The sequence below is a fragment of the Ambystoma mexicanum genome, chromosome 2q (assembly GCF_040938575.1).
Source record: "Ambystoma mexicanum isolate Mex_15411 chromosome 2q, UKY_AmexF1_1, whole genome shotgun sequence".
Taxonomy (NCBI): Eukaryota; Metazoa; Chordata; class Amphibia; order Caudata; family Ambystomatidae; genus Ambystoma; species Ambystoma mexicanum.
Window position 1 is genome coordinate 768451997 of NC_090924.1, and position 72089 is coordinate 768524085.

Sequence of the window (72089 nt, forward strand, 5' to 3'; positions counted from 1 at the left end):
TTATATCTTTTGCCTTCCCTTCATTTATATTACTGTTCCATCTGCCCTGCTTGGGTCCTCAGGATATAGATAGACGTGTGTTACTTTTTGGGAGAATATATTACTACATGGGATAAGGGCTGTGATGTGTGTCCTTGACTGATGAGGGCACAGCAGGGTCAGATGGATATCAGCATGAAAGGAACTGCGGGTCTGAGCTGGTGGGCTCAGGCCTGGCGGGTGGAGGTTGTTAATGGACGGGAAGTTCAGTGGAGATAAATGGGCACTCGGATTTATGACTTGTCAGTGTCTCAAGTTATCCGCAGAGCACATTCCTCCGCGAGAACAGGGCACGCGCAGACGTGACAATGGGAAGGAGATGCTGTGGGCGGGCTGAGCGAGGAGGTGGGGATGGGAGAGCTGCATTTGTACTGAGAGATGGATTTTTGGGCCTAGTAGAAAGATGTAATTCAAAATGGTTTCCTAATGCTGGGATTGAAACAATAGTGTATGTGTTATTTGCGATGGGGTGTGGTGTAACAGGATAAGATTGTTGTCTCTGTCTTCCCCCTGTCCCCCTGCATTGCCTCGTTGCACCTTGAAGCACTTGTGGAATCTTAGGTTACACCAGACTTTCAGTGGCTTGAATTATCTGTTTTACTGACCTTCAGTGTAACTGGTGGATGCCAGCAAACAATTTGTTTATTTTTCGAGCATATTTCGAATGCCACGTTGGTCAGCCGGGCTCATTGCTTCCATGGAGTGAAGGTCACTTTGTTTGATGATGCTTGTGGGTAGTTCACACCAACGCATCTTGAACAGTATGTTTTAGATTTATGGCTTTCCTTCACAAAAACGAAACCGACCAGGCATACAAGTTCTAAAGAAGCTTCAATTGTTATTCGACCTTGGACGAAAGGGAGGATTCGCTAAGGCTTGAAGGGCGGAAGGTGTAGAATACCCACAAAAATGATAAGTTTCACTATTTTAAAACTGGACATTGTAACATTTATTTTCATTCTATGAAAACGGTTGTTCTGAGCGGACACTGCGTTAAGACAAGAGAATGGAAATACCAAATATTATGTAAGTTGAACTATTCAGGATAAAGACGAGTTTATAGACGAACGAGTAAATGTTTCATTTTATGACAGGTATTGCTTGCTTATATTGTATTGGGTTGCTAGTTGGAGAATATTGTGATGATTACTCATCGGCGACCCGCAAACACAACTTGTATGCAGGCTAGTGGTATCTAAACCACTTTGTCCCATTGCATATCAGTGTGTGCTATCAATGTTGTATTATTGGATGAGCCGGGTGCAGAATATTTTCAAAGGGGACTTTGTTCGCTTGTCAAAATCTAATTTTGCCAGTTCCCTTAAATTTTTAAAAAGGTAGCAGCCACCCCTCGCTAGAAATAACATGGCATGATAACATGTTATGTTTGTTTTTCACTCTTTGAGTGTCCGCAGCTGTGTGTTTACATTGTTTATGGTTTGTGTTCCTTATTAGGTTTCACCCGGTGCAGAATTACAGGGTAAATGGATACATTTGTACAAAGAACAACTAATAAAATATATATTTCTTATGTTTTCTACACAGCTATATTTTGCCATTCTGCAAATGCCATAGTTTCCAGATTCTGACAGATGGATTTTTCAGCCAACAGTGGCAGATACACCGACACAGATGGATTTCCATTATGCTGATGTGGGACGATCGCCCGGGACCGATATGCCCTTTGGCGGTACCAGGGACAAGGAGCAACCTGTCATCGTTTGTGGTGGTCTAGCAAGAAGCTGATGCCGAACCCTTGTGATTCAAGGTGCGTTGAATGTGCATCTTCTCCCGAAAAGGAACACTGACTCATGATAATGTTTTGATACTATAACCCAAGGATTTTTCAATAATTTGTGGTAAATTGAAATCACTGGATGTTCTCCAAGCATTTTTTGTGAAACAAAAGCACATTGTAAATTGCAGAGTATTGATGTTTCCTTTAAAAATAGTGTTTTCTATTCTGATTTGGGACGTGCTCTGCTGTGACAGGATGTGTTGATATTCCGAGTTCTGCGTCAACTGACGTTAAGATGTCGGCGAAGAATGGGCGTGTTTGGCTACTCTGCCCACTAACGTCATGAAAATAGGTAGAGAATATCACTCGGAATAGTGATGTCAGCTTCAGAGGCGGGTGATATGGTTTAATGCCATGAAGGCACTTGAACTTAGGGTGATCGATCCATGGATAGAATTAGCACAAGATGGCAATGCCCGCTCGTTCATTTCACATGTGTAAAAGTGCGGAAAGCTAAGGTAAGGTGCATAGGAAATGTTTTTACGATCGATCACAGTTGGCTTAAAACCACATGCAAGAAAGCTCGGGACAATAACATTTTTGAGTGCACTATTCCTTTAACAATCTAATTCATGACCAATGCCCCCTCCCCTTGAAACAATTTTCTAAATGCTAAGATACTAAAGAATGTTCTGCATTTTTTAACATTTCTTGTACATGTGGCTAGTGTGCCCTTTTTTAAACACAATTCTAGAACGTGTGTGAAGAAGTCATAACTCATTTAACTATCATGAAAATAGCTGAAAATTGGCAAGTCTCACTACAGCATTTATATGTGTATTAAATGAGAGATGAGTATCCATATAAAAACCTAAGAATTTACTGCTGTTGCAAATTGAGAAGCGGTCCCTAAACATTGTACTCCCTGAAACCTTATTCTTATAAAAGAAGGGTCTGGATTTGCACGTGAAAGTAGGAGAAATTCAATTTTGAGAGGATTCAGCTTTAGAAAATGAGAGGCCATCCACTCCTCAATAACCAGTAGGCACTCAGCCAATTTCATTAAATCTCCATTGGATGATCATTTCAAATATAGCTGGGTATCATTTGCATATTGACGCATACAGACATTGGGCCTCATTCCGAGTATGGCGGTAAGGGATAGCGGTCCCCGGATACGAGACCGGTGGCGGTAATCCCTAACCGCCATACTCCGAGTTCCCTCTGCGCCCTCGCCCTTAACGCCTGCTTTGAGCAGGTGTTAAAGTCGATGGCGCAAAGGGGCCTCCAAGCCAATAACGGTGACCGTAATGAACAGTCACCGTTATTTGCATCTTCCCCATTCCCATTGAGCCCTATGGGGGCTCATTCGGGAATGGGGAAGAGCCTTGGTGAATGGGGAATTACCGCCCCGCCAACCTTGGAATGGGGCGGTGATTCCGCCATCCACCAAGGCGCTGCCGGTCCGGGTACGGCGTCAACCAAGGCGTTAATAGCGCCATTGGTTAGCGCCGTACTCGGAATGAGGCCCATTATGTTTAGCTATGATATGCCTTAGAGACTCCATATAGAGGTAAAAAGCGTTGGTGATACAATTCAGCGCTGTGGTACTCCAAAAGGAACACAAACCGGGGAAGAGTGTTCCTGATTAATTAAAATTAGTTGACGCCGATTTTTTTAAAAGGACTTAATCCACTTAAGTGCTGTGCCCTTCATCCCCATTATTTGCTTCAATTCGATCGAGGAGGACCTCATGACCAATGGTATCAAATGATGTTGTCAAATCCAACAAAACCAATACGTAACAATCGCCCTCATCTAAATATCCTCATAATATCTTCTAAAATCTGCTGTGTTGTGATTTCAGTGCTATGCTCCTGTGCACTGTTTGTGACTTGCATCTATTGGATTTTTGGATACTGTAATATCGCAGCAACTGGCAATGTAGCGGCTCTACTTATCATCTAATGACAATACCTGACATGCAGCTATAACTCGCATAATATGTAAGTAACTGGCCATACATTGCTGATGTGTCATATCTTTCGCAGTGCCTCGGCCTATGTTGATTCTATTGGGTCTAACCCTATAATATCATGACCCCATCCTTGGCATATGAAGGCAGCACCCTTGTTAAAATGTGGTTGGTATCTAAAATATTCTTGCCTGCTTTAGTACTTATTTGGTATTTAAACAATTGTAAGTTTATGTACTTTTTTTTACACCTGCAAGCCACTTCCAATGATGTCACAAGGGTTAAAGAGGAACACATGCCATTCGGGTCAAAGGTCATGTGACATCACTTCCTGTGATGTCATTAGGTGTGTAATGTCACTTTCTGTGGCAGTTGTTGATTGTCTGTTGCAGAATCTCCTTCAAACATGAATTATTGACATGACTCTAGGCCACCTCAGTGGTGTACACAGTCGCAATCTTCAGTCGAATTTGTAATAGGCGCTGTTAGTTCAACAACAGCAATCTCTTCCCCCACACCCTGCATTCGAAGTAGTCAGATTCTATTTTATCTTCACCTCTTCGTTTATAGATGAATAGATACATTATACCGTGTGGTAAATATAACAAACATCTGAGTGCATCAGCCCGGCTGCAATTGGTGATATCTGTTATAGATAGCATGATTTGAACCCTTTCAAGATACAACAGCCTACAATCTGCATAAGATAGCCACACATTCTGGTAATTCTTAATTTGTTTTACGTTGAGATCATGCTTGCTTGCTCTGTTCTTCAGTAAGCCGGTACGCTGGAATTGAACCACCGAGCAGTTTCAGTTTATAGGCAGTCCTGTCGTCCCAAAAGCCCTGAAACAGTTTATTCTCTGAGATGGAGCATTGACCTGTGCCCCCAATCTTTCCAAGCAGGCATACATGCATATAATACTCTGTGTACGGATCATCTCTCTCTGTCCGCAGGCTTGGATTGTGATTGTAGCTTTTTATTTGCAGAACCAAATATAGCTTCCTGTTCCTTCAGTTTCACATTAGAATGTGTTTGTGTGGGTATGTGTGAAGTATAAATGCCCTTTTAATTTCAGGATTTCTTCCCCAGTATTCCAGTGGATTTCTTTTCATACATGATGATAAAACACTGAGTGTGCATTTATTTGGTTTGTAAGAATCTGATGCCTTTCTGTGTTAGCTACTCCTTTCATCATTTTCAGGTTTACCTTATGTACGATGGAAAAGTACTCCCCTCAGGTTGTGACTTTGCCATGGGAGAATTTATGATAGATAGATTTACCAGCTGTACTTCAAATTGTTAGCATTTCTATTCTGAAGGCACACATATTGTATATTTTATTGCACTGATTTGCCCTGCTTTAGTAGATGCGTAAGAGTATATCTTCTCTTTGCAGGCGCATGTGTGTGTGTGTATGTGTGTACTGTGGTTCCAAAAAAAGTGAGACAAAAGTATGAGAAAATGTTTTTGAAAATTCGTTTTTGGAGAAGAACAAGAAACAGAGTGAGGCACATTGGCCAAACACATTGGAAACGTAGAAAATGGACGTTTAGGGGAAAGTGTTTTTAGAATACGTTGACAGAGTAAGGCACATGTAAAGTTCATACTGTATTAGGGTTGACAGTAAAAGAAAAAACAAAATGGCCAACTCACCAGCATCGGATGTACAGGAGGTAAACCTGCCAAAGCCCCATTTATCAGTTATGTCTTAGTTGAAATCTGTTTTCACTAAAATGGATAAAATAAAGAACAACTCAACCGAATCGCCTTCTTCTGTCCATAATACCCACATTGACTCTACACCTCACCCTCATCTATCTATATATACATATATATTTGTGAAAGTGTGTTTGTATGTTCGGGGTTGGCATAACAGTTGATGGGCTGAAATTTTGGCTCAAGGTCAGCATACCTGTCTGGGGGGTACTGGCGATAGTGACATTTGACCAACCCACCTCATTCGCCCTGCACAGGGGTGGAGTGGGGTCCGGCCCTATGCTATCAGTATAGTCGGTTTTGGAGATTGATGATTTTGGGTATCCCTACATATTATCCCCAACAAAAATATTGCTGTATATATGATCGTCTGGAACGCCATAGGCAATATTTTTGGGGGGGATCATTTGTGGGAGCGGGTGTGTCCCCCGCACATTTAAAAATAATGCAGGGGTTGCAGGGGTGTCCCCCGCAGGGTCCATGCCTCAATATCGCCGGAAAAATATGGCAATACATTTGTATTGTGATATTTTTGCAGAGATATTAACACATGGAACCTGATTTTGCAATTATTCAATAATATGAAGTTATGACACAATAAAACATACACAAGGCTACAGCAGACCCCCACGCACATGTCAGCTACATACCCAGGCAATGCTGGGTTGTATCGCTAGTCTCATAATTTGTGTTGCTTCATTTACCTTCCAACACATCTCCGTCAATCATGACAGGGTCAGAGTTCCACTACCTTTTTTGTTACACTTCATCCTCTGATGAGCATAGGATTAGTAGATTGTTGTCTTGCAAAATGGAAACACTACTGTACTGAGCTGGAGATGCCTGGCTTGGATTTACTTGTACTACTGCCTCTGTATGATTTGCAGATTAGCAGAAATCCTTGTCATTTTAGAGAACATAATACTGAGGCCCAGCAACAGGGCTTTTTTCCAGCTTAATGCCAGTGAACTCGATCTTAACCCTGGGGGCATTATGGGTTAATGGTGGCTTCCTACATAGTGTGTGTTTATCTGTTAAATGAGTTTAAAAAACAATATATTTTCTTTGTGTTTTTGCATCTTTTCAGGAGGTGCCTACCAATGGATCTGAGATATCAGTACCTCAGAGCAGCATCCTGAGATAATCTAGGTGAGGGTGCTGTTGAGCTTGCTGGGCGATCCATCAGCTTGTGTGCCTTCACAGAGCTTGACAATGTAGTAGGTATTCAGTCCTGCTTGGGCTCTGCATGTGAAGACTCCATGACTACAAATTCCACGATAATATCGAGCAATCTCCCATTAATTATTGCTTTAATTTCCTCAGTACTAGAACATACCCTTATATTGGCATATTGGGCCTCATACACAGAATTACAACACCCACCCACTCCAAAGGCAGAATGCCAGATTGGGTCTCTGACCTTAATTGTTCCATCTCGATCACCCAAAATGAACCTGTTGCCTGGTCATATCATCACCTTATACTGCTCTCCATCCCTGGCGCCTCCTCGGCTAAAACTACTCCAGCACCCGCTCGCAATACAGAAATTGTTGCAATATCATCTTAGACAGCCTCCAGCCCCTCATTAGCGACATCCTTAATGAGACAAAATTCAATAGCCTTGCCCCTCATAATTTGGTAGACCTATACAACAGCACTTCTAAATCTTCTCTAGATATTGCAGCCCCCCTCAAACTCAGGAAAGTCAAACCTTTGATCACCTCAATAAGTGGTTCACCACCAAACTAAAAAGTCTCAGAAATACAAAAAGAGCAGCAGAATCCACCTGGCGCAAAGCACCCTCCATCGCTAATGAAACTGCATTTATGTCAGCATCCACTATCCACAAAACGGCCATCCTTGCTGCTAAAAAAGACACGTATGATTCCAGAATCCAGAATGCCAAATCTAGTACAAAGGAACTCTTCAGCATACTAAAAGAGCTTGAATCTCCTGCGCCTCCCGCACAAGACTGTAACAAAGCACAGATTGGTGCCCTTGCGGATGAAATCACCTTACTCCAAAATAAGATCAAAGCTAAAAAGGCAAGCCTCACAGGCTCCCAGCCTGTCCTTCCTAATTCAGATAAAACCTCTGACCCCTGCACCCCATTCTGCTTCTCACAAAGTAACGCCTAAGGAAGTTGAAGACATCATAAAAAGCCTAAAACCGTCTCACTGCCAAGGCAATGTCTTCCCAGCCATGATATCAAGGACGGAGCAAAAAACCCTGCTCCTTTCATCACCGCCTTGATAAACTCCTCTTTCTCTTCCAATCAGGTTCCGAACAAGCTTAAGGAAGCCTGAGCTATGCCACTACTAAAAAAAGTAACCTTGACCAGAATGCCCCACCAACTACAGGCCCATCTCCACCATCCCGTTCCTTCTAAAAATTCTGTATCGTGTTGCTTATCTGCAAATCCAGAAACATTTAGAGGAGAACGACCTCCTAGGACTCAGACAATCTGGTTTCAGACCAAGACATGGAACTGAGCCAGCCCTCCTAGATCTAAAGATCCAAATGGATGAGGTGAAGGATAAAGGCAAGCTAGCAATCCTCCTACTACTTGACCTTTCTGCAGCTTTCGACCTCTTCGACTACCAAACTCTTACCAAACACCTCACCAAGAGCTGCAGCATTTTCCTTGAATGCATCCGACTGGGTTAAATCCTTCTTATCCAACCAGACCACCAGAGTCTACTCCCCATCGGCCTCAGCATACCCGACCCCGATATTGTGTGGTGTGCCTCAGAGATCCTGTGTGTCACCCACACTATATAATATTTTTACGAAGCTTCTCTTCGACCGCCTGGACAAATTGGGTGTCGTCTACACCAACTATGCTGACAACACTCAAGTCCTTAGCCCCCTCACCAGCTGTTACGGCCATGACATAAACTGCTAAATAGCATCTATCTTGATAGCCAAGCCTGGATGGCCACCAACCGCCTCTGCCTTAATGATGATATGACCAAGCTAATGATCGTGGGTACTCAGGCACGTTTGAATAAACTCAATGCCAGATACACTTCTTTCATAATTGTTGAAGAGAAAAAGGATGGGCGAACCCTCTTTTTTAGGGGGCCTGACTCGAGAGGGTTGAGAAGTATACAGATACGTGGGGGTAGAGTCAAAGGCTTCCCAAGCCAATAGCTTGACAGGAGGTCGCTATAGCCTTGCAAAAGGAGCTAGATAACTGCTAGCTCAGAACAAAGAATCACCGTGGATGAATAAAACAATATAAATTTATTTAACAGGAAGACATTTTTGTGCCATAATGTGGCATATATGCATACATTAAATCTGCATTGTGAAGGATTAGTATACAGTGGTGACAGTCTATTTTCTGTGTTGTTTTTTATCACAACACATTGACGTTGTCGACACTTGAGTTTGTGTTTCTGGTTCGGTTGATAGCTGACATAGGCAGAAGCTGATAGAGATGGGACAGCGCTGCACTGAAAATACCGAACTGTCTTCAGGACTTGGAGGTCGAGTTCAGACCGGATGAATGAGTGAGGTGTCGTCCTATGGTAAAAGAGGCTATGTTAAAAACGGTGAGGATAGAGTATGCCCACTAATGGTGAGAAGAGCAAGGCAAAAGGACCTACCATGTGGACGTTGATAAGCGCCATGGCTGTCTGAGTAAATTGCAGCTGCTGGAGTTAGCGGCCGGGGGGACGATCTGCAGATGTCAGAGGCCCCAGTCTAAGTGAAAGAAGGTCAAAAATGACTAATACGAATTAATCTGTGCATAAGGCCGTGGCTACAACAAGGACTAACTCGTACTGCTATGTCCAGTGAGCGGCCGTGACTCAGAGTTTTTTAGATGAGGAGTGCTCGAGTCAAAAAGTGGGTGGGAGATGCAGTACTGGTAAATAGTGGGGAGTCCGTTACTACGTGGTGCTAGGATATGAGGGTAGTGTGCAGTGGTACGTAGCATAAGTACGGAGGACAAAACCGCGAGTGAATCGTTGGGATAAATGCTAGAATGTGATTGTGACCAGAACCGGTGGTGCCAGCAGCGCGGGGTATTGCGGATCTTACCTGTACGAGAGACATGAAAAAGAGCTGTGTCACTGCTGTCGGTTGCGCTGGACTGACTGCGCATGTCAGGGTTAAAACGAGGCCGTAGTGCCTACAGGGACTGCGCATGCGTCTGGGGATAGTGTAAGGTGTGGGAGCAGTCGTACTGAATGCGTCGGGGTGCGCATGTATTTTGGTCATGTGTGCGTTGGTGCGCGCGCTGAATGAGTCATGAATTGATCATGGGCAAAAATTACAATTGGCACCATTTGTAACATGCATTGTTATTCCTTGAGACATCAATAAGGAAATAAAGTTAAAGGCTTGTGAGCGAATATTGTCGAGTCGCTAGGTACATGCTACATTCAATACTGGCACTGCAAAGTTACAAATCATGTGTTGCAGTAAAGCGACGTGAGTCATCAATAACATAATGCCCAGAAAAAACAGTTCACAATTTCTGTGTCTTTTCTGTGCTGATAGATTAAGGACATGAATACAATACAATAATGAAAGGAGTCATGGGTTGCAGTTGATCACAGGCAAGTGCCAGAAATAGATGAATCACGAAAAAAGGAATAAGAAATCTTGGTGGTGCTCTGTATTGTAGCGCTTAGAAATTGTTACAGGTGTGACCAGACCACAATGAATGTATTCAAAGTAAAAAACGTATTGAAAATAAAAGTCCCAGATTGGACTCAGAGTAACTGAAGGTTGAAGGGAGCGTGCTCTGGTAGTAGAAGGAGACCCATGGGAAATTAGGTGGGTCAAGGCACAGGGGAGCGAGCAGCACTTTTACTTATTAAAGAACAGGTTCCATTCGATGGAAATGTTAAGACCCTGTCTTACAGAGTCCAGACGATAAATCCATTTTTGCTCGAGTTTACGAAGGGCAAGATCCCTGTTGCCTCCGCGGAAGGGGTTGCCTACTGTTTGCAATATTGCCCAGAAGATGTCGTTGTGAGTGTGATTCATCATCTTGAAGTGTGCCACTAGTGGTTTGTCTTCTATTTGGTTTCGTACGCTGGAGCGGTGTTCACAGATCCGTTGTCGAATTTCTCTCTTGGATTTGCCTATGTAAATAAGATCACAGGGGCATTTGATGATGTATACGGACCATTTGGTTTTACAGTTGGTAAACGAGTTAAAGGTCCACTGTTTTCCTTTCAGATCAATGGTCTTGAGGTTGGCCGTGAGATTGCAGACGGAGCAATTGCCGCATTTGAAGTGGCCTTTGACGGGTGGGAGGTTCCACAGTGTAGTTTGAGTACTGTCTGGAGCATCCCCTTCTGTGTACGTATGTACAAGTCGGTCTTTCAGATTACGACTTCGTTTGAAGGCAAATCTTGGTTTCTCTGGTTTAAAAGATTCTGTTTGTAGCTTGTCCCAGTGTTTTAGAACTGCCTTTTTGATTGAGTTACTCAAGGGGGTGAAAGTAGTGACGCAGGTCATTTTAGAGTTGGATTGATCTCTGACGGTGGGAGTGAGGCAGGCCTTGCGAGTAGTATGTTTGACTCTTTTTCTAGCTTGACGAATAATGTGGCTGGGGTATCCCCGTTCCTTTAGACGGGTAGCGAGTTCTTTACTCTTAGATTCGTATTCAGTTAATGTAGAGCAATTACGTCTGATACGTAGGAATTGGCCATAGGGTAGGTTGGTTTTCAACCCTAGAGGGTGGAAGCTGGAGTACTCTAATAGAGTGTTTTTGGATGTGGGTTTGCGATATAAAGTGGTGCTGAGCGAGTGGTTTGGATTCTTGGATATTGCTAGGTCCAGAAAAGGAATCTGATTCTGACTATACTCCATGGTAAATTTAATGCACTCGTTTTGTGAGTTTAACCACAACAAGAACACATGAAGATTGTCTTCGGTCCCTTTCCAAATCATGAACACGTCATCAATATATCTTAGCCAACATCCGATCGAGTCTTTGAAGGTATTGTGTTTGTTGTAGATGGAGTTCTTCTCAAAAGTGTCCATGAACAAGTTAGCCACGTCCGGGGCGAAAGTAGCCCCCATGCTGGTCCCGTGGCATTGTTGGTAAAAAGAGTGTTTGAAAATGAAGTAATTTTCCGTGAGAGCTAGTCGGGTGCACTCAAGGAGAAAGGCGGTGGGTGGTTCTCTTGTTATCCTGTCGTCTAGGTAAGTTTGGAGGACTTTTAGACATTCCATTTGCGGGATGCTCGTGTAGAGGGACTCAACGTCCAGGGTAACTAAAAAGTCATCTTGTTCGACTTTCGTTGTATCCAGTTTTTTTATCATAGCCGTGGTGTCTTGGATGTAGGAGGGCATCTTGCTGATGAAGGGCCTTAGGAAGTGATCCACATAGATAGATAAAGGCTCCAGGACTGATCCGATGCCGGCCACGATAGGTCTCCCCGGAGGATTGGTTATGTTTTTGTGGATTTTGGGGAGCAGATAGAATGCTGGAATAATGGGATGGTTGTTGACTAGGAAAGCTTTTTCATCCTCGTCAATCCAACCTTCGTCGTGTGCGTAACGCATCAGACTGATGACTTCGGACAGGATCCTTGACGTAGGGTTTACCGGTATCGGTCTGTAGAACTTAGTGTTAGAAAGTTGTCTTGTTACTTCCGTGTCGTATAGGGTGTTGCTCCAGAGGACGATACCGCCGCCCTTGTCTGCCGGTTTGATGAGAAACTGTTTGTTACTTTCTAATGATTTAAGGGCCAACCTCTGTTGGGCCGAGAGGTTATTCCTAAAGTGGGTTTGTTTGTTGAAAATGTTCCGCATTTCTAAGAGTATGCGATTCTCAAAAGATAGGATCTCTGGACATACCATGGAAGAGAGGGGGGTGAAAGTGGATGGTGGTTTAAGGCCTGTTGATTTTGGCAGTTCTTTTTTCAGGGCTATCTCTGAAAAAATAGCGTAAACGGATGGTCCGAAAGAATTTGCGTAATTCAACCTCAGTGTTGAACATGTCAGCGCGAGAACTCGGAATGAATGTTAGGCCTTTACTGAGAACGTTGATTTCGTGGGAGGACAAGATGTGATCGCTGAGATTGAAAATTGGGATCACCATGTTTGTTGTGCGCGTGGGGTCCAATTCCGTGTGCGCATGGGATGCTGGCCTTGGTATCGGGGTCTGCCCCGCTGTCCTCTCCCCTGAAAACTTGATATAAATGTGAATTTTGACTTTCATAATTGTTGGCAATATAATCAACGTTTCTAAAGAGATAAAAACATTGGGGGTCTACTTTGACTCAACTCTCTTAGAAAACAGGTCAATAGTGTTGCGTCCTCCATGGCCTACACTAATAAACTGATCTACAGCCGCAATTCTTACCTATCCACAAGTAGCTGCTTAACACTGGCCAGAGCACTTGCTTTATCCAAAATCGATTATTGCAATATACTCTTCCTTGGCTCCTCAGTACACAACCCAAACAAACTCCAGGTACGCACCCTTGCAATCACAAACAAATGCCTCACAAACTCTGCCCCGAAATACCTAGCCGAGAAAGAAATTTGCATTCACCAACCCACACGGACTACCAGATCCTCGCAGTTCCACAACTCAGTGGTCCCAAGATACAACCTAAAAACAGCAGGAGGAGCCAGTTTCCCAGTTCAAGCTGCCAAATGTTGGAACTCTTTAGCCATCCCCCTCAGACACAAACCCTCATTTCTCATTTTTAAAGCCAGCATAAAAAACTGGCTGAGCATCAAGCCTCCTCAGTAAGATGTACTCACCAAGCTAACCATCCACCTTAGATGCCTTGGCCCAGCCACCGCAGCTCACCACTGTACATTCTCTCCTGTATCTTATTACTTGACCCATCTGTAATCAGGGTCCATTGTTGATGATAAACTGTATGCCTGCCTATGTCTGTAACGTTTAAGTTTCTCAAGCGCCCAGTTACCCCAGGGTTCCGAGCGCGATACAAATAATAAACAAATACAAAAAAATAAAATAAAATAATTACGAGTATGTCGGTAAGCGGTCAAATTGGAGGTAGCTCTGTTACTGCCAACTTTACCACTATGCCAAATTCTGAGTCACAGAAAGTTGGCGGTAATTCCACGGGTGGAATTATCTCTGACGGAATTAGCTCCAGCGGTAAATACAGCGGAATCAGCACCTGGGCCAATCCCATTGGCGGAATTACCTCTGCAAAAAAAACAAGATATTTCTGTTGAATTATAAATTGGGAATACGCAGAATTACCTAAAAAAAATTGGAGGAAATACAGCCAAAAACACAGTTCACATACCTCCACCAAAAAGGCGAAGGTAAATGCAGACAGGTGATTGAAATCAAGGCAAAGGTGCACCAGATTACCTCAGGAGGAGTATATAAGGGCCACACCTTCCCCCAACATACATCAGGCAGTATACAACCACAAGCAGATGTTGATTATGGGCTGCAGAACCCCCTACTCTACATCCAGCTACAGCAGCATGCAAGACCCCAGCAGGGAAGCAGACAGGCACCACAAAGGCGCAGGAGATGCATGCCACAGAGGGCACCCATACCACGTGTCCGCCCATACCCATGGACACCAACGGTCAGCCAATTAGTGACCCCCTAACGTTTTTCCTCCCGACCATAACAGACCTTCTAACCCTGATCCAGGCCGATCGCCAGAGTGCCACTGGAATCAGAACTGTCACCACTCCCTGCTGAAGTTGATGTTGGTTCTACATTTCTGTGCCACGTACACTGCATGGCATGTCACAGCCCGCATCACTAAGGTGCTGGTCCAAGTCCTGGATGCAGTCATGAGGCATGCCCATCTACACATCTCCATGTCCATCACCCAGGCGCAGGTACATGCAGCAAAAGCACATAGCAACTGCATTGCCCATTTCCCCAACACCATAGCAGCATTGGACTGCCCACATGTGGCATTGGTACCCCCAAGGCAATTGAGCAGGCATACAGGACCAGGAATTAGTACCAATCCTTGAATGTGCAAATGACATGTGAAACAGACCTCGCAATCATCCACTGCTGTGCATGATACCCTGGGGCCACACATGACGCCAAGATAGTGAGGAACAGCACCTTATCAGCGTTCATGCAGAGACACCGAGGACAACTCACCTGGCTCGTGTGTAAGTAGTAGGCAGACCTGATGCACAGGATCACTGTCACACACCTGGGGTTCATAATGTGCAGCAAAGTGTAACAACTACAAGTTACATGATGCAACAACAGAAGTGCACAGAACAGGCCTAGTACATGGACTGATCCACCCCGGTACAAAGACAGTACCCATGTGATGACATAGGGTATCCTGCCATGCAAAGCAGCACAACGCAATCATGCCACCCGCCACACCCATGTAATAAATACAATGGCCCGCACAAGTTGTGCTGCAAAACCATAACTGACAAGTGCTTTGCTGATGACATTACATTGACACATACTTGATTACTGATGAATCCTGCAATGTGACTGACTGCAAGTGCACCATATTTGAAAAGTCACAACAACCTCACACAATCCATTCATGTCTCGCAGGTGATGGTGGCAATCTGCAGTTAGCATGGCTGAGGACGCCTGTGAGGAACCCTGGCACACCACAGGAGATAGCCTACGATGATGCGCAGAGGAGGACAAGGTAATGCATTGAGCACACGCTTGGCTTGCTGAAAGCCAGATTCAGGTGCCTTCACCACACGAGTGGTGCCCTCTTGTACCAACCGGAGAAAGTAGGCAACATAATAATTATTTCTGCAATGCTGCACAACTTGTGCATATGAAGGCACATTGAAATGCCTCCAGATGAGGAACATTCACACCCTAGCTCAGATGAGGATGATTTGGAAGGTGTAATCAGGTCACCATAGGACATACGTGAGGATGTAAGGGAAGGTCGAATGGTCCGGCAGGACCTCATGGACAATTACATTTGACAATGCACTTATGCACCTCTGAGGGCACTGATGAGCCACTGAATGCACAACTTTCCCGACCATAGCATAAGCACCTTACAAGAGATGAAGTTTCAACAGTTATTTATTCAGAAGATGAAATACCCAGATCCCCATCTCCACCACCCATACCACACCCTGATCCCCAACTCCACCACCCACCCCATACCCTGATCCCCAACTCCACCACCCACCCCACACCCCATACCCTGATCTCCAACTCCAATACCCACCCCACACCATGATCCCCAACTCCACCACTCACCCCACACCCTGATCCCCAACTCCACCACCCACCCCACACCCTGATCCCCAACTCTGCCACCCACCCCACACCCTAGCCCCTGGACATAAAACCACTAGTGCTACTTCTTGTCCCCCTTGTCAGCAGGCTTTGCAGCATGTGGTGCATGGTGCTGTGAGCACCTGGTTGGGGTGCTTGCTAATGTACCCTCAGTGGGGGTAGTGGATTGTGAACTCCCCTGTATGTTTCCCCGGACATGGTTCATGTTGAGGTGGATGGCTCTGGCCATGGTCTAATGGGAGGATAACATCTGTATGGCCAGTTCATGCACCCGCTGTCTCATCAGACACTGGCTTGCATTTCTGCACTCTGTACTCCTGCACAGCTTGTTGATGGACTTGGCCAACTGCCTGGATGCCCCCTGGATACAGTCCCACATGGCTTGAGAATGCCCCAATTGTTCCTGGCCCATGGAGTGCATCCCAACCTGCCTCTGCTGCATCCTGTTCAGACGGTCCCATATAGCCTGCATTGTGGGGCCTGGCACTGGCTGTGGTGAATGGCCGCTGCCATGGTCAGCCTGGTGCAGTAGATGGAGCGAACAGTGACCTGCCTCAGCCTGTCCATAGGAGGAGAACTCATGTTGGTACTGGAGTAAACTGTGGGATTCCCAATGGGAAGGCGGTGTGTGCAATAGGGAGAGGCTACACAGGGGTGAGGCTTCTGGGGAGAACTGGCAGACAGGGGAATGTGGCTGACTTGAAGAGGGGGATGCAGAGTCCGAGAGCACATCTGCATTGCCAGGTGTGGCCTGCTGAGATTGTGTGCTGTCATCAGCACTGTGTCTCACATGAAGGTCCAGAGCCGCCACAGCTATGGTTGTGTGTTGGGCTATTGCTTGTGGTGCTAATTCCGTGATGGGATCCTTAAGATCCACCATGGCTGTGTCCTTCCCAACTGACATTATGCCTGTAGATTGCACACTCACAGGGCGCCTTTTTTTTGGGTGGCAATCTCCCACTCCCTGAAATGCCTTGGAGTGTGCGTTTCCAGGCCCTAGTTGGTGCAGGTGTCCTGGAGGGTCGGGCAACATCAGGGTGTCTTGAATGCCTGTTGGGGTACGAAAATATATAAGGGCTCCTGGTTGAGACCCTATTCTGCCCAGGAGGGCTTATAGTCAAAACAATCACAAATGAACAGGGTCAACCCTGCCCATTCTTGTGCATTATACATAATAGACTTTTGGGTTTTGCGAATAGGCAGGGTTGACCCCATTCATTTGTGATTGTTTTTGCCTGTTAGGGTATAATTCAGATGAGCATTAGCATATTGTTGCTGAGGTGCATGGTGATACAACATTGATTGTCACTTGTACGATTTCATCAAAGTGTAATGTTCCTCTGGGGGAGGCATGCATCATATGTTTGCCACTGTGTTCGTACGATGTATTGAGTAGGGTCAACCAGGTCCCAGGTGTGGGGTGCTGTGCTCACTATGGATGTGCAACCCTCGGATGGGTTGACCTACAGGGTGTCCTGTCTAGATGTGCATCGGCCCGCGATCGAGGATGCAGTGAAAATAATTCCAGAAGAGGTTACAGACGTCCATTTCTTCTTGTGGGACTTTGTGTCGGCATGAAAAATTGAAGCAACAAGATTGAAGTTTATCTGTGCCTGATTGCGAAAATAAACGGGATATTACGAAGAGTGATCCTGAATCATATATCTAGAACATAGATGACTTGTACCAGATAGATGTTCACAGGTGATCCTATCTACAGAGATATAGGAGTGGTGAAGACGGAATAGACAAGCAATCAAACAGGCAGTGCTTGTTTTGAATTTGTAAATAATACTTCAAGAATAGGAGGGTGGAACGAGAACCCTTTTCCTCATTCAGGGTATGTTTTTTGATCAGGAGGTGACGTAAAGCACCCTCTGAGATTACAGGAATGGTGTGGCTTACCCTACAATGTGAAATGGGAACTATTGAATTTCCTGTTTTTGTCCTGATGAAGGTCCGTTATCAAGTATACACTATTTTTGAAGTCCTTATAGACAACTGAAACACGTGTCGATGATTATATATGTGGAAATAATTGTATACAGATTAAATCACCTGACAACAGGCAGAGGGAATTTAACAGTGTTAATATTGAATATTGTTTATGGTGACCAAGTGGGTCACGGTATAGGTATGAAGTAAATTGTTGAAAGAGAGAGTGAGAGTGAATGTGTGGTAGCAATGAATGTATGTGAGTTGAACTTCAAAAGATTGAATATTATTGTGAAGATATATTACATAATTTGTGATATTTTCTTCTTTATGATTAAAATAATAAAAATAAATGTGAATTTTGACTGAGGCATTTATTGGTATATGTAAAAAGACAGGTGCATATGATCTGTCATCCTCTATCCTATTGGTCCATTGTTGTTGTTGTCAGATGTGCCTCAGGACTGTTGAGGCTTGGATTGTGGTACTGCAGTTAGGTGGTTGCACTGCATAGAGTTGTGTGTGAGTCAGGTGGACGTAATGATGGGTATTGAGTGGGCAATGAGTGTCTACATGGTGCATTGCTTTTGATGGGCTGTGGGTCTGACACAGACATCCATAGATGTGCATTCAAGGACCTGCTATTGTCACATGGTTGCATGCTGTATGTGTTGCCTGTGCATGGGTGATCACTGTGGGGCAAGGAGTGGTTGTGCTGTGCAATGTGGGTGTGCATTGACCCTTTGGCCATGCATGGCAATGTTGATACTTGGATGTCATCCCCTAAACTCCCTGGCAGTCTTTCTTGTAAGGGGGTCATTGATTCACTGACTGGAGTCCCTGTGGAGTGATGCCTCGCATGGATTGTGTATGCTTGCTGGGGTTCATGTCACTTGCATGCATGGCAATCTGTGTATTGCTGCATGCAGGGTCGGCCATGTATGGGAGCAAATTTCATCCAGGTACACACCAAATTCAGCCTGGCCGCTGCCTTCGATCCCTGCCATGCCCACACCCGATATGCCAACCATGTGGATGATGCCGGAGACCATTTCCTCGCAGGTTGTGAGCTTCAGTGGTTCGACTGTGCCGCCTCCAGTGGCAGCTGTCTCCCTGCGTTGGATTGCAATTAGGCTCTGTACCCTGGCCTTAAGCTCATTCCAATGCTTTTTAATGTCCTCCGCATCATGTTAGACCTTTCCTAAGGCCACCACCTTGCCGCTGATGTCGGTCCATATGGTATTTTTCCGCTTCTGAGAGGTCTTGCAGTGTTGCTCTTCATACGATTTCTCCAAGTGAGCCACCACCTGCTCAGCCAAGACGGTGAGTACTTGCTCAGTGAATTTGGGTTTCTGCATTCTCATATCTGGCACCCTCGATTTCCCCTTTCAATGGCCGCCGCAGTGCTTCCTTTATAGGTGGCGACAGACTTTTGTCAGCAGAAATTATGTCACTAGACAAGGCGTTGATGCTAATTCTGCTGATTTTTGGCAGAATTACCACTGGCAGGGTAAGGTTTCGGCAGTTACTGCCGATTTAGCGCTTATCTCATAATGAGTGCCATTCTACCTTAAGGGCCTTGAGTCAGTATGCCAATGCAGTTATACGATTTATCAGTTGTCTTCTTGTCATCAGTGATTTGAGAGATAATTATCCCCACGAAACAGTGTCCTTTCATGCTTGACAACAATGACTTTCACTTTACGCTTTGTATTTGTAATTGCCCTGAAAGTTATCGCTTGCATCCCTATTACTGCTTCCTATATGGTGGTGTTTTTGTTTCCTTCTGGGTGTGCACAAATCCAAATTTAGTGATAAATTCAATATTCCTGTTTGCTAGTCTTCACTGACTCAGCCTGGAGCCAAGAGAAAGGAGTTGTGAGTTGTGTTACTTTACTTTTTTTTATTATATTTATATAGCGCTCAATGCACATGGAGGCATGATGGCGCGTACAGACACACAGCAACGAAATGTGAAAAACATAAAACATAAAAGATATAACATAAAAGGAGGGACCATTATATGGAAAGCAACATATCGCCAAAGGAAAAGAGCAAGCCGCTCAGATGATTAATACAAATCAGTGCAACACACTATTTAGCTTAGAATGCAGTGACAGTTGGTGATTATATTCAAGAAAAAGGGTAGACTGCTAGAGCCACATCCCACCACGATACAGTCAGTGGGCCTCATTACAAGTAGGGCGGTAAGGGTTAACGGTCACTGGTAACGAGACCGGTGCCATTAAACCCTTACCGCCCTACTACGAGTTCCCTTTGCGGGTCCATCCTTAACGCCTGCATTTAGCAGGCGTTAAGGACGGGACCCGCAAGGGACTTTAGAGCTAATAAAGGTACCGTAATTTACGGTAGTGTTATTAGCGCCTTCCCCATTCTCATTGAGCCCTTTGGGGGCTCAAATGGGAATGGGTAAGGGCCCTGATGAATGGGGAATTACCGGTCCCGCCAACCTTGGAATGGACCGGTAATTGCTCCATTCACCAGGGCGGAATCGGAACGAGTTTGGAGGCAGCCATGCCGCAAATAGAGGCGTGGTTACCTCCAAACTCGGAATGAGGCCCAGTGTTATTATAACTGCACCAGTTATTCCGAGTTCTGCGTAGGACCCTCAAGTCCTGGGTTCTAATACAGTTGGGCCCCACTATTGAATTGAGCCAGGCTAAGACTTTGTTCCTGAGTGCCGCTCTGGATTCCAATTGTGTCGGTTTCTCCACATTCGTAATAATAACATTTCTAGGGTCCAGGGCGAAACTTAGGGTAATGTCAGTGATTTTTTTCTATTGTTGATTTTTTCTGTCGAAGGTCCTTGTGTGGTGTGGGAACCCTAAGAGAGGAGGACTTGGTAGCAAGTAAACTGCCCTCCACTGAGACTTCAACCTCGGAGCAAGATGCAGGGGTAACTGTTTTCATCTGCGGAGCCAGACCCCAATGAGAAGGCTCAATGGAGTCAGTTTGACACCCTTGGTGAAGCCCAGGCAAAGCAATAGGGGTTTGTGATACATTTTCCATTCGGGAAGCTTCTAGATGTAAGGGCTTCGGTAGACTTATCAAAGGTGGCATATGAGATTTGGGGCCTACAGACACCACCTAGGACATGAAGTCCTCGAAGTTTAAACAAGCTGCGAGGTCCCGCAACAGCGGATCCTTATGGATGGCCAATTATCGGGTATCTCGATGGAACCCAACCCTCATTTGGAACATTCTAAGGTCTTATCTCCCGTCTGCTCCCTCTTTGTTATTTGCTGAGTTGACCCCATCTGGGTACATGTCCGTTTGTGGCCTACTTTTTTTGATGCTCCTCCTTCTCAAAGGGCAACCCTTTTGCCACTCCATGGTCATCCAGAAGCTCAGGTGCAAGAAGAGGAACATGCAAGGAAGAGGGTAAGGGGGAAAAATAGAGCTGACATCATTCTTAAAGTCGCTGTCAGAGTTTTTGTTATAAATCAGGAGTTTGGTAGGGGTAAGTGGAGGTGGGCCTACGGCGCTGACACCCTTCTTGGTGTCGCTGTTGACATTTTTACTATTATCCAGGAGCTTGGTGATCAGAAGCTGTTCCCTCTGCAGCTTTTGTCTCCTTTTTGCGCTTAGAGCTAGAACCTCTGAGAGGCGTCTGCCACCCCCACGATGACCTGATAAAGGTGAGCGGTGGGGGGGAGGCATCCCTGCCAGGAGCATTCAAAAGATGACTGGCAGGCAATGGGGGGACACTAACTCGGCTACTATGAGAAGGTCTATGTCCTTATCCATGCTATGCATGGTCTATAACCTTGTCGTATGCATACCAATTAGAAAAGGTGTTTTGTGTGACAAGTGATACAAGACCCAGGCTTGGAAAATTAGTTTAAAAGACAGAAGAAAGTGGGAGCTTACCCATGAGTGAGGTTCCAGGCCATGAGGCCAGCAAAAGCACTGTACGACCGCTCAATCGGTGCTGAGGGGGATAAACCGCCGACAGGAGGAGGATGGGCGGAAGGCTGTAGATAGCAATAAGGAGATATGGAACAGCAGGCAGGGAACTGGGGCCTTCAAGGGATTTCAGAAGGTGGGGGGATGCTGCACTCCTCACCACAGACAATGCGAACCTGTGCGCCCTGATACCAGCCCGACAGGACCCACAGAGACTCGCCGAGCCGCGGCGACATCCGAGAAAAGCACCCTAAACCAGCTTCGGACCGCATCAGGCTGCACTGTCTAGAACGGCCGCCTCTGACACACCCGACACGCCCACATCCTGTCCACAGTCTGACACTTTCCTCACTGTCTAAGACTGTCAATTTCCTCCTGTCCCTGATGGCTGCCCATATGGTATTTTTCCGCTTCTGGGTGGTCTTGCGGTGTTGCTTCCGTACAATTCCTCAGAGTGAGCCACCAACTGCTCAGCCAAGGCAGTGAGCTCTTGCTCAGTGAATTTTGCTTTCTGCATTCTCACATCCGGCAGACTCGATTTCCCCTTTCCCCCTCACATGATTTCACTTGTTTGTTGTCTTGGATGGAACTCCTGTAGACAGATTTTTGATGGTTTGTGATTTCCAAAATGGTCACCTCAGTGCTTCCTTTATAGGCTGCAAACGCACTTCCGTTGGTGGAAATTCCGCCACCAGGCAAGGCGTTAACGGCAATTTCACAGAATTTTGGCAGAATTACCACCACAGGGTCAGGTTTCAGAGGTAACTGCTAGGTGGAATTAACATTACTGCCAGTGGGTGTGCGCGCCCGCCAGGTTTTAATACGGCGGTAATTCCGCTAATCCACATGGCAGTAATGCTTATTCCGCTGCAGCACAGTTACAACGATGTTGTGCTTAACCCGTAATGAGGGCCACTATACCTTAAGGACTCTGACTCAGTATGCCATTGCGGTTATATGATTTATCGGATGTCTTCTCATCATCAATGATTTGAGAGATCATTATCCCTACGAGCCAGTGGCCTTTCCTGCTTGACAATGACTTTCACTAAACACGTTGTGTTTGTAATTGCCCTCAAAGTTATCTCATGCATACTTTCTTACTGTTTCCTATATGGAGTTGTTTTTGTTTTCTTTTGGCTGTGCACAAATCCAACGTTGGTGGTTAATCCAATATTCCTGTTTCTTAGTCTTCACTGATTCAGACTGGAGCCATGAGAAGGGAGTTGTGATTTGTGTTAATGACACTTTCCTCACTGTCTAACACTGTCACTTTCCTGCTGTCCAGTGGCAAATATCCCTCATCCTCTCTAATCACTCCCACCAATAACCCCAATATTTTCTGATGACACTGTGGAAGAAGTTACATATCAATGCACATACACAGACATTGTTGTCATTTTATTCTGTAACACATTTTTCTTATTAGATGGGAAAGTTTTATTAGGTAAAGTTCGCCGCATTTTCAAGTGGTATTACAGTTCACACCACATTCAGTGGGGTGAAGCAGGGGGTTAGATGTTGAGGAGAGGCAACAGTTCTGGTTACACAGTTGGGTCCCCATACACAGCTCTGCAAAAACAGAAAGTCTGTCATCAGTGTTAAATTCCAGTGACATTGAAAAGACAACTTTACGACATAAAGCTGTTTGAAAAGGGAATAGTGTTTTTAGTTGTATTTAGAGGTGTTTCTCAAGCATGATGTTGTCACGTGTTTGGGAAAATGGTTTATATAAGGGATTTGGCGATTTGGTGTTCCACACACACTGTGTATGAGAAATTATTAGAATGGCGATTTGTTGGATCCGAGAGAATCCTAAAAAAGATATATCATCAAATATCGAAGGACAAATTCTTTAATTTGCGTTTTAGGATTTACATCTGCACTGGCAAATTGAAATGTGCCATGTGTTGATATTAGTTTATAATGTTGAGGCTTGATTAATTCGAACTCGTCAACCATCAAGTTCTATGCCACCACCTCTCCACTACTGCCAACCTCTCTCCCAATGCCACAGGATGGATCGCCTCCTCCCTACAAGGGAGGACCATGCAAGTCTTCTCAGACCTTGCCTCAGCCTCGCCCACTATTATCCTATGCGGTGTTCCGCAAGGCTCTTGCATCTCGCCCACCCTCTACAACATTTTCACTCGACCCCTATTTCTCATCCTCGATTCCCTGGGTATCTCGTACACTAACTACGCTGACGATACCCATATCCTCCTCACCCAAACAGGAGACTATGATATCGACTCAAAAACTCTTAACAACATCTACAACACAATTCAAGCATGGATGGCAACCAACGGCCTATGCCTCAACTCAGACAAAAATGAACTTCTCATAGTGGGCTCCAAAGAGACGCTCAAGAACCTTGACTCACAATTCACTCACTTTACAATTGACAGCATCAAAATCCCAGTGGCCAACGCAGTAAAGACACTAGGGGCCTCATTACAAGTTTGGAGGCAGCCATGGAGCTATTAGCTCCATGGCTGCCTCCAAACCGGGCTCTATTATCGGGTTCCTGCAATGAGGAATAACCAGGTCATTCTGACATAGGAGGACCCGGTAATTCCTCCTTGCAGGAACCATTCCCCATTCCCATTTGAGCCCCCATAGGGCTCAATGGGAATGGAGATGGAGGTAACAATGGGCACATTATAAATGTGCCGTTGTTACCTTCCTCTTCCCCTCGTGGGACCCGGAAAAGAAACCTGGTTTTATCAGACATCTGATACGGGTCCCGCAAAGGGAACCTCGTAATTGGCCCTGACGGAATGAAGGGGCCGGTCCCGTACCAGCCCCCTTCATTCCGTCAGCGCCAGGGTCGTAATGAGGCCCTAGGTGTCTATCTAGACTCAAATTTAACAATGACCAGACAAGTGAACACCATCGCCTCAACAGCAGCCTATCATGCCAAACTGCTCACAGCAGCTAGACCCTTTCTACCAAAAGACAATTGTGTCACCATTGCCAGAGCTATAACAGGGTCAAAACTTGACTATTGTAATGCTCTGTTCTTGGGCACTTCTTCCAAGAACTTATCTAAACTTCAAACGATACAAAACAACGCTCTCAGAGCAGCCACTGGAATACCCAAAAAAGAGCACATCACTGAGGCGAGAAAACAGGCACACTGGCTCCAAGTAAGAGAAAGAGTTCTATTCAAAGCACTTGCCATTACCCGCAATGCATCCACCTCACTGTCCCACCTAGGATGCACCTCACCAGATCGTCCAGGTCTACCAGAACCCCATACACAAAAATGCTCACGACCCCCAGAGTCAAGAGAGCCTGAGCAGGTGGGGCTAGCTTCCCATACGTAGCTGCACTACATTGGAATTCCCTACCACCAACCCTGCGAGCAGAAGTCTCTGACATGGCATTCCGTAAAGCAATGAAAACCATGCTCTTCAACTAAACCTAGCCTGCACCCCACCATCACTGGAACGCATCAAGATGCCCTAAACATAAACTCGTTTATGAATGACTGTGTAACAAATACTGTATGTAATAATGTATGTAACCCTGTAACCTTATGTATGTAACCCTGCGTAACTAAGTCTGCCACAAGTAACAGTGCCACGATGCCTTTGGGCTGTATGTGCGCTATAAAAATATATAAAATAATAAAAATAAATGTGCGCTCAGTCAGTCACTAAATTGGAATGATAGTTGTATTTAAAACATTGAATGGTTGTTCTTGTTGCAATTAATGTACGGGAATAATGTTCCTATATAATTTGTTTTTCTATCTTGTCTTAAATTAAAAATATCCATACCTTTTTTGTATTACATTCTAATGCCCACAGATGTTTCGCACATTGTGCTTTCTCAGGGCACGTGTACATATTTTCACTTGTGATCTGTATTGGTGGTGAAACATGAGAACCAATAGCCTAGTTAGGACTGTTTATATCAGTCGTAATTTATTAATACATTCACAAGATACTGATTGGTGTGGAGGGCTCATATTTGATGATATATATGATAATAATTAGTTTAATTGAGCTGATAAACAGCAATCTTCATCAATGCTAAAAAGATTCATCATTGGAGTTTCTAAAGCTCTCTTTGTAATTGCATTGGTCCTGCATGTTATTCATCAGCATTAATGTGATTTGTTGGTAAGTGCAAATGTAATCCAAATATGATTCTGATACGTTTCCAATGTAATGTAATTTATTCAGTTCTAATACAACCTAATACATACAGTCTGTATAGACCGTTCTCTTTTCCCTTTTTCTTTTTAATCCTAAAATTATTGAGAATTCACTGTGTAGATTAACCACTGTCAATTAAGATTATGGATCACACTTTCAGCATTTCCTCAGCGTGCTCAGGTGAGTGGTGTGCCCCCCCCCCCCAGGCCCTGCCTGCCTACATTTGGGCATTTTGTGTTCTTTTGATCCCCCTGAGGCCCGCTCACACTCCCATTGCCCCGAGCCACCACTGACCCACTTCCTTGTTCCCCAGCCCACCTCCCGACTCCCAGCCCGCCCACCTCCCTTGATTGGTCCATTGGTCCTCTGCTAGGCCAACAAATCGCCAGCACCATCTCCTGCACGCTGCATTTTCTCCACGTGCTTAGATGAGTGGTGTGCCCCCCCAGGCCCTGCCTGCCTAAATGTGTGCATTTTGTGTCCTTTTGAACCCCCGGAGGCTGATTGCATGCCCATTGCCCATAGCCACCCTCGATCCGCTTCCTTGTTCCCCAACCTGCCTCCCAGTCCACCCACCTCCCCTGATTGGTCCATTGCTCCTCTGCTATGCCAACAAATCGCCAGCACCATCTCCTGCATGCTGCTTTTTCTCTGCATGTTTAGGTAAGTGGCGTGACCCCCCAGTCCCTGCCTGACTACATTTGTGCATTTGTGTTCTTTTGATCCCCCTGAGGTCCGATCGCGCTCCCATTGCCCCGAGCCACCCCGACCCACTCCCTTGTTCCCCAGCAAACATGCCGCCTCCCAGCCCGCCCACCTCCCCTGATTGGGTGTCCATAACAGACTTACAGCACATATCAAGGGCAGCCCCTGCCCGTGCAGCCCCTGTGGTGTAGGACCCGAGGTAAAGGACACCAGCTCCTGAAGAGGCAGCTCCAGACCGTGTTGGCCCGTGTTAGGCTGAGGTGCCTGCAGCCGTCACCCAGCAGTGACCGACCATGTAAGAGACCTCTCAATGTGCCCCTCCGTGAAATGTAAAAACCCATCACCCATCGCAACCCTTTGAAAGTGCTCCTGTTAAGTCCCCCTGCTATTTGTCCTAACTCTAACCAGAGTCTGCCTTAAACAATTACCCAGTAGCCAGATTCTGCATCTAATTAACCAGTACCCCCCATAGTTTCAGATATTATTTGCTACTGCATCTTAGGCTACTACACTTACTGTTATCCCCTGTGTTTAGACCCATTCTACCTCCATCCAGGTGTCCCAAATCTAGGCCTTTCTCCCTCTATCCAGGTTTCCCAAATCTAGGCACTGCTGTTACATCTTGGGTTATTGTAAATCATTTTCTACTGCATTTACTGTTCTGCCTGTGTTAGGCCTTTCTTCCTTTATCCAGGTGTCCCAAATCTAGACGCTGCTGTTACAGCTTGGGTTACTGTAAATCATTTGCTACTGCATTCACTGTTAACCCTGTGTTAGGCCTTTCTCCCTCTATCCAGGTATCCCAAATCTATGAGCTGCTGTTACATCTTGGGTTATTGTAAATCCTTTGCTACTGAATTTACTGTTGTCCCTGTGTTATGCCTTTCTTCCTTTATCCAGGTGTCCCAAATCTATGAGCTGCTGTTACATCTTGGGTTATTGCATATCATTTGCTACTGCATCTACTGTTGTCCCTGTGTTAGGCCTTTCTCCCTCTCCCCAGGTGTCCCAAATCAAGGCCTTTCTCTCTCTATCCAGGTGTCCCAAATCTAGGCTCTGCTTTTACAGCTTGGGCTATTGTATAGAATTTACTACTGCATCTACTGTTGTCCCCATGTTAGGCCTTTCCCCCACTATCCAGGTGTCCCGAATCTAGGTGCTGCTGTTACATATTTAGTTATTGTAAATCATTTTCTACTGCATTTACTGTTGTTCCCATGTTAGCCCTATCTCCCTCTATCCAGGTGTCCCAAATCTAGGCCTTCTCCCTCTATCCAGGTGTCCCAAATCTAGATGCTGCTGTTACAGCTTGGGTTATTGTATATCATTTGCTACTGCATCTACTGTTGCCCCTGTGTTAGGCCTTTCTCCCGCTATCCAGGTGTCCCTAATCTAGGCGCTGCTGTTACAGCTTGGTTTATTGTATATCATTTGCTACTGCATCTACTGTTGTCCCCGTGTTAGGCCTCCCCCCTCTATCCAGGTGTTCCAAGTCTAGGCACTGCTCTTACATCTAGGGTTACTGTATCTACTGTTATCCCTGTGTTAGACCATTCTCCCTCTATACAGGTGTCCCAGATCTAGGCGCTGCTATTGCACCTAGAGTTACTACATTTACTGTTGGCCCCTCTTTTGGCCCTTTCCCTCTATCCTAGTTTTCAAAATCTAGATGCTGGTATCACATCTAGGGTCACTGCTTTTACTGTTACAGGTACTTCAAATTCTAGGTGCTACACCTGACCTCCCCCCAGGATGGAGATCCAACATAACAAAGACCACCTCTCCAACCCCTCCTCATTCCCGGCCTTTCAGCACCATACCTTCTCCCCATAACTCATCTCCCCCGGCGCATAACCAACTTCATAAACCCCCCCTATATCCCACATCTGGCTGCAACCCATGACCCCTGCCCCCGAACAACCATCCACCCTTACCCAGCTGCCCACCCCTCTAACATCACTCCACCTCCAACTCTAAGATCAGAGGAGCACTCTGGCACGCCAACCACTCGTCTCCTCAAACGCTCCTCCCCAACTCCTCAACCTTCCAGAACACATCAACATCCATCTTCACTCTAGCTTCTATTGAGAACAACCCCACACTCCCCGTCTGTACACCCTGCACAAAATCAAACTCACAAGCCAGAGGAGCTCTCTGGCACTCCAAACATCATGAGTCCCCCTCCACTACCACACCATCCTGTGCCCACAGAGGAACTCCCCACCCTCTCAATCTGTCTTGCATGCTGCCCTCTCCCTCCCCCTCAGCCCCTACTCAATGCCCATCCACTGACCCCCCCTTCATATCCCTTCCCTTCTCTGAAAGTAGCTTGTCTCGCCCTTTCTAGAACAGTTGCTTCAGCCTCTTCCTCCCCTGCCCCTCCTACCCTCTCGCACACTCCTATGGCACCAAAACCCACAAAACGCTGAAAGAGTGACTGCTCCTCTACCTCAACCCTCCATACCTCACCACTTCTCCATCGGTCCAAACTCCCAGCCTTCACCACCCCTACCTTCAGTAACCTCCCCTCCCCCCTTCCCAGTCTCCGCCCCCTTGCTCTTGACTTCTCACCCAGTACTCCTAAACCCCCAGCGCCTTCCAGACTCGAACCAGAATCAACCTGCTTAAACCCCCACACTTCAAGTGCTCCACTCACCACCCTCCCAATCCCCCCTGATCCTCCCCACCTCGTCTCTCACATACCTACCACAGCCCACTAACTCTTCCCACCCACCATCGATGTAACCCTCTCACCCAACACTCAAAGTGCACAGGCATCCAGTCCCCCCTCGACACCCCTATCAGCCAGTCTCAACCACCCAGAATGATCCTACCACAGCCCCCACCTCACTGGGCCCTCATGTCCACCGAGCACCCCCCGCGATGAGCATCTCGAAAACCACCTCCCTTCACGAAGTCACATGCATCCTTTTTAATGCCTTCTCCGTAGCAAGAAACAGACACATCATCTTTGACCTCCTATCCTCTAGCAATCCCCACCTCATTTTTTGTCACCGAAAGCTGGCTCTCTGACAATTTTGCGCCAGTCGTGCACAAGGCCTTCCCCCCTGGCTACTCGCTTATCGCCCACAATAGACCCTGCAGAGGTGGCAGAGTGGCAATCCTCTAAAAAAACAATTTCTCTGTCTCACTCGTTGAATCCCAGACATGTAACGCTTCCTGTGAATCCCTTCTGGTAAAACTCTTGCTACCATCGACATTCACCCACAGCTGCCTACTCATCTACAGACCCCCCGGATACGACAGACATTTTGCCAATCATTTCTGCAACTTAATAGCTCCCATTCAGGTAAATCGCCCATCCCTTACACTCCTGGGACATTTCAATATCTGGTTTGATATGCGCAACAAACCCATGACCCATCCTCTGGCTGACAGTCCTGATACACTCAACCTCTCCCAACATACCACTGGTCCAACTCACTCAGGGGGGCACACCCTTGATGCAATTTTCAGCTCATTTGACCTGGTCTCTATATCCAGTTCCAAACCACTTATCTGGACATACTACTTTGCCATCCCTTTCTCTAGCCACACACCAGCCCCTCCTCCTACTGCTCCCCCTGCCCCCACCTTTGATATCAAAGTCAAGGTACTCCCCAACCTAGCTGAAGCCCTGCTACTCCATTTCACTGTTACGCTGTCCTGTGGTAGACCCTTAACCATCGAATATTTAGACTCCTGCCTTAAAGAATCACCAGTTTCGCTCACCCCCCCGCCACCTCACGCAAAGGGCCGTCCTCCAAATGGTTCACACCCCACCTAAGGACATTCAAAAAACAAAATAACTCTCTTGAACGCAAATGGCGAGCGTCTAAAACCGATCTCAGCAGATCCATGTTCGCCTTCCACCACCGTTATTACAAATACGAGATCCGAAAGGCCAAACAAGTCTATTACAATAAAAAAATTCTGTACTGTGGCAGCAGCAGCAAAGAACTCTACAAGATTATCTCATCTCCGAATTTGTGAAACCTACTTGCACCTCTGCACTATCTACTCCCACGCAATCACTCTGCGACTAACTCTTGCTACATTTCTACAACACAGCACTTGACAGGACGGCAAATCTTAACTCCAAATTGTCATCGCTGACACCCTACACCGACCCCTCCTGAACCCATTGCCCCAATGCACACGCTACCAACCTTCGACTCTTTCAAATCCATCTCCAGAGAGGAGTTCCTTGACCTACTAATAGCCAGCATACCCTCCGGATCACCCCTCGACCACTGCCCGACTCTGTTCTGAACGAAATATACTCCTCTACCTGCGCAGGAGAACATGCAAGAGCCATACTAAATGACTCCCTCACTTCTGTCATCTTCCCTGAAGACTTTAAAGTAGCGCAAGTCAAGCCACTTCTAAAATAGGCATCCCTCAACCCACTTGAACCTAAGAATTACAGACCAATCTCCAACACCAGATTTCTCGTGAAACTCACTGACTGCATACTTCCAGCTCAACTGCTTTGTAGAATCCAACAAACTCCTCGACCCCGCACAAACAGGCTTCAGACCTTGACATGGAACAGAAACCACTCTGACCTCGATTTGGGATGATCTCAAGGTCACGGCAGACTGAGGGTTGTGCAGCGCTGATACTCCTCGATCTCTCTGCAGCCTTTGACACCGTTAAGCATTCAATCTTCCTTGACCGCCTCCACTCCTTAGGAATCTGTGGCTCGGCACTCAAATGCATTGCCTCTTTCCTCAGCAACAGGAAACAAACGGCCTTCCTCTCTCCTATTGTCTCAACTGCTCGCCCTGTGAACACTGGAGTACCCAAAGGCGCATGCCTCTCTGCTCTCCTTTTCAACCTCTATCTGACCACTCTACCAGGAATCATCAGCGTGCGCAACTTCTCCTGTTACAACTATGCAGACGATGACCAAATTATCCTAAGACTCCACAAGACAAGCACCAACCTGCATCCTGACCTTGAAGCTTGTCTCCGTGATATTGGCCGATGGATGACAAGTAACCACCTCCTTTTGAACCCTGATAAAAGTGAAATCATGGTTTGCAGCAACACTGCCCTTCTCCCACATCTGCTCCCATGGCTCCCCTCCCTTGGTGCACCACCCCCTCCCTCCGATATAGTCAAAAACCTAGGCTGCACTATGGACTCAGGCCTAACCCTCTCCCGTCAGATCAATAATGTTTCAAAATGCTGTCACTAGCACCACAATACTTCATGAACACCTCAACATTCTGATAAAACGCAGCTATACCCCACGAAAATCGGCCTAGCTGCACACATAAGCGTCCTACACAGGCCTAACGCAGCCAGAACCCAGTCCTGGTGACCATCCTCCAGACTGCACACATTCAACTGATATCAAATATCACCACACCTAATGCTAGGATGCAGCTACCATCAGGCAATCGCTTCAGCTGCACACATAATCGGTGCACCCAAGTGCCCTATGACACCTTACTCTCTCGACTGACCTGGACTACGGTCCCCGAGGGCGTTCAACCTACCATCGCTTTGAGGTCATACCAATGATATATAGAGTACTATATAAATGCCAAACAACATAACATAACATAAAGATTGAGTCAAAACAATGTTTAGACAACTAAACTATATTACAATAGAAATTCAGAGAGAGAGAGAGGAGATGTTTCATCCTATACCTATACCCATAGTACATAGTACAGAAAGTTAATACCTTGAAACGTGGCGGGAAAAGTCCCAATACTGAAGGAGACAGTGAAATACAGAGCATTAGTCTACAAGAGATTGAAGGAGAGACACAGAGACTTGACAAATAGGTGGAGCAGGTTGCTGCTAAATGTTTAGTTTGATACATAGGGCCTATTGAGTCCCTGTAAAAAGTTAGAACACCATATTTAAATAACATATTTTTTCCTTGGATGTAGTCTGTGTTTATGTAGGTGGGGAAAATGTCACAGATGCTATGTGCTCAGTATAAAAACAACTAACATAACATAACATATGAAGGGATTACCGGGGCATAATATGCAAGTACCTGGAAAATTATGGCAATTCCTGGGAGTATGATGGGTATAGATGGCAAATAATGTGAGTACCTTGGGGTACAATTCCAATACCTATGCATAACTCATACATCAGCCAAAACTACTGGATTTGTCAATGCTTGTTTCTAAGGCACTAGACTTGTGTGATTACATGTAGTCTTTCGTCCATTAATCGGCATGTACTAGGTTATTTGTATTGCTTTAGAGTTGTGCCCTTCAAGGTATAATAATTTCACATCTATTTGTAATTATATGGGTTTTCTAGACTGTATCCATTTTGATTGATGAAGAAACACTTTTAAATATAAATTATTATAATAAATTCAATGTATAAGGTCTATTCCTCTAAGTTTTCCTGGGTCTGCCTCCTTAATAGCTAGTCTCCTTGCATTTGCTGTCGGCATCTCCCAACAGAAATGTTTTACTGTGCCAAAACAATCCCTTTTTTGGTTGCTCCTAAAGGTTCATGGAAGCGGAGAGCTAGGAGTGCATCAAAGAAGAAACCTAGAGTTGCAGATACCATAGGGAGAAACCTAGGTGTTCTTGTAAGTGGAGTCCTAGGAGCCCATGTAAGGGGTACCTTAGGAGTGCATATAAGAAGATATCTAGAGTTCATGTGGGAGGATAGCTAAATTGCTTGTAAGAGGAGTTCGAGAGATGTATGCAAAAGTGAAAGGGCAGGTGCATGAAGGTGGAGAAGAAGGCATCGTGATTGAGCAGTACAGACCCCACATGGGATTCTTTTGGGTGAGTGGAGAGCTTGTTGTGTCCATGGAACCTCATTTATGAACCTGCTTGTACACCAACTGCATTGTATTGGTTGCTCTACCACAGTAAAGAAGTGATGCAGGGTGCTTTGGGCTCTGTCCAGGACCAGTCACATAATGCGGCAACTGGGGGCACCCATATAGAAACTCTGTTTCCGCCACTTCATGGCTGGTGTCTCAACTTCCTATGAAATAGGGCTGGTGGTGCACAGTTCAGTACTATAACACCTAGGGTGTAGCTAATGACCTCTCGGTCTAAACTGCATTCCTACTGTTAAAATGCAACTTGGTAACACTATATAACGGTATCTGGAGTAAATTAGAGGTAAAGTAGTGTATCACCAACTTCTTGCTTCTGTACATCAACACACACAAACAGACTGTCCCTGCTGGAAGAACACCCTGTCCCTATCCCAGACAAGCTCGCCCTAGGGGTTGGGTGTTGCACCGCCTATCTAAGAGGGATAGAATAAATATACTTTCCCTAACCAAAAAGTAATTTAAAAAAAAAACAGATGCAGGTCACAAATGGCAAATTCGTAGACATTCTACATTAGATAATGTCTAAATGTTGAGTTTCCTGAGGCTTAATATTAGCTGAAATCTATACTACTTTAATCACCAGTAAAGTATCAGCTTCTTGTTAGCTCATCTGACTTGTTCTGGTGCTAAAAACGTTTCTGCTCCTTCACGCAGCAGCCCAAAAACCAAAGGCTAGATCTAATATCACTATCAAGCCAAACATAACTTCTGACTTCTGTAACAATTTCTTCAGTTAGCAGGTTGTCAATAGCATGAGTCCAGCTCATGCCATAGATGGTCGATCGGTTTCATTGACCGTTGTAACGATGGTCATCTTCGTCAGGACAAATTGTTGAAAACGCTGGGGATTTTGCTCCCTTCGTGGGCCACCACTTGTAGCCACTGCAATGCTTCCTTGCCCTAAGGGAGAGACAACAGATAGGGAACAGGGGTAAGTGTATAGCCCCCTGTTTGAACACACTAAATATATTCATACATGATGTCCTTCTAAAAGGCATGTATTTTCTTTAAATATTAACTTGAATGCAAGTGCCTAAGTGAAAGGAGTTACATTTGTGTCCTTTTCCCACCTGGTCATGCATAAAAGATATGAGGGAAGAGGGGGGGAAGGGGAGTGGCAGAGTAGTGCCACCCACAACTAGCATTTGAAGCATTTTATTTTCCAGAACGTGATAAAGCACCCGTGAGGCATACATATTTAAATGATTACATATATGTGCTTACCACAACCCGGTTTCAATAGATGTGTTTTGGCACACAGTTCAGCTCAGCAAGGCTGATATAGTACCGAGGGGCACCACATCAGATGCTTACAGCACCTGGGGCCACCTCCTCGCCAGTGCTCAATTCAGGTCTCGAGTTGGATAGGTAGATTAAAACCACTCTCCCCAACAGACACATTCACTTTTCATCTCATCTACAGACCTCCAAAGTCGAACACCTCCTTCATCTAAGACGTCATGGACTTGGTCACCACCATGTCTCTCACGCATGCCAAAAACATATTCCTTGGTGATTTCAACATCCCTGGAAAACCAACAACCAAATCAATGAAGGAAGATCTCCACTGCCTACTCTACACTCCTAACACAGCACATGAAAGTCCCAACTAATGGGAAAGGTAATATCCTGTACCTCATTATCACTGCCCTGGCCACCCTGCATCACAGCTCTCCAATCCTGCTCGACTAGTCACACCCTCTGGAAATCCCCATCGACTTTAGTCATACCACCCCAATCAAGCACCCCTATCGGTAACCCAGCAAACAAGCCTTCAGATTATTCAGGAATTTACCTGTGAAGGCTCTCATGCAAGATCTTGTCAACCTCCACCTCACATGGGCAGATCGACGTTTCATGAACCAGAAGTGCGACTCGTTTCACCAAGAGCACCACCCTCACAACCAACATCTACCTCCATGCCCAGTGAAACAACGCACCCTCAAACCTAAACCTTCTGAGCTCTGGTGCACTCAAGAACTAAACTTCAACAAATGAACCATCAGAAAAAAGAAAAGACGTGGCAAAAATTGTGCAGCGCTTCCAACTTCATCCTGCTCAAAGAACTCTGTGCTACATGCATAAATGCACTGCTGCCAAGGCCAGCTACTACCAAAACAGTTGAGCCAAGGCAAACAATGAAAGAAGAGCCCTCTTCAAAGCCATTAAGCACTGCATCAACCCTCTTCCCGACTCACACTTACCAAACTCCTTTGAAAAATCCACCACCATCAACTCTTTTGTCATCAGCAAGATCAGCATGATCCACCACTACATAGATTCCAATGCCACAACTGTCAGCACGCTAAACATCCCATCTTGCAAAACCACAATTATGTGGATATCTTTCAAAACACTCACTTTTGAGGACCTCACTGACATCACAGCATCCCTCAAGGCCACATCATATAGGATTAACCTCCTCTCGGCCTCTGTACTCAAGAGCCTTCTGACTGAAGGACCTCTCTCTTACTTGACAACCATCAACAGCTCCCTAGCTCAAGCCACCTTCCCTTCAACCCTTAAGACTAGAAAAATCCTTCAACTTCTCAAGAAACCAACACTGGACTATGACAACCTCAGCAACTCCTCCCCATCACCCATCTGCCCTTCCTAGGTAAGATCCCTGAGAAAGCAGTAGCCGTGCAACTCCTCCAACACATGGAAGCCAACAACCTCCTTCAGTCCTACCAATCTAGCTTCAGACCCAGATGCAGAACAGAAACAGCTACCAACAAGGTGATCGATGAAGGCCCTAAAAACCTCAGTGATTGACATCTTTGCCTCTTGTTTTTCTTTGACTTCTCAGCAGGATACAACACAGTAGACCACAAGACACTCATCTACAATCTACGTTGCTGCCTGGGGATCAGTGAGATCATCCTCAGCTAGTTCAAATCCTACCTTGCTAATCGCAACTAGTTCATACAAAGAGATTCCTTCATCTCACTAATTCTACCCATCACCTGTGTAAATTCCATCTCGGATCCATTCTCTCCCCTGTGCTCTTTAACCTCCTGACTCCACAGAACATCCCCATCCACCAATATGCAGATGACACCCTACTGCTTAAGGCCTGCTGCACATTGATCCAGCTCAGGCTGTCCAGTTGTTACCTGAAGCTCAACCCCCTCAAAGACTGAATTTCTTCTGCTGACCAATGACACCGAACACCCTGAAATCCAACCCTATCTCTCTGCTATTAAGCTCATGGACTTCACACCCTAGCTGGCCACTTGTGCCAAGTCCCTTGGGTTCAACCTCAAAAGGCATTTATCCTTCAAACATCATATTGCAAGGAAAACACAAACAGATTGGTACCAACTTTCTGTCCTGCCGATAATAAAGCTCTTCATCTTAGAAAACAACTTCAGATCTGCTATCTAAGCTCTGGTCCGCTTTCACCTGGATGGTGGCAATGCCCCATTAAAAGGCCTTTTGGTGACTACTCTGGCACCCCTGAAATATGTCCTGCATGCTGCAGCATGACTCATGAAAGGGCCCTCATCGAACTTCACTGGCTCATGCTGCAAGAACATATCATATTCAAATTCTGCTGCCTCATCTACAAAGTCAATGCCCTCAAGTGTCCCCAACTTACCTTACTGAGACACTCAGTATTTCCCCTGGCCTATAATCCACCAGAAGTAAGGACATGTGCAGACTTGAACTGCGCTTGTGCATGAAGGAAAGAACTAGAAGGTGGGCCTTCTCTGTCTACGCTCCAAGACTCTGCAATCTACTTCCCACTAACACCAGCTTCACTCCCTTGATTTTACATTTCACAAAGGAGGTGAAGCCTGTTCTCTTCAAGGAATGGTTCCTCCCTAACACCTAGGTCCACACCCTCCACTCCCCACCCTACCTACCTGAGACTGGGTATTGTGCTTCCCTCTGCTTCCTCTCCTGGTTGCTTGTAGATCCCATGCTGCAAAATTGCCTGCCCTTCCCATCCACGCTTTCTTATCTCACTGGTTCCCTCACTGTGTCCTTCCCCTTATGATTTGTGAGCTTGAACCTCACTGTTTATAATCTTTTTTACCCCCTCAATCTGGATTCTGCCCCAGTTTTTCCACTGAGACTGTGTTTCTTTCCGTATCTAAATCTATTCTTCATGCTCGTCATCTTAAGCACTCATCTATTCTTGTTCTTCTTGATTAAAGTGCTGCCTTGACACTGTGGATCACCCTATTCTTCTTTGTACACTCTCTTCCCTTGGTTTATCTGACTTCTCTCTCAGTTGGTTTCATTCTTATGCATCTAGACATTCATTTAGTGACTCTTCTAAATGTTCTTTCTCTCAGTGGTTTCCTCTTTCCTATGGTGTCCCACAGGGTTCTCTTATTAGTCCTCTTCTTTTCTGCTTATACATACCTCACCCCTTGCATTGTTGCTCCTTGATTTCGGTTTCCAAGTCCATTTATACTCCCGGCGACATGCAGATCTTTCTTTCTTTTCACACTTTCACTGATGAAATTCACTCCCAGCTTTCTTCTTCTCTTTTTTCTCTTTGTGCTATGCAAACCTGGATGGCCTCTAGGTTTCTGTGCCTTAATCCAAAAAAGACCAAAATCTTATATTTTCGCACCACCCCTTCTATTCCTCCTCCTCTACCCATCTCGTTTCCTCCTCTGCTGCTTACAGTTACTGTGCATGCTTGCAACCCTGGCGTTAAGTTTGATTCTTCTTTTTCTTTTCAACCCCATTTTTATTTCTATTTCTAGGTCATGCCACTTCTATATGTATAATATTATGAAAATGAAGCCTCTCTTAGCTTTTACTTCTACTAAAACCCTACTTCAATCTCTTGTGTTGTTCTATTTTAACAACTGCTACTCCCTCTGCCTAATTTTGCCCTTTTTCCTTTGCGTTCTACTATTCCCTCCTATGTACGGGTCTTATTTCATTTACCTTGGTCTGCCAGCAGTTCCTCCTATCTGGCGTGGCTACATTGGCTCCCAATTAAGTGTGGGATATATTTACCCTCTCAGCAGAACTTCCCCACATGATCAAGCTGCACTTCAGCAGTCAACAACAAAATGGCTGCGCTGGCTCCTTGGAGCACCATTGCATCAAAACTGCATTTTGCAGCTACAAAAGGATGGCTGCACCATCTTGCCAATTATTGTGTGAGTTGGAACAGGGAGCACACAAAAAAGGTGCCAGTGTGTGTTCTTGTGTGCACCAAGAGAAGTGAATTGAAAAGCAGCGCTGCTCTGCTGCTTGCTTCCCATTGAAAAGATAATATTTTACATGAAGAAGGATGCTGCCCTGATGCTATTTACATCTGTTCATCATCACACTACTTTTATCAGTGAGATCATGCCATGCCCACCCATATCCAGATTGTGCTCCAGCAGAAGAGAGCCTTATCCCTGAATGACAGGCGATGTCAGGCCAAATTTGAGAAATCAAAAGAAGTTTATTTTCAGCCGCACGGGAAAACGCTTGACTTTTGAGTTACAAAATATCAAAAATCAATGCTGCAAATCAGACCTTGGCTCTCTGGGCCTATGTCGATTTCATTGGATCTGTGTCTGAAACAGATTGCGGCAAAAGAGAAACTGACTGGGGCTGCAGAACAATGTGGGAAATTCAGATGGAACCTTTTGAAAGGAACATGCCAGCAGGCTTCATTACGTGTTAAAATGTACTTTTGCAAATAAGAAAAATACCTGTTTAAAAAGTGTATGCTGGATAAGGCCCTGTCCTGGAATAGCAATGTAAAGAGGTTTGTGCTGGGAAGCACACGCAGGATGTTTTATTCAACAGGCTTGCTTCTGATGCAAAACAAAATCAAATAAAATCAATAAATAATGTCATTGGCTACACTGGGGAAATCTGACCAAGCAGGTTTTTCTGCCATGGCTCAAGTGACATTTGGCTGACAACAGGAGTGGCCTAATCCCCGAAAGAAGGAGCCACAATAGATTCTAGGACATATGCAAGTTAATTGCTACCTTTGGAAAACTTTGAATGGGCCAGAAGGCCGCATATCACAGGCTCATCAGACTTTTGTCTGTGCTCCAGGCTGAGACAACAGATTCTGGGACACCTACCTGTGAAGTGGGGAAGTGGCAATAAACATTCAATAAAACTGGAAAACTCCGATGGCCACCCTGGACTGAATTGACAGTTGGTGGTAGCTGAGAAAGAAAAATGCTCCGAGTTAAAGAACAAAGGTCAGCCCCATTTGGCTCAAGATACTATTTGATGAATACACGTTTAATACTGTTAATTCTATAACCGGACAGCTCAGAAATGTAAAAGTTGTACAGTTTAAATGTGATTTCCGTGGCTTTCAAACAAGATATCGTGGCTGTCCATAGCATGTATGGGACACAAACGCCAGAGGAATGTGAATCATGGGGAAAGGACATATGATGGAACATTAAAAAATTAATGGAAAGATGCCTTGTGATAATCTATACACATGTCTAAAGTTGTAGAATTTTACGTAGAATATTTCTAACTAAAAATTGTGAAAAATTCGTAGACGGGCGAAACAAAGTCCTACAAATGTGAGAATTGAACTGCCATGCTCTGCGTGAAATATGTAATCTGTCTATGTAATTTGTTAAAGTCCCACAACTGTACAAATGTGTAATTTATGTGAAGAATGATTTTAGTACCTGTGGGATGATCCTTTGCATTGTAAAGCCAAATCAAATCATAAAGCTGATGTCATGTCCCTATAAATCCAACCAGCTGACATCAAGGCGGTAACAATCACCCCTGACCAATCCAGTTGTTAGAGGCGTGCCTAGCTTAAGCCTGCCCCACCATATAATCCTATGTCGTCATCATGCCTTATAAAGAAGGAAGCCTGACAGAGGACAATCTCTTCTGAATTTTCCAGCGCATGCTTATCCAGATATTCCACCTTCATTCTGCAAGATTCCAGACCCCACTGCCAGAAAAGGGATAGTTGACCCAGGCCTTCCTATCCAGGCAGAACCACCCTTCAGCACTAAAACCTCATGACAAAATCCCACTAACTTCAGGGAGAAAGAGGAAATGCGGCTGAGCCCGCTTTGGGATTCTCCAGTGCGCCTGCTTGCCCTCTTCACCCGCTCCATCCAGCTGAGGCATCGCTGTGCTGTAATCAGACCTTTGCCCAGCTGTCTTTTGCCAGGAGAGCCCACTATCCGGTGACTAGAACCTTTTGAGTACAGAATTCAGTTGCCTGTCCCAAATTCCAAACTTCAGCGCTGATTGTATTTCCCCATCCCATAACAACATATAGCATACCCCATCTGACCCCTTTTTCTTTGCCCTATTTTCTAAGTAAGCCTATACAGACCCTGATCACTTGTCTAAACTGTTCTAATTCTCTGTGCACCCTGTCCTTGTTTTTCTAATGTTAGCGCCATTCTTTCATTCACCCCATCTTGTAACTCCTTAGCAATATTTTGCTTAAATTAATACATTTTCTCTAAATAAAAGAGGTACACTGCGTGAAGGGTTACAAGTGCAGCATAACTGTTATATTCACGGGTGGCGTTCTTCTTTTCTAGCCATTAAATCTCATGTAAGTAAAACTTTTCCTTTCCTTCCAAACCGATTTTCGTTTTTAACTGCGTTATTTTCCTAAAATTGAACCTCATTCCACCTTAAAAATCTCATTCAATTCTTCAGCCATCCTTTCACTTCTAAATTGTCCCTGTGATGTGTCTCTATCCCCAAGCCCAAAAACCGCATTCCAATTCAGAGTATTTCACCCGTTGTTCTGAAAAACCGTTTTTGACATTTAAAACTGCAAACTAGAAAAAATTCTACTTTTCCGTGTGTGATTTGACTGCACTGTGTTTTCAATTTCAACCTGCTTTGTGAACTGTATGCCTGTGATACTTTAACTTATAGTAGCTAGTGATATGACATCCCTGAGACTGTAATAAAACATATGTACATCATTATTTAATTACACATATAATTGATTATTTGTTAAAATCCGAGGGTCATTTTAGGCCATTGCAAAGGGTTTTTGTCTCTTATTTTGTGAGGGAAGGTCGGATTTTGATTCTGTTTTCTGCCACATATCCCTGACTACCCACTGCTTTTTTCTATCCACTCAGAATTAGATTGTGCGTTGAGGGAACATTGCAGAGGGAAAAATAAACTCTGGTGCTCTCTATCCTAAATGAAAAAGTGCTCCTATTCATTTGTGCTTTGGATATGTTATTGTAGAAGCTTACCCAAGTGTATTTCAGTGGTTTGCATTGTAATTATCACCCCATTGGTCATTGCTACCCAATATAAAAATTGTGTGATTTTCTTTGAAATTAAAATAAATAAATATTGTGTTACAACCCACCGGCTTGGTTCATGGTCTATTGAGACCCAGGGTATTTGTAAAAAGGGGTGTGAGACGGGTCGGGTATCGGCTCAATTCGAATTAGTTGAAATTAAAGAAAAAGCATTCTAATTGCGCGCTACATCTAAGGCTGAGGGCAAAGGTCCTGGTCCGGTGTGTGACGCCCGGTTAGAATCCTTCACATAAGCAACGGCTGGACTTTCACTTTCTGTGATTAGTTTTTAAATGTACTCATGATTTAGCCCCCCCCACCCCTTATCTATGCTCTCTGGTTTCTTTATACCATCTCCTTCGAGATTTACATTCTGCCTCTCAGTTTCATCTCTCTGTTCTTCGATCCCTGTGCACTTCTTCTCAGTTCCGCTCCTTTCAACTGCTTGCTCCTGCTCTATGGAATTCTATTCCACTTTCAAATTACTCATACTATAGTCTATCTGAATTTAAACTATGCCACCTCAAATTCCAAGGCATTTCAGCAACAATCTCAGTGAAAAAAAGCCTGGTGATGTAACAAGGTCGTACGAAAAGGATAATACAATCAGCCTGAGAAAATGTCAACAATTGCTAAAACAGAAATGTTAAGGTTACATACCTATTTCCAAGAAGACTGAGAGGGGTCTCTGTCCTTTGTTCATATTTTCTCAGTCATTGGCAATTTCTCTAGTCGATGGCCCCATGGCTTATTTGGATTATCTGACAGGTAGAGCAATGCATATTCACTTTCAACTCATTTTATTTCCGCTTCCAACGACAATAGTACATTTGAATATCATAACATAATTTGAATGCATTAAATACACAATGCACTTTCTACTGTTTTGTCCCATGTTCAAAAAGATGATGGCTAAAACTCGTCTTTCCTCCAATCTCTAGCTTAAAAACTATGATTTCACTCACGGCCTGCTTTGCCATAGTGAATTCTATGAGGTTACAAGATCTAAGATGGAAAATGGACAGAAGAAATGACGATGTCAACTAAAAATAGAAACCTAATTATCATAGTGACAAGTAAACAAGTACATGTAAAACAAATGTATATCACTGCAATTCAAACTAAACAGCCTATTGTTGCCAATAGGTCACCCACGTGCACTCTCACAGGGCAAAGGTCTCAGTACAATTTCATAGTTTGAACAACGATTAATCATTTTTAGGTAAATAATTTAATTAGCATGTGATGTCACACCTTGACTCATATGTCCACATCACAAAGCAAATTTACTTCACTGTATCTAACTACTATTTCATAAATCCAAAAAAAAGAGAAATACATCACTTCTCATGATTGTCAAACAAAATATATTACTTTCATGGTTATAATGTTTTACAAAGTCAACCTTATAGACATATTGTTGCTGATGCGTTTCGGACCCATAGGATCCATCTTCAGGGCATTAAAGTTGAGACTTTCACAAGATAGATTATTACATTCATCACTGCAATTCAAACAGCACTTTAACATTTGAACAACGTATAATAGCTGCATACGTGCAGGCTGCTTTGAAATGATACAATTGGCAGTTGTGTGCTAAACAAAACAAATTTGCTCTAGTATCTGGAAATATGTGTTCTATGCTTTGAACTCTGGAGACTGCATACCAGTATGTTTTAATGAATTCGAATGTTTTTAAGATTAGGATTTATTTTTGCATTTTAAAGTTTTATGAACAATTGTCTGATTTTCAGTTAGGAGCAATTGTCTGATTTCCAAATACACTTAGCTGATTTGATTAGATGTGTGGAGCTCTAGGGGTGCAGGCAAGAGTGGAGTCAGAGGTGCACATAAGTGAAGGCCCGAAGGTGCATGTAAAAGGAATGCTAGGGTTACATGTGAAAGGAGACTTAGGGGTAAAATACCGGCACCGCCTTGGCGGAAAGGGGATTTACCGCCCCATTCCAAGGTTGGAGGGGCGGTAAATCCCCCTTCCACCATTGCCCTTCCCCATTCCCATTTCTGCCCCATAGGGCTCTATGGGAATGGGGAAGGCATAATTACGGCACCGCAATTTTGCGGTGCCGTAATTAGCTCCGAGGCCCCTTAGCGGGTTGTATTTTAACGCCTGCAAAAAGCAGGCGTTAAATCCCCCAACCCGCAAAGGGACCTCGTAGTAAGGCGGTAAGGATTTACCGGTACCGGTATTTTACCGGTACCGGTAAATCCCTACCGCCATCCGTGTAATGAGGCCCATAGACATGCATGTAAGAGTAGAACTTGAAGTTCATATAAAGGCACAGGCAGGGGTGCCTGTAAGCAGAGACCTATGTATGGATGTAAGAGGTGACTTAGAGGTGCAGGAAACATAGGATCCATGAAGAAGGAGACCTAGGTGTGCATGTAAAAGGAGACATAGGGGTGTACATAAGATGGGTCCTAGAAGTGCAGTGGGCCTAGGGTCCATGTAAGAAGAGATTTAGGAGTGTATATAAAAGCACAGGTAGGTGTCCCCGTAAGCAGAGACATAGGTGTGCATGTAAGAGGTGACCTAGAGGTGCATGAAACGTAGGGTCCATGAAGCGGGGGACCTAGGTGTGTATGTAAAAGGATGAATAGGGGTGTACATAGGAAGGGTCCTAGAAGTGCAATAGGCCTAGGGTCCATGTAAGTGGAGATGTTGGGATGCCTGTAAGAGTAGTACTAAATGTGCAGGTAGGGGTGCCTATAAGCAGAGTCATAGATCATGTAAGAGGTGGCCTGCTGGTGTAAGAAATGTATAGTCCATGACATAGATGTTGGGATGCAAGTGCAATGCCCTACACATGGCTGAAAGTAAAAGCTATAGAATTTCTACTAGCATGAAGATTTGTTCATTTTAAGTGTCAGTGTTTCAGGCCATTTTTGAATTGGATTTAGTTTTGCCACATTCTAGAGAGCACTAGGCTATCGAGTATGTGGTGGAATGATGGTCAGAAAAAGATATTGTTACTTGGTTCTATTAGCATAAGGGCCTCTGGATACAGTATCCAGAGTCTTGCCATATTGAACTAGGCCCTGTCAGACTTATAGATTTCTGCCATTCAGGGCACTAGGCGGCAGGTCTGGGCCTCTGGCCTTCCATTTCATTAAACTTTATTCCTGCTTCCCCCAGAAAGTGTTCAGCAAGCCAAGGTCCTTGGAGGAAGGGTGAGGTGTAGCGCACATATTAATTATTATTGCAGAGCCTAGCAGTTCTGATGAGCTTTGAGTGAAATGTAGAATAAGGGTTTGTGTTCTTGATGATAGATAAGTACAATAGTTGTGAAGGACATAATTTGGTGTGAACAAAGCTTTAAGAGGAGACATTGCCAAAGCGTCAAACTAGATTGTGGTCATACTGCCCCCTAGGGAGTATTGGCACAACTACGCCTGCAAAAGAATTGCTTGATAGTACAAATAACTATGAGAAATTAGTTACGTCTTTTATGAAGCCACCTGGTCTCAAAAGATAGCCAGATGAATATGTACCAGGGACAGCAACATGTTTCAAAATGGGAGTTGCAAAAAGTGCTGCAAAGTAAACTACTACAAGACCTGGGAACTGTCTGGATTGCCAAATTGACTGAGCTAATGGGAGAGAATATTACTGTGTTTAATTTGCTGACTTCACTGTTCACACTCACTAAATGATTGGTGTGTTTCAGTGGGCATCGCAAGTTACATGAACTTGTTTTGACCAATGAGGCTATGGCATTTTATTAAATGTTACATGTATAACTTTAGCCAATCAGGATGTAATATTTTCTGCTGACTGCACATTAGGTCATTTGTAGGGGCTGCACTTAAAATGGTCATGGGCAATGTACTAACCAATAGGCCATACAAATATATATATTGTGTTTAGATTTCTATATAGGTGGGAGCCAATAGGGAATGTGCGATTAACATGTACTCGATACTTGTAATGTATTCACATTTTTATTTATTTTTTAATACTGTAACTCAGTGTTGTAGGCGGGTTGAGATAATTTTCAGTTCCAAGGAGAAGACAGACCCTCACGACCGTAATGTGCATGTATTAAAGCAGTTTTTTCTTGCAAATTGTGTACTCCATTATTGCTTACTTGGGTTAATTTTTCCAAATAGTTTTTGGGCCTGCCATACAAAGGAGACCTCATTGTGCATGTAAAAGGATGTATAGGGGAGGCTACCAGGGGGCACCTTTGTGGTGGCTGTCTAAATGTTGCGCTTTGATCTGAGGGGTTAGGAGCCCCCTTTTACGAACCCCCCTCAGCAGGAGAATTGTGGGATATGTGTGAGGTGTTGACGTGGGGACCACCAAGGTGAAATCTCGGAACCCGATATCCAAGGGTTCCAGAGATATCGGCAGGTGACGTCGGGCCCAGCGGTGTGGCCTGGTTTGCTGGGTGAAGAGCGGTAACACACATGTTGTTCCTGCACTAAGTTGTGGGGGTGACAGGCCCTGGGCAGTAGTTTTGCCTGGGGGAGCTGACGGGAAGGAGAAGAGAAAAGCAGGTGAGGATCTGCAGTGCCGGCCCAGCGTTATGCCACTTGGGAGGCCCGGCAAGCAGGAGTTCAGCCGTGACTGCCAGTGCTTGTCCTGTGTGCCTGTGCCAGCTAGGCACATGAGAGAAAGCAGAGTGGGGGCCGCAGAGGGCCTGGACCATCCCTAGTGCCGTTGTTGGGGACTGTGGTCTCCCCCGGTGAGAGAAGAGGTGGGCTCAACTCCACCTCCCACGTGGGGCTTCATACTTCATCCGGTGAGGCACAGAATTACCCCGTCTGGGGGACCCAGGAGGCAAGAGCTTTGCCGCGGCTGCCAGCACTAGTCTTGTGTGCTGACGCCAAGAAGGCACATAAAAGGAAGCAGAGCGGGGGCCGGAGGGGGCCCCGATCATCCGTGGTGCCACTATTGTGGAATATGGTTCACCCCAGGTGAGAGGAGAGGTGAGCTCTGATCCACCTCCCACATGGGTCTATTTTTTGAAAAAGTGGAGAAGCAGGAGGGGGAGAGGTGTCCTCACCCTAACGCAAAGTAGATCAGTGGGTTTGTGCCTCCCCCACCCATTGCCACTGCGTGTGAAGCTGGGGCTGGAGAACCCACCCTTGAAGGGACACATTGTGAGGCTGGCGACGGGGAAGGGGTACCCCTTTGGGCTGGGGAGGCAGTTTGGACTGGCCCAAGACCCTAGGTGTTGGTGGAGAATGGGACCATGGAAGGTGGAGAAGGCGTCAGGTAGGCGTGCTACTGGGTGAGGTGCCGGGCCCGTATACTTAGATGGTGGTGAGAGATCTCCAGAGAGGGTGTTTGCCCGAAATAAAGACCCGCTAAGTTGGTGGGATCCAGTAGATTTATTGGAAGGGCACCCTGGGCAGATGGGAAGACGGATGGCATCAGAGAGAGCAGGATTTAGATGCAGGGAAGAAGCAGGGCAACATGGCAGGAGTGCCTGAAAATGCAGCCTCAACAAAAAAAGATATTGCTGCCTTGATGGAGGAGATCAGAGGAATCTGGCCAAAATTGAATTTAATTGATATTTTATTTCTATTGTGCTCGTACACAAGTGACTCAGAGCGTGACAAGGCAAGGGAGGGGAACAGAGTAGAACAACACAATGATCTTATTAGGCCCAGTAACATTGAGAACGCGCAAGTGCATGGGAGAGGGAGAGGAGAAAAGTGCATGGAAGTGGGGAGAAGTGGAAAGTGCGGTTCAAAGGAGAAACAGATAAATAATAATAAACAAATAAATAAATAATAAAGGCAACAAACAGTGGTAGGGCAGCCAGCAAGTGGCAAGTGCTGGGTTTATGGCAGCAGACAGGGTAGGTCTGATAAGTGCAGGAAGAAAAAAAGGGGGGGACTGTATGGGTACAGATACAGACCCCAGTGCAAGGGGTGGCCCGGAGGCAGTGCAGGAGGGTGGCACATGGTGAGCAGGTACCTGGACCCAGAAGACAGAGGATGGCCAGGTGAATGGTGCAGAGAGAGAGTAGATCCGCAGGAGAGAGGGGAGCGAAGGCAGAATCAAAAAGGAAGGTCTTGAGGTGCTTTCGGAACCGGAGATGGTTCTCCTCCAGTTTTAGAGTGGCAGGGAGGCTGTTCCAGAGGGAGGCTCCAGCCAAAGACAGAGATCTACCTCCAGCTTGTTTCTTTGAAAAACGACTGACCCTGAGGGAGTTAGAGGAGCAAAGAGCTTGAGAGGGGAGGTTTTTGCAGAGGGATAGCTGAAGGGATTTTGGAGATCTGGGCGTTAAACTGGATGCACTGGACAAACGTGAAGACAAAATGGATGACAGGCTACAGAATGTGGAGAATAATCAGTCCTCATTGGACACAATGGAGGTTCAAGTTGATATGAGACTTTCTGAGCTTGAAAGGAGAGAGGCGGAAGTAACCATCAAAATGGACGATTTTGATAACCGTGTGCAGCGGAACAAAGTGCAGTTTTCCAGTTTTCCTGAAAGGCAGGGGGAAACGGAAAGAGACCTGAAGAGATCGTTCTACAAGGTTGTTAAACTGCTCTTTGGGATTGACATCACTGCTGAACCCATTGGGCTGGGGGTGGTGGAAAAGGGCCGAGGTCCGTCCTGGCGAGGTTTCACTACTTTGAGCCGAGGGTGCGTATCCTGGAGAAAGCAAGAAGACAGGGGTCGGTTTTGTTGGGGTCGGCTAAAATAGCCATATTTCAGGACTTCTCAGCCCTCATGTTGGCAAGAAGAAGGATCTGTGGCCCACTTACCAAGTGGCTGAACAAAAAGGATGTCAGATATCATTGGAGAGTTCCCTTCTCTATGACATTTGAGTATGAAAGTCACAAGTATAGACTGGTCTCAGACGACGCTATTCAAAAATACAGAGGTGCATCGGAGGGCCAAGAAGTGGAAGGTTTGGGACCAAGCTCACAGAGTGGAGAGGAGAACAGATGACACAGGGTCTGTGGCCTGAGGAAGTTCCAGAAACTGAATACCCCACCTAGGGGAACTCTTGACTTTGACACAAAGGGCCTCATTACGACCCAGGCGGTAAGTTACCGCCTGGGCCGTGACTTTACCACCATGGCGTAAACTACGTTTACGCCATGGTGGTTGGCGGACTTACCGCCCCATTCCGACCTTGGCGGGGCGGTAAGTCCCCAATCCCCATTTACCCTTCCCCATTCCCATTTTTGCCCCATAGGGCATAATGGGAGTGGGGTAGGCGTTAATTACGCCACCGTAAATTACGGTGGCGTAATTAACTCCATGGTCCCTTAGCGCCATGGATTTTAACACCTGCTAAAAGCAGGTGTTAAAAGCACCATGGCGCTAGGGGACCTCGTAATTGGCGGTAAGGGGTCGGCGCAGCTAACGCTGGCGTATACCCCTTACCGCCAGGGTCGTAATGAGGCCCATAATCTGTGTAGTAATATTGGGGTCTCTCTTTGGGCTTCCCTGTTGTTTTTATTGACAATATGTTTAGCTGCCTGGGAGTGAACCCGGGGGGGGGAGGGAGTAATGGCTCCCGGCAAGGTTCCTTTGGGTGGATGGTGAACTTGGGTAATCCTCTCTGTGGTGGGAGAGTGAACTTAACCTTTTTTATTGGTGAGGTTGGGAAGTCTGGGGGGCTTGATTATGAGTGAAACAAAAAGTTGTGGAGTTGGGGGCTCGGTTATGGGTGACTTATACCATGATCCCAGGGTACTCGGGTGCACCTGGTGGTTCAGTCCTTGGCCAATTAATTTAACTGGACGTGACTGAATGCCGAAGAAGAAGGGTAAGTGAGGAGTGGTAGGGGGCAGGGAGGCGGTGTGGTAGGGCAGCTGGGGAGCCCAGTATGAAACATTTAGTTTGAATAAGTCAGAGGTGTGTGACAGATGCTACAGGTGTGGGGGTTTCATTTGAGGTTAGTGTTTCTGGGCTGAGATGGTATGACAAGATTTGACTGAGCGGGAGAGGGGGGGCCGTCTACACATTTGCACGGTGAACGTGAAAGGGTTGAATGCGCCAACCAAAAGATCATTGGTTGCAAATGAGTTCCGCAGGCTATAGATAGATGTGTTTTCTGTGCAGGAAACCTGCCTGTTTAATACAGAAAGGCGTATCCCATGTGGGTTGATTAGACAGTTGCATTGGGCCTACGGGGTTGTCAAAAAGGGGGGTAGGTATTCTCCTTCATAGGAGTGTCAAATTGGAGCAGTCTAAGAGGATGGCAGAGCCCTGATGGTTTTGGGTCTTTTGATGGGGGTACAACAACACTTGCAACGATTTATGGTCCCAAGCAGGGGCAGATTAGATTTGTGAAGGCAATGCTGAGAAAGGTGATGTGTGCCAGTGACGGTCACCTGGTTCTGGGAGGGGATTTCAATGCACGGGCAGGCCCTCTGTTGGATAGATGGGCCCCGGGTATGGTAGGTGGGTGGGGAATTGCAGACCTGCCTTGCGTTTTATGATTTGAGGGACGAATGGAGGGCTCTCCATCCACAAGAAAGGGGGTCCACCTTTTACTCCCTACCACATGGCACGTACACGCACATTGATTATCTCGGCACCTCTCAGGACTTGTGAGATAGGGTAGTAAATTGTGAGATTCTTCTGATTAGTTGGACAGACCATGATATGGTGCTGATGGACCTGGTAGTAGTGGGTTTGATGGAGGGCCAATCGCTGTGGTGGTGTAATGAATATCTCTGGAAGAAGCAGCCATTTTGGGAGGAATTGGAGGGGGCTATTAAGGAATTTTGTGAGATTAATGACACAGGGGTGGACATTTGCATGGTGTGAGATGCAGCTAAGGTGAGATGTCGAGTTCTGTTGATAAGGGAGGGGGTGAGGCGCAATAAGGAGAGGACCATTTTAGGGAACAGATTACATTGATCGATTGGGGTGATGTAGAGGAGAATTTAGACTTCCGTGGAAGAGGTTGGGGAATTGGTTGAGGAAGTTAAGGGTAAGAAGGAAGAAATGTGTTTGCTGGAGGAGGGTAGGATAGTGAGAAAGGTTCCATTTTTGCAGCAGTGGTATTCTGAGAAGGGAGACAAACCTGATCTACTGTTGGCAGCCCACCTTCGGGGTCAGAGAGCAGATAGATGGGTGTCTTCGGTGAAGAGGTCGGATGGGAATGTGGTGGTAAAGGCAGAGGAGGTGGCAGAGGGGTTTGCCTCCTTTTACGAAAACCTGTATGGCACAGAGGGGGAGGTGGATTATGAGGGGAGGCGGGCTTACCTTCAGCGGATCTCTCTACCGGGCCTGACACAGGAGGAGGCAACAGCGCTGGCCGTGGGTCGCCTGCAATTGGGGAAGGCACTGGGGGAGGATAGGTGCACGTCTGGGTTTTATAGGACCTTTTGGTCTATGCTGGTGCCACACATGGTGAAATTGTTCAACCATATTATAACATCTGGGTGGGCTCTGGGGTCGTTTGGGTGGGCTCTCATCTTGTTGTTACCCAAAGAGGGTAAGGATCCTTCCCTGTGTGACTCATATATACCCATTTCCCTCCTCAATGTTGATGCTAAGATCTTTACACGGCTTATGCTGACACAACTGGAAGGGCATATGCCTAGACTGGTATACTTGGGTCAAGTGGCTTTTATAAAGGGACGACAGGGGGAAGACACAATGAGAAAAACACTACATTTAAATGATTGAGCATTAAATAAGGAGGGCGATCTCATGTTATTGTCGATAGACGCGGAGAAGGCATTTCCACAGCGTTGATTGGGCCTTCTTGGAGGCAGTGTTGTGTAAATGTGGACTGGGCCCTAAGATCCGTAAGGGATTTTTGTCTTTGTACTCTGGCCCCCCACATGTGTAGCGGTGAATGGGACATTCTCTAGATGGCCAGGGGTACAAAACAGGGGTATCCCCTTTCCACACTTCTTTTCGCCTTATCAATGGATCCATTGGCCCAGAAATGAAGGCAAGACGCTCGGGTAGAAGGCATAAGAATGGGTTAGCGAGAATATAAACTAGGTTTATATGCGTACAATATTTTATTACATATATGCTCTCGGTCCCGACAGCCGTTGAGTTGATTGAGCAGTTTGGGGGGTACTCAGGATTTAAGGTTAATAAGGGCAAGTCAACTTTGTTCCCACTGGGCCGATTGACAAGTGAGGATAGATTAAGGTTCAACCATATAGGGATGGAGCCGTCAGATAGCACCTTGCGGTACCTGAAGTGAACCTTACAAGGGAATTGGAAGGGTTATATGAGGCTAACTATCCACCCCTCTTGGAGCGGTTGTATGATGACATGACCAAGTAGGATAAGCTAACTATGATGTGGATGGGCCATTTAAATGCGGTGAAGATGAACCTCCTCCCGAGGGTGTTGTACTTATTTCAGGTCCTCCCGGTAGTTGTCCTCGATTCCATGTTCAAGTAAATAGAGAGACACCTCTTGAAGTTCTTATGGCAGGGGAAAAAAGCGAGGGTGGCATATGACGTGTTGGTACTTCCAAAGGAAAAGGGGTGTGCGGTCTCCTGGACCTCCAGTTATATTATAAGACTGCACAGATTTGTGTAGTGTTACCACACCTGAGGGAATGGGTGGAATATCAGTGGGTGGGCATGGATAACCACTTTCTCCATCCAGTTAGAGTGGGGGAGTGGCTCTGGGCACCACAGGAGGGGATCCCTCAGAGGATATGGGAACACCCCATGCTGGGCACTATTTTGAAAGTTTGGTCTAAGGGTGCTGATATGACAGGAGTGACCACTTGGTCCTCTCTGCTGAGTCATATTTGGGCCCCTGGAGTGAGGTAATTTATACCGAACTTATAGATACCAGTCCTGGTTCGAGGCAGGCTTGACGAGAGTGGGGCAATTGTGGAAGAAGGGGCAGTTTATCTCCATTGGGGACTTAGAGGAATTTTGGGAATTAGATTTCTATCAGTGTTCTCTTTTTTGCAACTAAAGAAGGTGATTGGAGCAGAGAGGTGGAGGGAGAAGATACAGCTGGAGCTGAACCCCATGGAAAAGATTATGGCTACACATACTGAAATGAAGGGGGCAATTTCGTTAATATATGGTGCTTTGGTGGAAGCAGGCAGGGGGAATACCGAGAAGTTGCGGGGCAGCTTGGAAGGAGATTTGGGGCAGGCATTTAATGACGTGTTACGGCAGACTATGTGCAGGAGAGCCTTTGAGGCAGTGGTCTTCAAACCTTTTTGGCCTGGCTCCCCCCACTAGCAAAATGCTGCCAGTCCAGCCCCCCCACAAAAATGCCAAATGGACATTAAGTCTAAATGGCTATGAACTATTGTGCACCGTCACTGCACCCTTCTCCCACTATCGTCCCTGGGCTCCCCCACCTGCTCCCATTTCAGTGTCTGGCCTCCCTCATCCCACTCCTAGCCCAGTGCCTGTGCTCTCCCCACCCCACCACAGGCTCAGGGCTCTCCAAACCCTGCTCCCACCACTATCCCATGGCTCCCGCTTATCCTGCTCCTACCACAGTCCTGGGCTCGCCCACCCTGCTCCCAGCACAGCCCAGGACCTGTGGTGGCTGGTGAATTATTTAGGTGGAGGGGCATAAATATTTCCACCAGATATCCCATAGTGACCGAGAGCGCAGCGAGGGAGCCCAAACCAATCAAGGGGGGTTTGGGATGTTTTCGCTCCGTAAATTATTTTTAAATAATGGGTTAAAATGTTGTATTTTAGAGCATACTTTTAAAAAAATGGGTAAAAAGCCAAACAGTTTGCAATTGGTGCTGGGGGGACCAGTGGGTAGGCATGATATTTTTTTATTGGGCATCTATGATATATGTCCAGTAAAAATATACTATCCCTGTCGCCTGGGCCGCACAGTGCCTAACAGAATGAACATGATTATGTGTGTATGCAAGGCGCTGGGGGGAGGGGCAAGGCGGAAAGCATAGTATTTTTGACTGTGCATCTATGATACATATCCAGTAAAAGAATAACATCCCTATCCCCTGTGCTCCACAGCGCCTCAGAAGGAGAGCTGATTTTGGCAGGTGGGTAGGGGGATTGTTGTACAACCCTTCTTCCCCCTCTAACCTTCATTCGCCAAAATAAGCTCAACGGACCAAAACAAACGCACACACACACACGCACATTCACACAGCAATCACTCTATCATTCACAATAGCACCCATCACCATACACTCACTCATAAAACAAGCATACACGCATCCATACACATATTTGAATAAAAAATAAATGAACACAAACATACCTTCTGCAGGGGCCTGCGCGTGGGTGATGAAAAGCCCCGCTCCAGGCTGCTCTCTCCGTATGTGTGAGGAGGCACAGGAGCTCCCCCTCGCACATACAGAAATGCAGTGCTCCAGCCAGCATTTCCAATGAGCTATGCAAGGCTGGTGAAGCAAAATGCCCCCAGCGTTATATGGCTCAGTGAGCATGTGCGGCTGGGGAACTGAACTGAACTGTCAAAGGGAAACAGTGTTTCCCTTTCACAGTTCAGCCAGCCCAGGAGCACTCCCTCAGCTGGAAAAAGCAGCTGAGGGAGTGCTCAGTGTTTCACTGGGCTGGCTCCTCTGCTCCTCCATAATGGGTGAGGGCACCACTGGGTGGACACCCCCTCGCCCATTATGGATGAGCCGCCAGGCTCAGACTGGCCTATAGGGCAATAGGGCAATGCCCGTACCAAAAATGAAAAATGCTAGTGTTGACCAGTCAAAATGGGCCACTTTTTTGGCACATGTGGCCCAGTTTGATGAGTTACTTCACTATGCAGCTAGTAGTTTTGACCATTGTTGCTGAATAAATATTCTTTAGATATCACATTTGCTTACATTTTAACAAAACACACCCCCTTTGGTACAGTCTGTGACTAAAGAAATGAATATCCATTTGCAACTGCGGGCCACTTTTTCATTGGTGCCCGAGACAGTTCTATGCTCTAGTCTGACCATGTGAGCCACCCCACCGCCCATTTCCTCCAATCTAAAAAAAAATATACATATATATATATATATATATATATATATATATATATATATATATATATATATATATATATATATATATAAATGTGCTTTTACTTTTCATGCTGGGCTCTCGTGCCCCCCTGGGGAGCACGCCTCACAGTTCGAAGACTTCTTCTTTAAGGTGTCCATATCATGTCAATACAAGCTTCATGCTATGAAGTTGTTACACCGCTGGCAATATGACCCTGTCTGCTTATCTAGGATGTTCCCGGGCGCGAGTCCTCTATGGTGGCACTGATGTGGGATACGAGCAGACTATTGGCATATGTGGTGGGGATGCAATAGAGTTCAAATCTATTGGGAGGCAGAGTTGGCGTGGATAAGAGAACTGGACGTGGTTACGCGGGGACTGACGCCTTTGCTGGTACTTTTTGGCCTGGAGGAAGTAGATGGGGATCATCTTTACCCATCTCATTTGGTACACTCTCTGCTGTTACTGGCTAGAGCTTGCTGGGATATGCATTGGCAGAGGGAGGCCTTGCCTGCAAAGAGGGAATGGGTCAGTGTGGCGAATAATATATAGACACATCATGGAAAGGATCACGGCTGCCCTCCACGGTCAGGGGAGTGACCTGTTAATGTAATGGGGGGAATTTTGTAGCAGGTACATGGAAGGCTGACCTTTGCATCTGGGGGCTGCTGTGGCGATGAAGTCGGACCCTCCCTAGTAGTTGTTTCAAAACATGTATGAAGCCATCGTATGAGGAAAGTAGGATTTCTGTTTGGGGGTATGTGGGGAAGAATTGTGAAAGTCCTGCTCCCTGTAAACTAAATGTGTTCTGTCAACCTCATGTCTTGAATACCGGGGGTTACGAGGGGAGAGGTGGAGGGATCATGTGGGGTGGAGGGATCATGTAATTGGAACCGTTTGAAATGTTATGATGTTCTTATATGGGATGTATTCTAGGTTCCTTGAAAATCTAATGCAAATTGAGTTTTTTTTTTTTAAAGGAGGCCTAGGGATGTGCATTGGAAGGGTCCTAGAAGTGCCATGGGCCAATGGTCCATGTAAGAAGAGACTTAGGAGTGTATGTACGTGGAGACGTAGGGATGCATGTAAGAATAGAACTAGAAGTGTTTGTAAAAGCACAGGTAGGCGAGGTCTCCCTGTAAGCAGAGACATAGGTGTGCATGTAAGAGGTGACCTAGAGGTGCAAGAAACCTAGAGTCCAGGAAGAAGGAGACACATGAGTGCATGTAAGGTGAAACGTTGGGGTGCATACAAGGGAATAGGAGGCCTAGAGGTTCCTGCAGAGGAGAACTAGACGTGTATGTAAAAGGAGATGTAGGTGTCCATGTAAGCAGAACACGAGTGGTGCATGTTAGCGGATAACTAGGGGTGCATGTAAGTACAGTTGTAGAGGTGACTGCAAAAGGAGATCTGGAGGAATATGTAAGATGACCCCAAGATGTCCATTGAATAGCTAATATATTATTCTAAAAATGCATTTAAGGAGTGCCAACATTCAGATACCAGAGTGTATTTCAGATATGCTCCTTGAAGCATATTTATATTTTCATGGACATTGGCTGCAATGGAACTGCAGACTTTAGCAGGTGTGATATTTCACAAGGATTCTCTATGAACCAGCTCAAATGGCATGTCTTTCATGTGGATTGAAGGACACGGTTCTTGAATGATGGGTTCACGCGGCAGTCAGTATAATGAAAAGTGGATTGGCTGCAATGGCCAGGTACCATATCTTGATTAGCTGGCTCTAGGGAGGGACAGCTGCGGATAATGTGATTATGACAAATGATTGACAGGTTACTCAAGCTGTCACATTTTTTGAACGAAAAATTAGAGCCCTAGGCCAGATTTCTTCTATTTTTTTCTCCAAATTCGGGCTTCTTTTTGTGGTAATTCTGTGCAGACTTTGAGTGTTAAACATCGAGTATTGAAATAATTGAATCAGCTATAACGTATTAGGAGTAAATCAAAGATGCTCACGGGCTTCTAGGGTTTGCTCCAGTGCAAATCTTTATGAATCAGGCCCGTAGACTTTGTTTTTTTATTCAACACAGTTCCCTACATTTTTCTGTCATATTTGTTGTCTGCATATGTTTACTCCATTTCTGCAAACAATAATAGGCCATATTCCCAAAGATTTGCACCAGAGCACATCTGAGCTGCCCACGTGCATCTCGGATTTGCACCGGCTACGTTAATCCTGATTCTCAAAGCCAAATATTTGAGCAAATTTGGGGATGCCTGGAGCATCCCTGATATTACATTTGCACGTGAGCATTTCAAAGATGATCCAGGCAGCTCCCGATTTGCTCTGATTGTAGGCGTGGTGAAGCAGGTATAAGCTAGCAGGTGAAAATCCGGGATGCACACGAGCACCCCAGATTTGCTCTGATGCAAATCTTTTTTTTTTTTTTTATTGAAATATTGACTCAGTTTTTAAGGAACTGAGTTTTATCAAAAGTTGTGAAAGTTTGTCCTCTTTCTTCGATTATGGAGGGAAAGGCTTCACGCAACGCCACCGCAGGTTATTCTCCAACGGATGCTTACTCCGGAGACACCTCTCGTGCGTTGCGACTCACGGTGGAGGGTGAAGAAAGAGAATCTGTCGTTTGCTGTGGATGCACTGGAGTTCCTTGGGAGTTTATTTCTTTCATCGCTAGTTCAATTAGCTTGGCCATTGCCACTGCCCAACTCGTTTTCTCTCCTGAGATTAGTCTATCCCACCACTCGTCGGACTCCAAGATCCCGGCGTTCTCGATCAGAGGGCAAAGGTAGCCTATTCTTTTTTCCCTGGTCGTAGGGCAGTCGATCACTAGGTGTTTGACAGATTCGATCGTAGTCTGGTCTTTGCAGAGGCGGCAAGTCTTGACGGTCTTTGGGTCACAAATGGCCATAATTTCCCGTGTCGGGAGTAGGTTCAATCTGGCTTTCAGAAGTAAGGTTCTCAATTTTTTATCAGGGAATTTTAGACAGTAGTTTAGTGGCTTCTTTAATTTGTTAAACGTGGGCGGTAGGTTGGATAAAAGTTTGTTTTTAGTCGCCTTTTCCACTGTGGTTATCCAATCCCAATATTCCATTTTGCGCTTGATGCGGTCTGGATTTTCCTTCAGCTCTTGTTCGGAGCAGGCTATTTGGGCTAGATTGTTTTCCCTTTTCCTCGCCCAGTTGGTCAAGGCGGTACATTTACCTTGCTCTTTTTCTTTCCTCAGGGTTTGATATATTTGCAGGGTGTCAGACATGATGATTTTTCTAAATAGCCTCATCGCGCTTTGGTCCACCATGGACGCCAGGGAAACTAGGCCCAGTTCTCGCCTAATTGCTGGCATGGCGGTGGACTTGGGTAAACCGAGGACCGTTTTCCACACGTAACCCTCTAGTTTGGACCATAGCTGCCAAGGTAAGCACAGAGATGACTCGGCGCCGTATACTATTGACGGGACCACCTTTGTTTTATAGAAGGTTATGGCTGGCGTGAGTGAAAATTTGCCATATTTTCTGTCCACAGCTCTTACTTGGGCGGTCAGCCGTTTGGTTTTCTCCCATAGTTGAAGTTTCCAAGCCAAGTCTCCTCCAGAACAGTCCAGCAGAACACCTAGGTATTTAAAGGTTTTAACAGTTTCGATTTCGGTGTGCTCAAGAAACCATGTGTGTTGTTTAGTTCTTTTATTATTTTTTCGAAGACCAAAATCTTGGTTTTGGACTCGTTGATCTCCAGGTTGTTTTCGCTGATATACTTTGCCAGGTTTGTAATTTTGCGCTGGAGACCGACTGGAGTTTGTTCAATTAGTATGACATCGTCTGCGTACAGCAATCGCGGGATCTCTGTATTCCCTATTTTAGGGGGGAATGACCTGATTTTACTTTCTGTCTGGCCGTAATCTCCCAAAAATGCAATGAATAGGGCGGGGGCCAATGGACAACCCTGTTTTACGCCTCTATGAACTTCAATCTCTTCAGATAGAGTCCCTTGGTGATTCAATTTGACCCTGATTTTCGTCTTCTCATGGAGGGCTTTTATTGGCTCCAGCACCTCGTCTGGGCAGTGCCAGTGATGGAGTTTCGACCATAACCTGTTACGATCAATCTTATCGAAGGCCTTCGATAGGTCCACGAAGGCTAGAAAGATCCTGGGCGCCCCTTCCTTTAACTTGGCTTTCAAAATGTTGAGGATTAAGATATTGATCGTAGTACTCCCGTTTTTTTGGAAGCCTGTTTGTAGGAATTCTTTCAACGGGCTGTTTTGTTCCCACGATTTGAAGTGGGCCAATAGATGCGTTGCAAAGATCTTACCTATAATGTCAAGGAGAGCGATGGGACTGTAGCTGACGGGCTCGTTGCGGGCTCCCTTTTTGTACACCGGGACAATGACCGCGTTGTTCCATGTTTTGGGGATCATCTTTTTTCTGCCGCACTCTTTGAAAATTTCACTGATCAGTTCTGACCATTTTTTTGGGTACCGCTTGAGGTCCATATTCGTGAGGCCATCGGGACCTGGGGCTCTTGATGTTTTAAGTTTGTTGATTGATGCTTCTATGTCGCTGGAATCAGATACATCAACCCAAGATGAATTCGACCGTTTGGTCTCCGGAAACACTTTACTGTCTGGACTCTTAAATTCCGCGGTCAGGTATGTAATCCAGCTTGATTCGGCGACCGCGTTTGTCTGAGCTGAGCCAGGGACGTTTGACATATCTTTTATGATGCCCCAAAAATCGCTGGATTTTTTTGTCTGTAATTTGGACATCATCAGCTCAGCGTCTAGTTGTAGTTGGTAAGCTCTCTGCTGTCTTAACCAGTTTTTGTATCCTTTAGATACTTGCTTCAATATCTCCCAATCGGCAGCAGCGTTTGTTTTTTTCGATATTCTTCTTCGATTGCGAACCTCTTTTCTTTTGTCTACCAGGGCTTTGTTAAAGGCATGTCTTTCAGCCCCCGGTGGCTTGGAGGACTTTTTAGCCTTCATCTCGTAGGCCAATAGCAAAGGCAGATAGTTAGGCCGTTCCATCCGGTTTAACTCCTGCATTTTGTGCACATTTTCGACCCAACCTTGCTTGATTTTGGCGACGTCCACTTCGCTTATCTTCAGCCTTGTTCTTTGGGGGTTTAGGTCAAGCGCCGTACCATAAGTTTCTTTTTGTTGTCTACTGCCTTGCCATACACAGGTGAGTAGGTTATGGTCACTGTGTTCAGTTTTTATGACTGTGAAGCTGGTGATGTCTACTATGAGACCGTCTGAGATAAAGATGTAGTCGAGGGTTGCGTTTGCCGAATTTCATTCCCATGTAGGGAGATTTACCTGTGAAGGAAAAAGATTGGCAACGTCTTGGATATTTCTTGCTTTGATGACTTGTACCCATGCTTTACCTCGCTCGAAAGCTGCTTCTTTTAACCTGGTTACTTTTTCACTTGCCGAACCGAGGGGCCTTGGGTCAAAGCATTTTGCGTTGAAGTCGCTGCATATTATAATATCAATAAGGTCAAAGTTCTCATACAGTTTGTCGATAGTGCTTCTCATGTTGTTACAGAATATTTTCGTGGACATCCGTTGAGGGTTCCAGTAGCAGTTGACAATTGCTACAGTTCTTATTTGCCTGGTTTCACTTCTGTTACTTGTCTTTTGCCATGAAGTCAGCACCACCAGTACTTCGTATGCCTCCTTCCATTTGATTGGAGCCGATAGGGCTTGGCCAGATTTAATCGCCACCAAGAGGCCAGACGATGGTCTGCCTAGTAAGCCTCTTACTGCTGCTGAGATTTCGACTGTGTAGCCGTCCAAAGCCGGTTTGGCCATCAGCCATGTCTCTTGGAGACAGATCATGTCATAAATCCCCAGGTTTGTCTCGCCGACCTTCGTCAGGTGGGTGTGCCCTCTTGTGTTCCACAAGCACAATGTGAAGGCCTCCTTTTCTGGCCGCTCCTCGTCGCTGCATAGTTTTGAATCGCCAACGCTGAACGGCCCTGGTCGTTGCTATTTTCTGTTTTTGTTCCATTTTTGGCTGAACCATTTCCAGGGGCCTAGTTCTTGATTAGCAGCTTTAGCGACGTCTCTGAGCTCTTGTGGGCTGCTTTTTTCGTCTCTCCTCCTTGGCTCGATGTCTACCTCGTTCCGTTGCTCCATCTTTCTTCCACGTGGCGGGCTACCTTCTACACGACTATACACCCTGTCCCGCTGTTCTCTTCTGTAGCACTGCCGAGTTTCGGCAGGAGAGTCGTGGTATCTCTTTCTTGTGGTATTCTTTGAATCCTCAACCCAACGATGGTCGTGGTAGGCCCTTCGGCGTCTGTCATTGTTGGCTGCCTCTTGCCTTCGAGTTTGGCAGTACAGCTCTTCCGTCCTTGATTTATAGTGTGTTGATATAGCGACGGTATCTGCCTTTTTCTCACTCGGGGAAGCTGACTCCCTTGATTTTGTTATCTCTGTCAAAGTGAAGCCCAACGACTTTAGTTCCTCATATGCCACTTGGTCAATCCGCTCTATACCTATTGCTTTGATGTGGACGTAGGATCTAGCCCTTTTCTCCCTGTGGTATGGTTCCACTAACACCACTTCTTCCGGTCGGATTTTGTTTAGAGTTGTTGTTTTCTTCATAATCTTCATAACCGTGGATCTATTCAAAATAAGGTGGCCGCTCTCTGGCTTTCTTTGCTCTAGCTTGAACACTCTTAGCTCGTCTTTGTTTGTTTTTTGGTCACCCCTTACGCCTCTTTGGGCTCTTTGTTTCAGTGGGCTGTTTTTTTCTCTGCGTGTTTTGGGCTCGATGCTTGCCTTGTCTGGAGATGTCTGAGGTCGCTCCTTTGGGTCGCGGACAACCCGATTTTGCTGCGGTGTCGCTGTGGCGTCTTTACTTCCAATTTCCTTTTCCGCCCTCTGTTGTCTCTATTTTGGGCCTGTGGGTGTATGTCTACTCCTGCAGTTTGCCCGATCTGCTCTGTGTCTCTGCTTTTCTCAGTTTGCTCGTTTTCCTCGTAGACCGACATGTTTATTAGGTCAGAGTTTGCCATAAATTCATCTGCCGTTTGCGGTGATTTGGGAGAGGACGCCTCATTTGCCGATCTATATTGAGTATTACGGATTTCCCTTTCTTGCTGCTTTGCCCTGTCTTTTGTGATGTTTGTTAGGGCTCTCGGCAGGCTTGCCTCTTTGGGTGGGCTACTTAGATCCACTGTCTGGTATTGGATTTCGTCAGGCCTTTTGACTACGTTATTGTTTGTGATGGGTAACTCTTTCCACGGAAACAGCGTTGATATGGAGTTTCTTGTGCCCTTCTGGTACGGCTGTGATACCTGGGGTTGTGGTTTGTGGCTGTTTATTTGAGCCCTCAGCTCGTTGTTTATTTGTTCCATAATTTCTATCTTTTTCTCAAGTCTAATGATTTTAGTTTCGCAGTTGCAATGAGGAGAGGTGGCACAGTTTTCTATGGCTGAGATAAAGCTTTCGACGTTGGACATTTTGGTCATCATGTTAGATAGAATAGCGGTGTTGTCTTTCACCTCTTCTTTTATCGCCTCGTATAGTTTGCAAAATTGGGCCAGCACGATCGTCATAGCGGACATGATCGCAATCATGTCAGGCTTTTTGCTCGGCGACTCCTTTTGCATTGCTGCCGCTATATCACTTAAGCGTCTCTTTTTCGGAGAGGCCAAGATTTGTTCTTTTCTTCGTGTAGTTGCCGGGAGGTCACTGTACAGGGAGTCTCGGCTCGGACTGTGGCCATTATTGATTAGCATGGTTGGGTTTCTTCGCCCTTTGTTCGCTAGACGAGTCCCTTATCTCTGGGGCTTGTTTGGTTGGAGAAACCAGCGTCAAGTGTGGTCGAGTCCAGGCCACCCGCTGCTCCCTGTCAACTTCTTGATTTTTCCCAGGGATTGGGTCGTTGGTATTTTGCTTTTCTGGTTCCTTACTCTCCTCTATACCTGTACTAGGGTCTTCTGTAAGGCTTGTCATCTCTTGATCAGGTTTCTTTCGAGGTGAAGTGGGGTGACTAAGTGGCGGCTCCATCAGGTTTCTCCTCTCATCTTTGTTCATTCTCTCTTCTGTTGTATCGATTTTTAGTGACTTTGCCCTATCTTTTGGGTTTTGGCCTTTTGCTTTTTCGTTTAGCTGCTCCTGACTCTGGATGTGATTTAGATGCAGGTCAGGTTTGCGTAAATTAGCGGCTTGTGGGAGGTCCCCTACAGCTTCCAGCATATCAGCGTCCGATACTTCATCTTCTGTTTCACTTTTTCTTTTTTGGTGGCGTGTAAAGAAGGCTTTTAAAGAGTTTTGGTTTAAGGGGTTGGGGAGCCCCTTTGAGTGAGCCTCTCTTTTGGATCTTTCTTTTTTACCCTTTAGGTCTATCGTCTCTGAGACGGACTTCGCTCTTTTGTAGGCAGTTTTTTTGGTGTCTTGCAGTATCCTCTTTCTTCCTAGATTTAAGAGGGTATGGTTAGTTGGACTTATAGTTCCCCCTTTTCCAGGTTTTCTGCGTTCGAGTTCGAGTTCTTCGGTTTCTTTATCGGGACCGACAATTCGGCAGTTTCAGTAACAGAGTCCACTTCTATCACTGCCACATCCGACCCCTCGTCAGATCCCAGCTGAGATTCTTGATCCCTGGTTAAGTCCATGTTTAGGTCTGAATCCGTTTCGCTGCTGCTCGTCTCCAAGAGGCGCTTGCGTTCGTTTGATCGTCTTTTAGACCTTTTGATTGCTTTTTTAGCTTGTTTTAAGATGGGGGACAATCCACTAGGGTTTGTATGAATCATCGCCATTACCTGAGTAGCCTTGGGTCTGCCGAGTGGGCCTTCCTTTTGCGGAGTGCTGAGCGGGGGATTTTGATTTTCCCCCCTAGCTCTTTCTCCTTTTTCTGGATTTGTAACGGCGATCAGCCGACTTGTGTTTGCATGAGGGGGGACCCCCGGGGTTTGGCTTGGTTCACTGGCTTGGGTTGGTTCTCTGGTGCTCGCCCGGTGGTTTCCCCTTTCGTGGTCCATTGTCACCTCCTTCGGGTGAGTTGTATCCCTTTGCCCCACCACACCATGGGTCTCGATTGCGTGCGGGGCCTTTTCTCCCGTCGTGTTTTCCCCGTTTGCCCTCACATCTCTGGCGAACTGCAGACACTCTTCGGCGGCGTCCACCGGCCTCACGGCAGACTCCGAACTCGCGACAGAGATAAGGAGCTTTGGGTCCGGGAGTTTTAGTCTCCCTGAGGACTGTGCGGGGGGCTCAGACTCAGAAGGTATGGAGGGAGTAGATGCTACCGTGTCGACCTCTTTGTCGGCATCTTGGTCAGCTTGTGTTTTCTCGGGTGTCTTAAGTTTTCCCAGGGGGGGGTGAGACCCCGTTTGAACTACCCCCAGGTGTGGTCATGGCACTATGCTCGCTGGACCCATGCTGTGGCCTCTCCGGCCAAGAATTGGGAGCACAAAGATCAGAGATTTCGGTCATGGCAACAGGTGGAGTGTGAGGGTTAACAGAGACAGAATCACTCCCCTTTCCTTCTCCCTCCGAAGGCAGATGCACTCGGGCTGCTGACGGTTGTAAGACCTGCCCAAAGCACTTTTGTCTGGCACCTTCACTTGTCGATTTCGCGGTCGAATCGGACTTTGTTCTTTGTTTTTTCCCCGGAGGGGACAGCCACGTAGGAGTAGCTCGGCGCGGTCTCACATCAGGGTCCATCCTGCTGCGGCTCCGCGTAAGCAGCGGACTGCAGCAGACTGCTCCAACTCAGCTCACAACTCTGCTCCGCGGGTTTTAGGTGCTAATAGTCACTTCCTGCAAACAACAATGTGGTCAGAACACAGGACTGCAGCAGACTGCTCCAACTCAGCTCACAACTCCGCTCCGCTCCGCGGGTTTTAGGTGCTAATAGTCACTTCCTGCAAACAACGATGTGGTCAGAACACAGGACTGCAGCAGACTGCTCCAACTCAGCTCACAACTCCGCTCCGCGGGTTTTAGGTGCTAATAGTCACTTCCTTCTGAATAGCCGCAGGAGTGATGTCGCCCTTCCCACGCTGTCTCGGGGCTGCGAAAATGTGGCCCATAAATGTTTTGAGGCCAAAGACCACAGGTGAAAATCGCAGGGGCTCATGGGCATCTTCTCAGTTATCGCCAGTGCACATTTTTGAGAATCATGCTGCTCCTGCTTTCAATGTTTGCACATGTCGATATTAAAATAGGTTTCAGCAGCAAAACATGAATTCTAAGAAAAACTACCTTTGTCCTTTTATTACCGAGCAACAAAATGGAGTTCAGAAGATTGCTCTATCCAGAGGGCAAGGATTGTTTGTTCAATAACATTTCCAATATTATATGGGCTGCCTGAATCGCTTTCACATTTTTTTACGGACAGGAGGAGAAGGTGCAAAATGCCAAAGGGCCGGTTACAACCAAACGTGAATATATTGATGTCCCTGTTTACAGTAGGTCCACATCCGGTGTAAACAGGAAGCAGAGCCACTAGTAAAGGACTGCTAACTGGATCCTATCGCGTAATCGATTCTAAAGCAAATGTTGCAGCTGTTTTTGCCACGTAGAGTAGAGGTCACCCAACGTGATGCAGGTGGCTATCCTGACCACAACAAAATGAAACGTGAATACGCCTAACAATAATGGTTTATTGAGGCCACGCTTTCTCATTGCTTCTTGTCTCTCTCCTGAGTGAGCAACAATTCCATTCCCAATGTTTGCCCCACCCTCGACCCAGGGGTAGGATCTGGAAAATATTCTACAGTAACTGCACCGACCTCACTCCATTCTGTTCCCAATTCACTCCTTTCCAGCTCTCTGGAAATGTCCTAACCACAGGCCTCATAGTTTCTCATAGTATTCAGGAAATTTCTTCTTTGCTATACATTCTGTCACGTTCTTGACATTGATGGACACATAAAGGCCAGGTAAAATAGTTTGCTTAACAAAAATGCCTATTAATGGCCGTGTACACATTGGGCCAAAATAATAAAAGGGTAGAGTCTGAACTACTTAACTAAAGTTGTCAGGATGGTTATTCCCCAGGATGTGGGAGAGTGCTCTGGGACAGTTGAAAGCAAACAGGGACGTCATTTGGGGGTTGCCAGAGGTAGCACCCCTCTGCTACCCCTAGACCTGTCATTGCGACCCCTGGGCCACTGGACAAAGAGCATCTACAGATGCTTTTCTTAAAAATGAAAATTAGGTACAGTCTTAACAGTCAGTGTCTACCCTGTGGGCTAGGTTGTTGCTCGCCGTACGCTCACACTGAAAGGAGCAGCCAGATGAGATGGATGCCTGCAGCCGGGAACCTAGAGAAATTGAAAAAAATTGAAAAGAACTAAACACACCATATGGCAAGAGACGAACATCTCGATCACCGGAAGTCCACATATCCAGTCTGGAAGCAAGGTTAGGAGGTTGTGATACCACCACCTCGAGGGAGCAGACAATCTTTTGGAAGACACAGTTGCAGGAAAGGTTCTGAAGAAGATAATGTAAACAAGCTGGTCGTCGAAACCGGTCGACCACCATGATACTGGATATCCCATAAGCATACAGGGGATACAGAAACCAAAAGCAATACTTTTTCAGCAGAGAATGTTTTCTCTTATTTGCTCCACAGTGGTTACATACCACTTTGTTCTTCTGTTTTGTTATTGACATTAGGTCTTCCAGCCGTGAAAAGAAACAGGTTGGTGTTTTTTACCGCATGCACAACAATCTATAGGGTTGCTGTGCTGGGTCCACATCACACTATACCACCTAGTCTACACCCCATGCACACACCCCTGTTGGGGATGAATAAAGTATGTATAAGAGTGAGATACCCTATAAAGACAAGAAGTAAATTCCTGCAGGGAATGTCCATGGATGGATAAGTAGCCTGTGATCCGACCATCTTTTAGCAGTTCACCCCTACTTGTTTGAGGAACACCAACATTGTAGAAGCACCACCTCTCCCTAGGGTCAGTTAAACACACTAGGGACAGGGTGTTCTTCAGCCTAGGGAAGCCCACAAGGTACACACTGACTGTTAAGACTGTACCTAATTTATATATTTAAGATAAGCATCTGGAGATGCTCCTAGTAAGTGTTTGTTATGTGATATCATATCTTCTGTATGTTACACTCTAGGATAAAAGGTTTTTCCCCTTTTTCTAAATAACAGATTCCCTGACTGCCAGTTTTGGTCCACTGGACAAAGAGACAGTGCCAAGAGGCGATATCTGTGTTGCACCTGTAAATGCAGCTAAATGTGCCACAGCTTTCTTCTCCTGGAATGTATATCTTGTTGGCTGGAGAAATAACAGGGATGCAGGAAAAACCATGAAGCTGCCGTCGCTACCAGGTTGGCAGTCCATTAGTGAAGAATGGTTGGGCTTGTAGGTGGGGCTGTTTATGCAGGTCATACCCAGTACTGTAGCAACAGGAAGGAAGGGTATGGGGGCTAGGTCTAGCTAGCTAGTAATAGGTAAGATCAGCCTGCAGTACTCAGTGACAGCACAGCATGAACGTAAATATCATCAGTGTTTCGCTTTGTCTGCATTGCACATCCAGTGAGCCACTGGGCCTGTGATGAGAGGGGTGTGCCCCAGTGGCTTCTACCACCAATCCTGCCTGGACACTGTGGGCCTCATTACGACTTTTGCGTAATGGGTTAACAGGCTCCGTTAAAGGAGGCGGACCCGTTAATCCGATTACGCAAAATGACGAGGTCCCCTGGCAAAACCAGGCGTCGTTACCGGGTCCCGCGAGGGGAAGAGGGAGCAAACAACGGGCCGCTCGTAATCGGCCCATTGTTAGCTCCTTCTCCCATTCCCATTGAGCCCTGTGGGGGCTAAGATGGGAATGGGGAAGGCCCGGGCCCTCAGAGGGAGGAATTACCAGGCCCTCTGTGCTCGGAATGGCCCGGTATTTCCCCATTCTGGGAACCCGGTAAAGGAGCCCGGTTTGGCGGCAGCCATGGAGCTAGTAGCTCCATGGCTGCCGCCAAACTCCTAATGAGGCCCGTGTATCCTGACCCAGATCTTCCAGACCACATACACACTGTAGATAGATGCAATGTGAGATAAATAATGTACACAAAGTTGCCCTCCACCTTTGAAGTAAACCATCTGTTGCTATCTCAAGAAAAACAAATATATTTTTGGAAGGATAGAGGATAGCTCAGGGGCAACACACTTGAATTGGGAACAAGAAGATACAGTGCAACATGGGTTCAGTTCCTGTTCCAGTGCTTAGACACTTGAGAAGGCTGGAATTAAGCAACATATAAAGGGCCAAAGAAGATTATAATATGGGCCTTTTCTAGGTGTGATGTCATGGAGCTAAAATGTTTTAAAAAATTGCAATTACTGTGACCTGCAACACATCGTTCCCCTCTGTCGCCCATCTAAAGAAATACCTGTGGTTTACTTACCAAATAGGCAAAACAGAAAGGTGATGGCTGGAAGGTTTCAAATCATTCATAACCACTGGCACATCTCTGGGTTTGAGGTTTGTGCTTGAGGCTCAATGTTATGGAGCCTGGTACTGGAGACTTAAGATATTGTGCTAGTTACTTACAGATGTTGGGAAAGGGTGTTGGAGACATATTGTGTTGTAAGAGAGTTGAAATTAATTAAATACAGATATAGGATGTTTGAGGAGGGTAATTGAGACTTACACAGTGGGGGTGTTGAAGGAGGGTACTGAAGACTTAAGTTGCTAGTTTGCTTGAGGTTGATGTGTTGGAGAGTACTGGAGACTTAAGTTTCTGGAGGCGGGCACTGTGTAAGCATGAAGGTGTTGGAGTAAGGCATTGGAGGTGTAATTTGTTGGATGGCGGGATGGGTGCCAGACATTCAAAGCTGTTGTTGACGGAGGGTCCTTAGTGACTCACAGTGGATGGTGGGGTGCCCGTGGTGAAAATGGTTGGGGGATATTTAGGCTCTAGGTGACTGGCCGGAGTGGGTTGCTGTGCAATGGTTCAAAGTGCACTATTGAGAAGAAAATCCCTGTGCATATTGTCCAAGTGTGAGTGAAGTGGTACAGCCTCGGATTGTCTTCTGGTTGGACTTGTGTTGGTCAGTTGCTGTTTCCAGTCTGTTGCCAGACACTTGGCAGGCACTGCATGTCGGCGCTTTGGGGATTAGGCCTCTTTGAGATGCTCTGTCTGTTTACAGTTTAGCACGTGTGATGTACAATAGTCCAGGTTGTTGTGTTGGACGTCTGCTTACATTTACAGTAATGTGGTAACATGGGCCTATACACAATGATATTAATGCTACCTATGTTGAGCCATTCTTGTATGAAATGTATATCATATTACAATGATATCATAACCATATTTTTCTTAGTGTACTGAGTTGCAATGCTATGTGATGCTCCTTCCTGTTTTGTTAAGGGGTGAAAGGTCGTGTGCCATCACTTCCTGTGATGTCACTTAGGGGTGGGGCCAAATGACATCACATCCTGTGATGTCATCAGAGGTCAAGGGTTGTGTTATGTCACTTCTGCTAGCCCAGGCATTTTGGTGAAATGACGTCCCTGACAGCAAAGCATCTCTATGGGAGTTGAAAGTGCAATACGTTTTTCCGGTTCTCAGTAAATCCAGGATGGGCCTCTCTGGAGAGGCTAACTCAAACACCAGTAAGTTTATAGACTCAAGTGGCACATCACTTATCCTTCTTGAACTCTCAGCTGCGTTTGACACTGTTAACCACACGATCCTCCATGGCAAACTACACTCTCTAGGAATCCGAGATTTGGCGCTCAACTGGATCGCCTCATTCCTCGCCAACAGACAGAAAATCACCTTTCTCTCTCCTTTTCTCTCCACCGCATGCCCAGTGAGCCCTAGAGTACCCCAAGGTGCCTGCCTCTCAACCCTTCTCTTCAATGTTTACATGACCCCTCTGCCCAGGATCATCCACTCTCACAACCTCAGCTGCTATAACTACACCAATGACACACAAATCATCCTAAGAATTCCCGAATTGACCTCTGATCCTCACCATGACCTGGCAGCATGTCTCAAAGTTATTGACCTCTGGATGACGAGTAACCATCTCCTACTGAACTCAGGTAAAATGGAGATGATGATGTGCAGGATACGGATCTATTCCCGCAACCGTCTCCCTGGCCACCCTCCCCCGGCATCCCCCAAACCACCACCGCTGTCAAAAAACTTAGCTACACAAGAGACACTGACTTAACTCTGTCACACCAAATAGAAAATGAATCAAAATCCTATTACTTCCTCCTTAGGTTTCTGAAGCCCATCTTTCCATATCTCACCTACCCCAATAGAATGGCTGCAATGATGTCCATTGTCATGTCCAGACTATGCAAACTCCCTCTACCTAGGTGCACCGGCCTACCAACTAAACAAACTGCAAAGAGTGCAAAACTTGGCTGCCAGACTGCTTTTTGCATTGGGACGAAGGGATCCCATTTAATTTGCCCTCTGCACACCCTGCACTGGCTCCCAATTGGACGAAGGGCATCATGTACATTACTCACAGTGCAATGTACAATGCTGGCCCCAAAAACCTACAAGAAAGGATTATGCCTTACCTCCCAACACATACCCTAAAATAAAGCACGGCTCTCCTCCAAGTGGTTCCAGCCTCCAATTCAGCCAGGATTGAAGGATCTGCCTACTCGACCCTGGCGCCAACATTGTGGATCTCAGTGCCTCCCCGCATTTGACACAGCCAAGACTAGATGGCTTTCCGGAAAGCACTCAAAACATGGTTTTTCCCTAAATAATGTAATGGACCTACCACCAATGGCCAAGAAATGGCTCAGAACCCCACCAATACAGGCAGGTAAGAACAGTCAGAACATGGATGCTAGCTCCAGAGATCAATTAAATTCAACGCTATGAACCTGCTGGCACCTACATGCTCGGCAATAAACACCTAGTTGCTCTCATGTGCCAACACGTTGATTATGCTACCCTAAACCAGCATGGAAATGTAATGCCCAAGACTCCAAACCCCAGGCATAGTAGCATGTATGCTCTTACGCTATGACTGGGCTTGTTCATTGTCTTCCACCACATATACACTAGGTTCTCAGACCAAGAGAGGTTTATGTCTTTTTATCTTGAAACTGATGCACAAGACTCCATAGCCGAATCCTAGTAGCAATTACGTTCTAACGCCATGAATGAGCTTGATCAATGTCTTTCTCCAGGTATGCACTACCTTATCAGTACATGAGATGTCTATCTGTGTTAATCTTACCAATCTGGGAATTAATGCACAGAACTACAAACCCAGGGCCTAGTAGAACTTAGTTCAAAGGATATGACTGTGCCTGATCCTGCCATCCACCAGGTATGCAATGTGCTCTCTGATCTTATGCCTCTCTTGGCTTACTATATGATGCAACATACTGCAGGGGGATACTACTTAGTCCTCTACTCAATTTGCATGGTTAGTATAGGCTCTAACTTGGTTAGCCTTGTACTCATTTGCATTTTCAGATGCAGGCCTCTCTCCCACTATACAGGACTCTCAAATCTAGCTGTGCTTAGGCTTGTTCATAGAATTGCACTGTTAGGTGTAGGCCTCTCTCTCACTATACAGGACTCTCGAATCTACGGTATGTATACCTCACACCACGAGCGTGGACACAGGCCACAGGCACGGCCAAGCATCCATGCATGATAGAATACACCTGCGGCTAAGCACATCTGGCATGGTGCACACATAGCCGTTCAGACTGAAACACCTGACGTACCTCAACACCTACAACTACCACTAGCATGCGGCAACCACATCCCAAAAGGATTTTGGTATAACTGACCCACATAAACTCTCTCAACAATAGCAATCTATCTCTAACCCTCAACAGCACCCACCCATGTGTCTGACCTCTATCGGGCTGCTTAGTCGACCCTTGCCAGCCACCCAAGTCCTAGAACGGCAACATGCACACACGCATCGCCTAAACTAACCCCCCTAGAACTCTCCAACGACATTGACTACAGTCACCAAGAGCGTTCAACCAAGGAAAACGCACATTGAGGCCACACAAGTGGGGAAAGAGCGCTATATAAATAACAAAATACAATAGAATTACATGTTCATTGCTGCCCCACTCCTTTTGAGGGCCATAGGTAGCACCATTTTAATAAGGATAATTGTCTGGCAGAAAGTGTTTTGTGTAAGTACTTGATACCTCCAAAACATGTAGATGTCATCAATGACCTTTGCTTGTTCATGTGCTTATGAACACACTGTAAATATATGTTTAGATGTTCCCAGTGTCCATCTCAGTAAGATTAAGTTCATTTACTCTGGGGAAGTCTAAAATAAAAAATAAAAAAACTCTGGCTCTTTATAATTGATGCAGTAGAGAAATGTTTGGGATTCTTGACCTTGATTATTTGTAATGTTCGTGTGTGCTCAGCATAATGCTTATTCACATTAGGGACCAGAGTGCCACTCAAAATGTGCTCCCTGAAAAAAGGCTGCATTCATTGTGGCATCAGAGATGATGATGGGGCCTGGGCCATTCTGGGAAATGCCAATGCCAGACACAGAATTTAGCCAGCTGCCTTAGTTGTGGTTTTCTTGACAGATGCCCTGTCTTCTGAAACACCATCTGGTTGAACATCTCAATGTGGATTTCTCATCTGTTAGCAGCATGTTGTTGAATGTTACCTGTCTCAACCCACTGTTTTGTATGCAG